General features: G+C 41.4%; 1 protein-coding gene across 1 annotated transcript; it reads left to right on the top strand.

The window, feature by feature from the left end:
- The first annotated feature begins 6959 nt into the window (after positions 1–6959).
- On the top strand, positions 6960–21780 carry LOC131278879 (lysosomal acid lipase/cholesteryl ester hydrolase-like). The gene is made up of 7 exons (XM_071215551.1): positions 6960–7039; positions 8227–8331; positions 10168–10309; positions 13527–13672; positions 14515–14587; positions 20138–20209; positions 21541–21780. The coding sequence occupies exons 1-7, from the start codon at positions 6960–6962 to the stop codon at positions 21778–21780; spliced, it is 858 nt and encodes a 285-aa protein (XP_071071652.1).
- Positions 21781–64953: the final 43173 nt, after the last annotated feature.

Here is a 64953-nt window from a genome sequence, read left to right as displayed (position 1 = left end):
GTCCAATGACACCCGGGTAGTAGGCTGGTCACCTTGAGGAATGGTGCCATATTGGGAGCTGAATGTGGGTCTCTGCTGCTGGCAGATTGGGCATTCAGCAGTGGCTGTGTCCAAGTCACCCTTGGTAAGGGGAAGTCCATGTTGCTGAGCCCATGCATAACCTCCGTTCCTACATCCATGGCCACTTTGTTCATGAATCCACTGGGCAGTGACAGGAATGGCTGAGGAAAGAGACTGAGCATTAGCCAAAAAGTGGGTCATTTTATCCACTTGATTATTAAAATCTCCCTTTGCTGCAGTTACCCTCTGGTGAGCATTCACATGGGACACAAAAATTTTCATGTTTTTTGCCCACTTGAAAACATCAACCCACATACCTCTTCCCCAGACTTCTGCAACCAATTTTCCAATCATGTTTTTTCCAAGTCCCTGACCATGCAGCCAAACCATTGGCAACAGCACATGATTCAATGTACTAATGCACCTCTGGCCATTTCTTCTGCCAAGCAAAATGAACAATCAAGTGCACCACTAGGAGTCCTGCCACTGGGAGGATGTACCTTCACCACTGTCCTTCAGGGATGTCCCAGAAAGGGACTGCAGGGCTGCAGCTGTCCACTTTTGAGTGGTACCGGCATATTGTGCAGAACCATCTGTAAATCAGGCCCGAGTTTTCTCTTCCTCAGTCAACTGATTGTAAGGGACTCCCCAAGATTTCAAAGCTGTGGGCTGGGAAAGAGAAGGTAACATGGCAGGGGTGGTGACCATGGGCATTTGGGCTACTTCCTCATGTAACTTACTCATGCCTTCCGGACCCACTTGAGCCCTATCTCGTATATACCACTTCCACTTTATTATGGAGTGCTGCTGTGCACGCCTGGCTTTATGGTGACACACCACTGGGACGATACCTACCATCCTCAATCCTATCATTTTTCCCACAGCTGAGGCATTTTATTTGTATGTTTGTATTACACACCAGGGAAAAAATATACTAGGATTTTCCTACCTGTGCATTTTCATCTAGTTTCCTTTTTGGTCCATGATACCTGTCAATGTCATCAGTACAATAAAACCAAACTGAGAGATAGGAGCAGATTATTCTGCCATTTTTCCAGATCTCTGAGTTGCACATCAAACCTGGGGCTAATCACTCTGCACTTGTTTAACCTGCCTGTCAGTTTCACAACAATTTTCCCAGCCTTCTGATCATAAATGATTTCAAATTTGCCAATGTAACTATGCTTCATCATCACAGTTAGAAACCAGCTAATGATTTGGAAGCACAGCATGATAATCTGGCAGTTCTTTCTCACATCACCCAGGATGTTCATGTGCACAATTTGGTGGATTGGAAAGGTAGCAGAAAGACTTTGTCTTTTTAAAAATAATAATTCTTTCCATCCTTCCAGGCTCAGATTGAATGCCAACTCTCCCTGATTGCTCAAGTGAAGAGGAAACCCCTTCCTCTGATCAAATGAATGCCTCTTGAGATGCTTCTCTTTTTCTGCTTCAGGGTTGACTTGTTTGTGTACTTCTCCTTCCCCTAAACTTCTCCCTACAGCAATTTTGAAGGCAGAGACTGGGAGATATTTGTAACCCTCCTATCAAGTACCAGCCTCTGTGCATGGCAAGCCTAACCACAAGTCTTATCATGGCACTCTTCAGAAACCTAATGAAGACAAAGGACAATAAGTAATGTAATTTTTTTTCAGTCATCATTTATTCCTTCCTTCTTTCACACCATGTGCCATACTCTGAGTTAAATGCTATGGGCACAGCAGTAAAGAAGACAGACCAAATCACTCCCTCCATGGAGCTTAATGACTGGGTTGACCCTGGCTGGTGGTGGGGAGACAAGCACTCCAAAGAGGGATGGTTTCCTTCCCTGCTCTGTGGTGCAGGTGCCATTGTGTTCACTCCTGCAGAGGGTCATCTTTTGCAGCAGGATGACTGTGTAAGATGGGGCTGCAAGAAGCAGCAGAGGGTTAAGACTCCTGAAAGGTGCTTTGTAAGTGCGAAGTGATGGGTTCTGGGGTCAGTGGAGATTGTTAAATCAGTTCTCAGACAACTCGACATAATTATCTTAATTTCCTTATTTCATAGATGAGAAAACCAAGCTTTCAGGGGCTAAATAACTTGTCTAACTTGGTTGGTAGTGAAGACAGGATTCACACGGGCACTGGACTAAGTTGCCAGCCTCTAGAACTTTTCTTGCTCATTGCCCTGGTAGAGCCACCCTGTAGCCTGGTGGATAGGCTCCTCTTACGTTTCTAGCCAGAAGAGATTTAGAGATACACTTTTCCTTCTCATTTACTCCAGTGGTTAAAAGACCAGTGGTTAAAGCAAGGGCTTTGAAAAGTCGAGGCTCAAGGTTCACGTCTGGCTCCCTCCTAGCCCAGGGCTTCAGGGCAGGTTACTTTCTGTCTCCAGGCCTGAGTAGCCTCATCCTCAAAGCCAGTTGCTTATACCATCTTCCTTCTAAAGTAAACCATACAGTGTCTGCACATGCTTGGCAAGTTAGGCTAAACACTAGTAATAAGGACAATTCACCAGTTGTCAAAATTTCACCTTGAGTACGTGGGGCAGGCTGAGGAATCCCCTTAGGTACCAGAGCTCACATCTGAGGCTTCTCACCACACTTATTCATTTATAGTGTTTTTAGCTGGTTTTTGGGGCCACCTCTTCAAAATTAGAATTAGGCTGTAAAAGTGAATTCACTAGCCTCCTTCTTAGCCTGTCTTAGGAATGGTTGGACCAGCCCTTGACCTTCGGGTTTGTACAGAGCTGAGTGTCTACTTTGATAGATATGTAGCCTTCCTGAACTGTTGAGACTCACAGACCATTGGAGAGAGATCTGTCCTGGGACAAATCATTGAATTTCTCAACACAAAGTAATAAGAATGTGTGTGAACCATAAGCAACATCCTTGTTTTCATTTTTGTGTAGATCCTGCCATTGCAGGGGTTAAGAGACCCTTTAAGCTACTTACAGCATATCTTCCAAGCTCTTCTAGAAGGCTGTGTGTTATAAGGCTCCTCCTAAATTAGCAAGGTGCAGGCCTTTTCCTGTGCTATCTGAGAGCACATGAACGTGGGCTGTCAGACTGTGCAGGTAGCTGTGATTCCAGGCAAGATAAAGACCTCGGCTGCATCAGAATCCCCTGGGGAACTACTTTGAAACTACATATTCTTGGACCTCATCTATGAGCCTCTGGACATGGGCTCAGGAAGCTGAGTACTTAACAGGCTGCCCAGGTGGGTCTGGTGATCAGCCAGGATAGGAGCTACTGGGTAGACTCTGAAAAATGTTTGACCACCCAAGATATAGCACATAGCTTCATAAAGGTCTTTGTCCCCTCATGCCCACACAGGGAATGTCAGCATTTAAGAACCCTGAGGGTAGATCAAGGCAAGGAGGCTGAGAGGGATTTGTGGGGATCTGACACCCCTTGAAGACACTCCCCAGCCTCTCTCTTCTTTGGGGAGGCCATGCAGTCATGTAGTTAAAGCCAGCTCCAAGAGTCATGCCACCTGCATCGGAATCTTGGTTCCACCATTGCTGGCTTCTTGACCGTGGACAGCTTATCTATCCCTTCTGATCCTCAAAATCCTTATCTGCAAAATAGGGGTCCAAACTGGTCTCCAGTTGTATTAGTTTTCCTTGCACTGCTGGGAAAAATACTGCAATCTCAGTGGCTTTAAACATAGATTTATCATCTAACATTTGGAGGTCACAAGTCCTAAATCAAGGTGACAGCAGGGCTGTGTTCCTTTTGGAGGCTCTGGAGGAGACCCTGTTCCCTGGTCTTTTCCTGCTTGTAGAGACTGCACATATTCCTTGGCTTGTAGACCATCATTCCAAGCTGTGGTTTCATTGTCACAGCTCATTTTTTTTACTTTGATCCTCTTGCCTTTATCTCATAAGGACCCTCGTGATTACAATGAGTCCTTCTGGACATCCCAGAATGCTCTCTTGTCAGGATCCTTAAGTGAACAATATACGCAAAGTCCCTTTTACCATGGAACTAATTCCTGGGATTTGGAATGGACATCTTTGGGGGTCCAGGATTCAGCATATTGTGCCAAATCAGAAGCTTGTCGTGTGGCTTATGGAGATAATGCATGAAAGTCCTTACAGGGAGCCTAACACATAGTCAACACTTGGTGTGGTCTTACGTTACTCTGATTTTCTAAGCTAAAGAATGTCACTTCATTTTATCTCTCTTTATAGTGCTAATACTATTTTATTATGTATTATATATTTATTATTATCATCAGTGACTTTTTGTGTTTTAAATCTTTTATAGGTATCAGGCACTGTATCAAGCCCCCCTTTAGGAAATAATACCTGTGTTTCAGAGAGGTTGAATAACTCCTACAAACTTCACAACTAGTAAAAGCCAAGGCCTGGCTCATGCCAACAGCTGTATTTTTGCCCCTACTCTTGACCTACTGCTTATTTTTCCTTTTGGTTCTTCCCTGGAGCACAATGTGGTTTTTCAATCTTTTCAGAGCATGGTGGGGGCTTGTTGAGACAAGTGTTGTGGTGGAGAAGGGCAGGAGCTTGGGAGGCAGGAGGAGCTTACCCACTCACCCAATCAACTTCCTCCTGTGGCTTGTGGCTACAGCAGATTTAGTTTTGGAGCCTGAGTAATGGTCTCTTCACCTCCACCCACATTGGGCCAAGCCAGGTGGTCATGCTGCTTCTCTTTGCCAGCTCTGTACTAATGACTTACATGACCTGGACAAGGTACCTTGCCATCTCTGGACCAAGAAGTGATCCTTCTAGGCCTTGCTGTCAGCTTCCAGTCTTCCTAGAGCACGTCTGAGGGGTGAGCCCTTTTCTTGTCAGTTTTGTTGCTCAGACAAAGCTAGGCCTTGTGCAGCTGGGGTGCATGCAGTAGGCTGGTCCTCAGAAGAACTGCCCGGGTGGGCAGGGTCAGGCAGGCAGTGTCAAGGTTGGTGTCCCTGCCTCCATTCTCTATCTCCTCCACCTACAAGAGATTATTTTCTTCTAAGTCCTTGATGCACATCCCTCTAAAATAGCTTTCCTCTGTTGGCCCATCATTTCCTGGAGCCCTTCTGTATGTTCTATGTTGACTTCTTTCTCTTGTTAAACCTTCTTTCCTATAGCAAAGTGGTTAAAAGCAACGACCTTGGCATGGGATATATTTGGGTTCAAATCCCCAACTCCCCTCTTACTAGCTCTAATTCTACCTTAGGCAAGTTGCTTGATATCTCTTAGGCACAATTCCTCATTCTGTTAATTGGGAATAGGACCAACTTCACAGGGTTTTCAGCTCACTAACTACAGCAAATAAGCACTCAATAATAACTGATTATCTTTTCAGTCAGCTTGTCTCAGCAAGTTGAGAACACATTCAATACAACAATTCACCAGAACATGGGTTCTTAACCAGGGTTCCATGAACTTGAATTGAAAAAGTAAATCAGGTGGTGGACTTGGCCTAGTGGTTAGGGCATCCATCTACCACATTGGGGGTTCTGCGGTTCAAACCCCGGGCCTCCTTGACCCGTGTGGAGCTGGCCTATGCGTAGTGCTGATGTGTGCAAGGAGTGCACTGCCATGCAGGGGTGTCCCTCACGTACGGGAGCCCATGCACAAGGAGTGTGCCCCATAAGGAGAGCCACCCAGCATGAAAGAAAGTGCACCATGTCCAGGAATTGTGCCATACACATGGAGAGCTGACACAACAAGATGATGCAACAAAAAGAAACACAGATTCCCATGCCACTGACAACAACAGAAGCAGACAAAGAAGATTCAGCAAATACACACAGAGAACAGACAACCAGGGTGGGGGGGAGGGGAGAGAAATAAATAAATAAATAAAAATCTAAAAAAAAAAAAGTAAATCAACTTCTTTACTTTATTTTTCTGGCCTCTAACTGAAATCTAGCATTTCCTTCACTTATGAATGTATGCAGTGAATAAATTACAGCAGTGACTGGCAAAGGGGTTTGTGGAACAAAAATTGTTAAGAGCCCAGGACTAGAAGATGTGAATTCAGAGGGTGTAACCCACCCACAGAGATCTTCTTTTGCAAGCAAATCCTTAAATCCTTGATGGGTTTTGAGATGTGCAAGAGCTATATTTTGCCTTCCTTCAGTGCTTGCTGGGAGCAGTGAGAGAACTGGCAGACAGGAGGGAGGCCTGTTTCCCATGCCCTCGTGTCTTCTACACATTCTTGCCTTCATGCAATCAAGCAATTAGTGCCAGGTTTTCACTGATTTTCTACCCTAGGATTTAATATTATCCTTGTGGATGGCACATGATGCTTAATAGAATTAGTACTTCACCGCATCTCCCTCCTGCCAAGGGCCCTATTCTTCTGGATGAAACAGTGTTTCTTGGCTCCCAAGTCTGTGTTACTTCCACTATGTTACAGTGTCTCAGGGACAGGTGAGAAGAAAATTAATTCACATATACAATATGTATATGAATATTCAAGTGAATTAATACTTATGAACTTGTGCTTTCTTGCTTTTGGTTTATTCTGCTAGAATTCATTTTCAGAAATCCAATTACTAGATCAAATTATAGACATCATTTATAAGTTCTTAAAAATGTATTAAAAAATTAACAAACCAGTGTGTCTTGTTTCTAGGCATGTAAACATAGTCTAGTTTCCCTGCCGCCCTGTCAGCACTGTTTAAAAACATTCTTACTAATGTTATGTAGAAGTACATTGCTATCTCAATAGTTTAATTTGTTTCTGTTTCATTATTTGTGGAATCTTTTATAAATGATCCATTTAGCAGTATATCACATTTGCTTTGAAGCTTGGTGCTGCTGTTAAGTGTGAGTGTCTTTCAGGTCCCAAGCCAGTTGTGTTTCTGCAGCATGGCCTCCATGCAGTTTCCAGCATCTGGGTCTCTAACCTCGCCAACAGCAGCCTGGGCTTCATTCTCACGGATGCTGGTTTTGACGTGTGGATGGGGAACAGCCGAGGAAACACCTGGTCTCAGAAACACAGGACTCTTTCAGTTTCTCAGGATGAATTTTGGGCTTTCAGGTATATTTGACTTGATTACCACATGGGCCTCTTTCCTTCATGCCCTTATTTCAGATGTGTGGGGATTTCAGCAGTGAAGGCAGATAGAGTGTGACTCTGAACTCTTAGGAGAGGAGAAACTGATGTCTTTTGAAAGATTTTAACCTCCTTATTTGAGTAAATAGCAGTAGAGGGCTTTATAGATAAATAATTACATCATAGGCATTCGACGTGTTCAGGAGTTAGGAATTCTTGAGTCATTTTGTCATTCCTACTGGTTTGGAGGCTGCTGGGTGAATTTTATCCCCTTCCCCTTCCTCCATAAATATGTATTCCAAATGTTCATTTTTCTTCATTCCAGAAATGCTCACCTCTGAAATTCTCTTCTTTCTCTCTAGCAATTAATAGTCATATGACATTGGACACATTACCTAGGCCCTCTGTGCTTCGGTTATCTTATCTGATGATGGGGATAATAAACACCTACCTCATAAGGTAATTGTGAGGTTACAGAATATATGTGAGAAGCATCTGGCACAGAGACTGGCCCATCATAAGTGCTTATGAACAGCTGGCTTTTCCATCGCGGGTGACACTCACTCATGTGTGCACTACTCACTTGCAGGGCTTCAGAGTCCTGTGCCCAGGACCAGGCATTAGAGAAGGAAGCTCTATGGTCTCCTCCAGGCTTGCTTCCCATCTGCCAAACCACACTTGCTGAGGACTTGAAACACAAGCATGAGAGTTTTTACGTAAAGACACAACAGGAATATGTTTCTTGTAGCACTGTTCACAATAGTGAAAAACTGGAAACTACCCAAATGCCCATCAGCATTGGACTGGAAAATTAAAATGTGGTATATTCTCACACTGGAATGAGAACTAACAACCCATAACTATATGACATGGTTGAAGTCAGATACAGAGGAATAATTCCTGTATAATTCCATGCATATAAAATTTCCAAGAATGATAAAACTATATTTGTTGTGAAAAATTAAGATAGAAGTTGCCTTTGGGAAGCATGACAGGAAGGGGGCTCAAGGGAACTTCTGGGCTTCTGGTAATGTTCTGCTTCCTCTGCTCCAAGCTGGATTGTCCAGATGTGTTCAGTTTGTGATTATTCTTTATATATATGCTGGTATTGTTTGTAGGCTGCTCTATTTGTATGTAATATTTCAATGAATCAGTACCTTTTTGGATTGTAGTTATGATGAAATAGCCAACTATGACTTACCAGCATCAGTTAACTATGTTTTGAATAAAACTGGTCAAGAACAATTGTATTATGTGGCTCATTCTCAAGGCACCACAATAGGTATGTAATGAAGGTGGAAAGTTTATATAATGTCTTACTTTTATTGCAGAGCTTTCATTTGTTCTTTTTTTAAAATTTTTTTAAAAGTCTGTCTCCCTCCCCCCCTCACCCCCTGCTGTCTGCTCTCTTGTGTCCAGTCGCTGTGTGTTCTGTGTTCTGTGGCACCGGGAAGTGGTGTCTCCCTTTTTGTTGTGTCATCTTGCTTTATCAGCTCTCTGTGTGTGTGGCTCAATTCCTGGGCTGGCTGCACTATTTTCATGCTGGGCGCCTCTACTTGTGGGGCATACCCATTGCTCATGGGACACCCCTATACATGACATGCATCCTTGCATGGCATGGCACTCCTTGTTCATGGCAGCACTGCACATGGGCCAGCTCACCACATGGGCCATGAGGCCCTGGTTTCGAACCTTGGACCTCCTATCATTTGACTCTATCATTTGACCAACATCCGCTTCCGTGCATTTGTTCTTAAAAGTAAAATATAAAGAAATAATGTTAGTTCACATACAAGTTTGTTTGTTGTTGTTGCTGTTTTATGCCAAGCAGAAATAACAAATAGGGCAAGGAATTTTGTTAATATTTGGTTTTCTTTACAAATTCAGATTATAATAAAAATGGATAGACATTGTGTATGACTTTGTTGAAATTGGATGAGCCTATTATATATTGCATATTTTACTACTAAGCAATATATAGGAATATTGGAAGGTGGAAAACAAGTTTTATAAGTTCACAGATTTAAAAATATATATACAAGATAATAATTTGACCTTTAACATTAAAGGAACCAAACTAGCTGCAAGATTGCCAGGTTATAGTGCCATTATTTAAAAATGGTTTTTAAAATTTACATGCATTTTTTTATTTACGGTGATTATAAATTAAGGTGTTCATTTAAAGAAAGCAAAGTTTAAAGAAAATAGAAAATACCCATGATTCTATCAACAAATTCTAATATGAGAGCATCAGAACCCAAAACTCTTAACTTTGTTAAGACCTTAGAGACCTGCCCCATAATTTAATTCTCCATTTTCTGTAGTATATTTAGAATGTTTACTGTATGTAGCAGCTTTGTGGTCACGTTGCATGATCTCCTTAGAATAAGTTCTAGAGGAATTACTATACTGCAAGTACAAATGCTTTTCAGTGTCTTGGTATGTACAGTCAAATTGCCTCACTCTCACCATCTCCAAACACTCTTTGCAAATTTGGAAGGCTAAAACCAAAAAGGAACTTGAATATTTTTGCATTTCTTAGGAATGGAGTTAGGCTCTCTTCTTTGCCCTATCTACTTGTGTCCTTTGCCCCACTTCTTTGTCAGGTAACATTCTAGGACATAGTTTAAGGCTGGGAGTGGCCTGAAAGGAAGCTAAGAAATATTTTAAAGCTACAGATTCTAAATTTGTATGAGTTCCTTTTTAGGTGATTACATAACTGAAGGGCCTGCTAGTCCTTAGGGATGGAAGGAAGGGGGAGTGGGGGAGGAAGATGGTCAGGTGGAGCTGTTGGGGATGGACTTTACATGGCAAGGTTCAAATTGTTCAAGGAACAGGGAACGTCTTCTGCTTCAGGCAATCTGGATTTCTTTCAGTGCATATATAGGTTGAGATTTGGAATAAGCCCTTTAAAAATATTTGTTTTACATGTTTAATCTTAGTGTTTTTGCACATAGAAATTCAAATGGGCCCCATTTCAAGTGTTTTGCTCCCTGATTGCAGCACTGCTGGCATGGTTCTCATGCTTTCTCTAGAGCATGACACAAAAGGGCAGCCCTTGCCTTTTCCAACAGATTCTCAACATGGAATTCATATTTTCTTTCTTTTGTTTGCATCGGTTTTATAGCATTTTCATGGATCCCTTGGCTGGTCAAAAGGATTAAAATGTTTTTTGCCCTGGCTCCTGTGGCTTCAGTCAAATTCAACACTAGCCCTTTAATCATATTAGGAAAATTTCCAGAGCTTCTCCTCAAAGTACATTGATCACTCCTCCCACTGCCCAGAAACTTCCATTACAGGTTTGAAGAATTGACCAGTGGTGGGAAATATAGGCCTTCCTCTCTTCATTTTGTTGTCAATAAAACAGAAGGGTTTTTTCTCTTCATGGTTGTAGCAGTTTGATATAGTTATGAATTCCAAAAATAGATATTAGATTATGTTTGTACATTGTTTTGTACCTGGACATGATTAAATTATCACAAGGGTTTTGATTGGGCCACAGCAGTATTGTATTGAGTCCCCTCACAGGGGAGGGTGGAGAATCACAGATTAAAGGGGCATGACAAAGGTCAGAGTTGGAGCGTTATGCTAGAAGCTTTTTGATGTTGGAGTTTGATGCTGAAATCTTAAGCTGGAGACCCAGGAAGTAAGTATACAGAAGAAAGAGAAGGAAGCCCCAGGAAGAGAAAAACCCTGAACTTGGACAGAAGCAAGACCTGGGAAGAGAGGAGCTAGGAAGCCTGAACCCTGGCAGTTATCAGCAGCCATCTTGCTCCGAGATGCACAAACAGACTTTGCTGAAGGAAGTAACTTATGCCTTATGGCCTGGTATCTGTAAACTCCTACCCCAAGTAAATACCCTTTATAAAGGTCAGCAGATTTCTGGTGTTTTGTGTCAGCACCTCTTTGGCTGACTATTACAATGTTTTTTCTTAAATACATATACCTTTCAGAGTGACTCTACCAATTTCATCCCTGAACAACAGGTTATGAGCAACTCATTTCCCCATTCTGGGGGGTCTTCATAACAATAAAAATTCCCAAATACCTCAATTCCTGGAGAGTATGAATTAGCAGTGTGAAAAAACACAAACTTGTTCTCCTGCTTCACTCTCTCTCTGCATTGGAGAAAGTGTTTTCTTAAATCTGCATCGGGGCCTGGGGATAGGTGTCCTTCACAAATCACCCTCTGGATTCCAATGTAGGCAAAAGAGCCTGGATTTGGGATCATCTCTTCCAGACTATTGTGTTTTGTAGTATCACAGAAAATTGACAAAGTGAGTGGTGAAATATTCATAAAAGCCTTGAATTTTCTGCTCTGACAAGTGCATGTTGCTTCTGTGAATGTTCAATTTTCATTCTAATTCTTTCTCAAAACACAAATTATAAAGAAATCAAAGTTGGTATGTGTAGATCTGTATACATATCACCTGTATACAAAAGCAAAATTCACCTTATACTATATGTGTGTATATTCTGTCCTCCAGGGTAATTTTGTGGAGTTTGTCACAGTAGTGCTGGGTAGCTGTACTGAAGTACAAGGTCAACCTCACATCCCATGTCAGTCAAACGGAAAATGAGTCATTGTGATTCAGGTCATTGATGGGTCATCTTATTAACTTGTTTGCTTGGTGTTCTTTTCTTTTTTTCCCCTCTCTCCTTCCAGCTCCCCCAAGTTGTCTGCTCTCTGTGTCTATTCACTGTGTGTTCTTCTGTGTCTGCTTGTATTCTTGTCAGTGGCACCCAGAATCTGTACCTCATTTTGTTGCATCATCTTGCTTTGTCAGCTCAATGTGGGTGGAACCAGTCCTGGGCAGGCTGCACTTTTTTCATTCTGGGTGGCTCTCCTTACAGGGTGCAGTCCTTGCGCATGGGGTCCCCTATGTGGGAGACACGCCTGATGTGGCACGGCACTCCTTGTACACATAGAACTGCATGTGGGCCAGCTCATCACACAGGTCAGGAGGCCCTGGGTTTGAACCTTGGACCTCACATGTGATAGGCAGATGCCCTAACCGTTAGGTGAAATCCACTTCCCATGCTTGGTGTTCTTTTACTTTCTTTCTATTTGTTTTAACAGAGAGCCTCGCAGACATGTTTTTGTCACATGTGACCATTATGTACCCACAAAGCAAGAAATTATAAAAATGCCTTTTCATGTCACTTGACCTCTGCATGCCAAATTTGCTTCCTCGATCTCCCCAGCTAATTCTACAGTCATAAGCCTGAAAAATAGGAAAATGAAAGATGACCTGGTGTTGGTCTTTAGATCTTGATGGGGTGTCTTGTAGAAGACAGATTTCCTAGAAATCACAAGCTTGTATGTACATGGGGCAAGTTTGCTTGAAGAAGGGTTGAATATGATGTGTAACATAGTATAAATTTAAATACCACCATTTAAAAAGTGGAATATTTAATATCTCAATAGTTGATTAATTTGGGGGGAGAGGAAGAAGCTGTGCACCACTGGGCCCATAGTCCTATCCCCAGACAGGAGAGAACCTGCTGCAGTTGCACCCTTGAGATGGAGCACACTGCAGTTGTCAATCGTCCCTAGTCATAAACACTGAGGCAGGTGGCATTTTCCCTTCACACTTTTACTAATTTATATTTACATGCTGCCTTTTAGGTATTTGAATTTCTCACTCCTGCTTGACCATCCAGAGGGTAGGAATGAGCAGAGTGTAAATTATAAGTGGGTTTGGGTTCAATATAAGATAGATTTGTTTCCTACTCTACTTGTGTGGGGAGGTCTACCTTGGGGGTATAATATTTACACTGGACCTACTTGAGCACAGGTCCAGTGTCCAGTGGTCAGTAATGATGTCGACCAGGTGATGACAAATTTTTTGGTAACCGGCCAGAGAGTAAATATACTACATACTTTCAGCTTCGTGGGCCATACGTATGTTTCCCTGATTCAATTCTGCTGTTGTAATGTGAAAGCAGTGAGGGCCAATACATAGATACTTAAGTGTGTCTGTGTTCCAATTAAACTTTATTTTCAAAAACAAGTAGGGGGCCAGATTTGCCTAATGATCTGTGATTGGACTAGGTGAATGTACCCTGAGCAGAAACTGCTAATCAGTCACAGCCTCAAGTCTTTCTCAGAAGTCAGGATCAGTTCATCACAGTCAGGTGAAAACTATCTGGGGCTGGCTCTGGGATGAGTGAGCATTAAGACCCTTTCCCACTATAGAAGGCAGCGGTAAAATGAGTAGATTTTCTGCCTCCTTTCCTTCATTTTGAGAACTTAGGTACATATCTATAACATTGGGGTAGATTATCAGATTTTGCCTTAGTAAACTTATGGCATCAGTATCCTATTTGAATCTCCACTGGTTGTCATTTTACTCCTGAGTTCATCCATGGATATCCTTGCCTCTGGTCTCTGCTTCTAAGGTGGGTCATGGAAACCTTTGTACCAGAAAGAGTTACTGGATATATTCTTGGGTTTGTTTATCTTTTATAGGATTTATTTGAAGTCAAAGAATTTCTTCCCCTGAGTGCATTTCTGAAGTGGCTTAGTACCTTTATTTGCAAACATGTCATTCTGAAGGAGCTTTGTGGAAATCTCCTTTTAGTTCTGTGTGGATTTAATGACAAAAATTTAAATATGGTATGTGTGTTTATAGTAAGACTACTTTAAGCTTTCAGTATCTTCATTTTGTCTGTGAATGTTTCTGGAATAGGTGATGTAGGTGAGGCAGGGACGACCTCATTAGAGCTCCAAAGGGCTTTTCATTTCAGAGATGGGAGAGTAATTTCAGGAGGTGCCTAGAATGCTCTTTGCTGTGGTCATCAGGCAGGCAGTTATCACCTTCCTACATCATATCTATATGGAAATATTGAATGAGAAGATTTCTAACAAGTTATTTTCTGATATTCTAATGATTTGTTTCTTTTAAAATATTACTGTGTGTTTAAATTTGAATGACTTTCCATATAAATGCACATATGTATGTATGTGCATGTATATATTTTTTAAAATATGCAAACCTTTGGCCAGCAATATAATAGTGTTCCTAAATATATTTGTATTTTGTAATGTTGTATTTTCAAAAACAGCTTTTAAAATTCTGGAGTGAAGATGGCACGGATTTTTAATAATATTTATTTTTTCTTTTTTTCTCCTGATAAAACTAAGGTGACAATTGTATTCAAAATGTTCAAATTCAGAGAAGCATGAAGAAGGAAAAATATTTCTATAATCACAACCCATTAGGCTGCACAATTACTGTGTTGTTGCCTTTCATTTCCTTCCTATATACCCTGTGTGTGTGTGTGGTAAATATTTTATGGGACTTATTTATACCTGAGAAAATTTTTACAACCCATAATCTCTCATATATTTGAGGTTATGACTCTGTAGTTTTTAATGTTTCAAAGGATAATATATGTATATTATTGATGTCACCTTCATACTGTTTTCCTTCATATTTCAACTTATTTATTTTGCCGTCTAGAGTGGATGTATATACCACACACTATCCTGCTGGAAATTCTGTGCAAAACGTGTTAAACTGGGGTCAGGTAGATATTCCAGGAGCAATGTTGGGGGTTTGTGTAGCATCATTGCTAGAAAGGTCGCACAATCAATGCAGTACCTCTCTGCAAAAGTTTTCCAAGTAGAAGGACAATCTCCTTACAAATATGAGCTGGTTTCCTTCCCCAGAGTCCTGGATTCCTCACTGAGTTAGTCTGGCTTTTGCTGCCCTCTCTGGAGCATACTACACCATGGTGAGGCTTCACCAAACAGTAATTGTGTCGACTCATTTCTTTTCCTTTCTCTTCCCTTCTCTTCAATCTTCTACTATTCATTGAGTCTCAGATTTATTTTATTTCTATATTGCTTCACAAAGCATGATTTTAGAGCAGCTTTGGAGATAGAAGCTTCTATTTCAGTATTTACCTTGTAAGCATAATATGCCTGGAAGATCAGTAGATAGACATCTTAAGCCTATTATTATTAACCTATCAGTTGTCACTCCCTTTGGTTGCTGAGCACTGAGAATCTGTATTTTAAGAAATGAACTAACAGCTGTCCAATATCTTCTTCTGCTTCATCAGATTGGGGAACCTTTGCCATGTGATAGCACATTAGTGAACTCAGTGGCCTCAGAAATATCCTCCCCTGGGAGTCCTGTTCTTAGTGTCTGCCTGGGACTTAGGAACCAGAAAGGGCCATGTGAGGCTTCAGCTCCTTGTAGTGAAGGTCAGCCACTCTTCAGATGTCAGTGACACAGTGACAGATTGCTGAGGTTTAGCCCAGGGGCACCTGCAATGGAAGGTAGTGCAGTACATGCTGCACAGCACTTTCACCTTTTAAGGAGTCCTGACCCTTTGAAAATCCTCACATTCGCACATTCATTCAGGCTCCTGCTTTTCTCTTAGTCAAGTCTGTTTACAGCCACTTGTTTTCTGTCTAGAACTACCACCAAAATTCCCCTACCTTTTTTTAAATTTTATTTTATTTTTGTAGTTGGGATGTTTTCTTTCTTCTTTATTTTCCTTATCTTTTTCCCTCTACCTTTTCTGGGCCTTTTCCCCTCTTTCCCCTACAGGGCATTTTGCCAGAAAGGGTGAAATTCTGTCACCTGAGCAGTTAATGCCCTCCTAAGGATGCATGGAGGGTGACTCAGCTGACTAAAGGCGCAGGCTGGGCTATGCTCTAGCTCAGTGGCCTTAGCAAGCGCCCGGTTCTCAGGTCCTTGGCAAAGTACCCATGACTACCCCCTAGCTTTCAGGAGCCCAGCTCTTGTTCCAGCCCCTTTTATGAGGCAGCTGACTAGAGTGAGGGTTGCAGGCTGAGTTCCCCAGCAGTGCTCTCTTGCCCACTTGTGACCTTGTGACTTTAGGGTCTATTTACTTTGGAATTTCTTTCATAACCATTTCCAAAGCCCAGACTCCCTGCAGAAGGCAGCCTTGCCCTTGACCCTTGTGCCTTCTGTGTCATCTCTTTGTCAGGAAAATAGCTGCTCGGCAGAGTGACTTCACAGGACCCTTTCCTTGATCCTGCCTCCTCTGGGGTGTTGGCCAGAGGCTGCCACCCACCTTTCAGGGACCCCTTGGTCAGGCTGCTCCAGGAGGCAGCCCCGGTGCCTGCTGGGAGTGGCTGCTGAAGGTGGGCGGGGCCTGGGTGTTGGCGACTGAGAGCCCCAAGTCAGGTGTGGATTTTGGAGGTTCCTGTGGTAGGAGTTGGGAGGTGCCCTCAAAGGCCATTTTATTCACAGTACATTCAGAAGTTTGCTTTTTGCTTGATTAATTAACATTCAGTTATTCATTTCCAAAACCTACATCTTTACTTAGCTGTTAAATTTAGTTTACAAATGTTATTCTCTTTAGAGCTGACAAATTCCAAAGAGCCCCAGATCTCAGACTCGTTTCTCTCTCTGGCCCTCTTGGAGCCCTGCCTGAAGCCCAGGTGCTCATTCCTGTGTGAAGGCTGGTTCTAGTACATCTTTATTGTTGGTCAGAAATACTTCAGGTGCAGGTGAAAATGCGGACTCTTGGGTCCTCCTCAAGATCTGTTGAAACTCAGAATTCCAAGGGGGTGTATCCCTGGGATCTGCATTTTTAATAAGTACACCCAGGTGACTCTGATATACTCCATTGCTTGCAACCTAATGCTTAAAAGGAAAAGACTTGCTAAGAAATATTTCTTAGAACATTAAAAAAGGATATTTAACATAATGTACGCACCTTATGATATTTTAGAAAATACATGAGTGCAACGAAGAAAAACCACCTGTGTGTGTACCACCCAGGGGTAGGCACTGGTAGTATTTTGGTATAATCTTACAATTGTTTGGTATAATAATTCCCATTACAAAAGTAGGATCCTTGGACACAGACTTTCTCTAACATTCCTTTTTATTGAGTGAAATAGCATTGTATTTGTTAGTTACAGGCTGAGTTGCTGTATCAGAGATCCAAAAATACAGCCTGTGTAGCAATTTCTTTCTTTCTCATAATATGGAGATCAGTGGTCTGGGGTGGTGGTGGAGGGGTGTGGGTGTGTGCTTCAAAGTCATGCAGGGACCAGTGTACTCCACCCTGTAGCTCTGCCACCCCTGGGTGCTGTCCTCCTCTGCCTGGGTGAAGCTGGGTCATCTCCATGTCTGTTCCAGGCACAGGAAGTGGGGAGCAAGAAAGGGCCAGGGGGTGACATTTAGGAGGTAGCTCAGAAGTGAGCCAGATGGCCATGCCTAGTTGTGAGGGGGGAGGGAGGTGTGCTTTCTACCTGGGTTGCCAGGTGTTCAGGGAACGCCTGAACAGTTCTAGTGATTTGGACTATGGGTGGGAGGATTTTTGTCTCTTTAGATATAACCTTAACCTAAGCTCTCTGTCCTGACTTGTGGGTGTAGAATGGTAAGAGGCTGCAGTCCTGCCCTTGGTGGCCATGACACTGACTCCAGTCCCAGGAAATAGTTTAACAATGCAAATCTATAAACTTTAAATATTCAGGGGAAATGCAAACCAAATGTGCTAAAAGCTTATCTAAAATGTACGAAGTCCATGCTTAAAGCTTACCTAGGATGTAGAAGATATATGCTAATTCAAGCCTATTGAGAACTGAAACAAAAGGACCATTTGGCCTTTCCTCTCTGTACAAAAGGGACTCAAAAATCTTGTTCAGAGCTTGGGATTGAAACAGAAAGCTCCGGGGTTTGGCTGGCCATCAGTAAACCATTTTTCCATCTCAAAATCTTTCCTGAGTCCTGGCCTCTCTATATGAAAATAATTAAACCTCTCTCAAATTCTACAACAGTAGTCCTTAAAGCAGGAAGGCATGAATGGACACTGGGGGGTGAGAATGTCCAGGTCAAAACTAAATTTAAAAAATATTTTAATGCAGAGAAAGTTTTCCATTGCATGAATTTTTTTCTCCTCATCCTCCTCTTCCTCCTCTCTCACTCCCTCCTGCTCCTCACCACTCCCCAAAATCTCTTCCTCATTATAGTCTATTGTAATATCAAGCCATCCTGGGAATATATTGTGTTATACTGTATTATAGATATGTCTTTATACATTAGGCAGATTACTTTTTTTAGGATACACTTGAAGAAGAACACATAGTGATCAGAGAGTTGGCCTATTTGTTTTTATCCCCGCCCCCCACTTGTGGCTTTTTGCTTGCTGTCTGCTGTGTCCATTCTTGTGCATTCTTATGTGTCTGTATTTATTTATTTATTCCCCCCACCCTTGCAGCTTGCTTGTTGTCTGATCTCTGTGTTTATTCATCGGGTGCTCTTCTGTGTTTTTTCTTGTCTCCCTTTTCATTGCATCACCTTGCTGATTTGGCTCTCTATGATGCTGGCAGGTCAGGAGGCAGTCTGCATCATGTGGGCCAGCCTCCCTTCACAAGGAGGCCCTGGGACATGAACCCAGGGCCTCCCATATGTTAGAAGGGAGCCCAACTAATTGAGCCACAGCTGTGTCCTAGTGTTTGCCTATTTTTAAGACTTCGATACATATTGTAGTATAAAAAATTTGAGCCTATTCCCATTTTTATTAGATTTTTAGACTTAAAAACAACTTTCTAAACCCCACTTTAAAACTGTGTATCCTAATATTACAATTATTTTCTCCTGCTCTTCAGCCACATAAGATTATTACATAAGTGTAACCATGTACCTATTCTGTTTTAATTTCTGACATTTTCCCACTTAATATTTATAAACATTCTGTAGAAACAGTTTTGTGTTTCTGTCTTTTCATATTCATATTTATTATTTTTGGCATAACATACTGTTTGTGCATATTGTAACATAATGCAATTAACCAACTATCTAGTGAGGAACTTTAACTTCTTTCTGTGTTTCTGTTGCTAGAAATGATCTTTTCCATATTCATTTTTCCCTCCTTCTGAGGTGCCTTTTCAAGTGGATAGTTTTTGAAGTCCTGAAATGACCCTTGGTACCAAATTCAAGTTTCAGTTTAGTTGAGTTATAGGCAAGTTTTTCCTTTATATTCATACTCAGCTTTATATAAATGCTGAAAGACAGGATTTGACCAAGTGGTAAATTCACATCTGAGAGTACAGCAGAAGAACAGCTCGCATGGAGATATTTTCTCTGACAATTGGAGAGGGAACAGGTGCACTAAGAGGTGCTGTAAATCTGTATTTTCTGCTTGTTAAATGTGCCACATATTTAATATCTGTCATTTGAAATGACAAAAGCAGATGCTAAAACTTCTCTTTTAGCAATCCTCTGTGGTATCTGATCTCACACTATCTTTTATTATATCAAAGAGTAGAATTTTATACAATGGATGAGGACTGAAACCACATACATCGAAAGCAAGGTTGGCTCTCTTTGTACAGTTAATGTGGCGCCACCATGTGGCCAAAGGTTACACAGAGTTTCCAATTCATTAGGAATGCCAGTTATGAATTTAATTCATGACATATTTTTATCTTGAGGGTCTGGGGGAACTATGGCTTTGCATTATGCCAAATTTAAAAATAAGTGACTTTTTGTTAATAGTTTTATATCAAACTCTTGTAAATATGCATACGTTAAAATTGTAAATAAGATATCATCCCATGTCTTTAGTCTCCCCAGTTGTGGAAGTTGTACAGACCTGCAGTATGATTTGGTGATTACACCAGCTCTGGTATGCAAAAAAGAAAAAGTGTTACATTATTGACAAAGGAATAGCATTACTAAACACATAGGATGGGTATATAGAACACATGATGGTTTTGTATCTATATATATTTTCTTTCCCAAGTAAAACAGTTATTGTCTGAAAAAGTTAGATTATAATTTAAGCAGAAAAATCATCAAAAGTTCATCCAATGGAAGCAACTATTGATCGAGTGTAATTCAAGGCATATGTTTGCAGCTGCTTTCTGTGCCCTATTACAGCTACTCTCCAATTATACTATGAGAAATTGAATCATTTAATAAAGGAAAGCAAAAAAAAGTTATTTAATTTTAAATTACAGTTTGGCAATAAAGAGTAAATGTGGGTATCTATATAAAATTGATTTCTGAGGCTGTGACTAAGCCTGGCAACCTATGAGGTTATCTCTTCTGGATCAGATAACTTTTTCCCAAACTGGCTTCTTTTCAGGCTATTAAATCTCAAAGATTCCCAGCCTTTGACTGGGGAAGCAGTGCCAAGAATTATTTCCACTACAACCAGGTAAAGTCTTAAGTCTTCAGAATAAAATAGGTCCTGAAAACTCATTAAGGAAGTCAGCCTGGGGTACTGGGTTCTGATAGGGGGTCATTACTATGGGAAGTATTTGGGAGAGTTAGACAGGATGCATTTGTGTTCCCTCATTTGATTCTAAAACAACACAAGCCCTGTGGTGGGTGTTGTGGGATGGGCCTCTCCTCCTTGCCCTGTCATGTGAAATAAATATGAATCTCCACTGTGACGTGTCATTTCATCATACTACAGACACGGACTTGGCAGTCAGACCATCCTAGGGTTGTTACCTGCTGGCTCTGGGGCCTTGGCCACATTACATTGCCTAGGCCTCCTTTTCCACATACAGGTAAAATCACCATTTTTGAGTGCTGAGTGTATGGTGCCTTTCCCCTCCCTCCTGTGACATTGTTGTAGAATTTGAGAGAGGTTCAATTATTTGCATATAGAAAGGCCAGGAATCAGGAATGATTTTGAGAAGGAAAAATGGTTTATTGATGGTTGGCCAGACTCGGGAGCTTTTTATTTTGAACCTGAGCCCCGAACAAGATGTTCAAATTCCTTTTATATGAGAGGAATGGCCACATGGTCCTTTTGTTTCAGTTCTCTATAGACTTGAATTAGCATATATCTTCCACATCCTAGGTAAGCTTTTAGCATGGACTTCATACATTCTAGATAAGCTTGTAGCACATTTGGTTTGCATTTCCCCTGAATATTTAAAGTTTATAGAGTTTGCATTGATAAACTGTTTCCTGGGGCTGGAGTCATTGCCATGGTTACCAAGGGCAGGGCTGCAGCCTCTCACCATCCCACATCCACAAGTTAGGACAGACAGCTTAGGTTATCTCCGAAGAGACAAAGAGCCTCCCACCCATAGCCCACATCAACATAGGTATGATTATCTCTGATATGCAGATGAGGAAACTGATGTTTAGAGAATTTTTACAGCCTGCCTTCTATCCCCGAGGGAGAACATGGGAGGCTTTAATGCCAAAGCACCTTCCCAAGCCCTTGGTTCCTCTACCTGCCATCTGGTAGGTGGGGAGAGCTGCGCCTCTCACAGGGGACCCAGCCCCAACATGGTGCCCCATGTGGCATATGGTAGCCTCTCAATAACTAGCATTCATTATCCTTCACTGTGGGTTTGGGTTTTTTGGTTGTTCTGGTAATGGTAATAGATAAGGTAATCTGATAGTGATTTTCAAAACTTAATCTCTTCTTCTCACATCAAAGTGACTACATGTTTAATGCAGACTCTGCTTTGTGATTTTGAAAATTTAAAAAAACCAACTTCCCCTGTTTCTTTTTTTAAGTTGTAGAGTTACCCTCCCACTTACAATGTGAAAGACATGCTGGTGCTGACTGCAGTCTGGAATGGGGGACATGACGTGCTTGCAGACATCAATGATGTCAATGTCTTACTGACCCAGATCACCCGCTTGGTGTACCACAAGACTATTCCTGAATGGGAGCATGTCGACTTTATCTGGGGTTTGGATGCCCCTTGGAGGTTGTATAATGAAATTATTCATCTGATGAGGAAATATGAGGAAAATTAAAAGATGTAGAGGGTGGTGGACTTGGCCCAGTGGTTAGGGCACCCATCTACCACATGGGAGATCCTCAGTTCAAACCCCGTTCCTCCTTGACCTGTGTGGAGCTGGCCCATGTGTAGTGCTGATGCCCACAAGGAGGGCCCTGCCATGCAGGGGTGTCCCCCAGGTCGGGAGCCCCATGTGCAAGGAGTGTGCCCCATAAGGAGAGTATGCAGCATGAAAGAAAGCAAAGCCTGCCCAGGAATGGTGCCACACACATGTAGAGCTGACAAAACAAGATGACGCAACAAAAAGAAACACAGATTCCTGTGCTGCTGACAACAGAAGTGGACAAAGAAGACACAGCAAACAGACACAGAGAACAGACAACTGGGGTAGGAGGGGAGGGGAGAGAAATAAATAAATAAATAAATCTTTTTAAAAAAATGTAGAGCTCTTTCCCAGGTTTTTTTTTTTTATATATATATCCAAGATCATTGTGAGACTTTGAAGATGTCCAATTCTCTCCAATGAGAATTAGAAACTCACCAGCTATTTTTGTATTTTGTTTAAATAAAATCACCAGCTGATTAAGGAATTAACCTTGCAACTATACTATTGTTTCTTTAAGTCTTTGTGAAAAGATACTTATAATCATTCAGTTTATCCTTCCAATTTAAAATGCACTGTGTTAGCTTTTTACTTCCACCCAAGGCAAATTAAAACGTGTTTGGCTTTTTAAACTGATGCTCATTAATAAATACCTTGAAACATGGGAAATAGTGTGCTATGGTGTGGAACATGGGACAGAGGGTGCAGCGATGCCCAGAGGTGTACTCACCAGATGCAATGGATATGGCATGATGATGGGGGAGAGTGTTACTGTGGGGGGAGTGGTGGGTGGGGTGGTGGGGGTGAATGGGGACCTCATATTTTTTGAATGTAATATCTTTTTTAAAAAAATGAACAAATTGAGTAGAATTTGGAAAATAAATACCTTGAGAAAATCTCAGTGTAAAAGTATATAGCTTTCATCTACTTGCTTTCCCATCTAAAGATTTGTATTTATGCACCTAAGTGATACTTTTTTCATGCTTATTCCGTAGGTACAGAGTTAAATCCAGTGAAATCCCCAGCTTAGTCAGTTACAAAGATCCCATGATGAATTTTATTTATCAAACTTAACCTGTGATAGCTGTGAGTTAGTAAATGGTTAAATGGCTCAGGCCAAGTAAAATAATCTGCTGAAATCTTTGAAAACTAATTGCACTGAATCCCATGGAGAGATTTTATCACTAGTTAACAGCTGGTTTTCTTTTAACCAGCTGCTCTATCTCAGTAATGATGCCATGGTGTAGAAAAACCCTGTCCTACCCTTGAGAACAGCGTCCAAGTTTACTTTTACACAAAAGAAATGTGACCATGACAGTTTTCACACCAAGATTCAGGGTCTTGTTTTCTTTTTATACTTGTGTTTTCATATTTCTAGTCCTGATTTGCATCCCTATGCCAGGAAGCCCATATTCACATACTTTTCATGCATGTTGCCTTACAGTACTCTCAGGTGGACAGATGATTTTGTGATAGAGTTACCTGAGCTGCAATATTAGTATTTAGTATTGGTTATTATATGCAAGCACAATACTACTACTTTGTAACATTTAAGTGTCTTAAAAGTTTTCAATAAAAGTCAGTGAGCCTCAGGCCTGAAGAATTTTATATATGCGGTTTGTCCATGATTAAATCGCACTTTTATTCTTCCGTATTCCTTTTGGCTGGACTGAAATCCTTCTTTCTCAACTTTCCCCAGTCCTTACTCATTGTAAATCTTGCTGCTACTGCTCATGATCATCTGTTCCTCTCTCTTGGGGAGGAGACCACATCTCAAGAGTAAGGAAGGTTAGAGATGTTTGGAAACACTAGCTTCATAATTTATCCTGCAGGCACCACGTTAGTGAGGCTGTGGGTGGAGACTTGGCAGCCCTCAAGCCCTATGCAGGTAACCCGTGGGCTGCAGGCAGGACCGTGGATTTGAGGACTGTTGGTCAAACTCCTCCTCCACTGTAGAGATGAGGCAACTGTAGTAGTCAGATAAAGGGAACTGATGCAAAATACCAGAAATCTGTCAGCTTTTAAAAAGGCTATTTATTTGGGGTAGACACTTAGATTTATAAGGCCCTAAAGTGTCCAAATCAAGGTACCATTAAGAGGTACTTTCTCTCCCAAAGTCTGTTACCATCTGTTAATGAAATGTGGTGGATGATGTCCACTAGTGTTGAGCCTTCCTCTTGTCTCTTAAAGCTCCATGGTCCCAGTTTCTTCCAATCTCAGCTGTAGGCTGTCCTAAGGCTCATCTCTCTTCCCAGGGCCATGTCTATTGAGCACTCTCTCTTCCTGCATATCTGCTTCTGTATTCTCCTTCTCCATGTATTTCCTTCCATGTGAGAGTGTTTTGTTCCCACCAAGGGGCTGGGGACTCAACCCTACATGCCCTAATGATGTGGTCAAATAAAAGCCCTAATCTTGATTTAATAACCAAGTGAAACCTCTGATTGTAATATAATCTAATATGCCCAGAGGAACAGTTCACAACCATAACACAATATCTACTTTTGGAATTCACAAACAATACCAAACAGTCACAACAAGCAAGCAGGTCTCCTGATAGGGCCCCTGGAACATAGATTTGGAGCCCCAGTAAGATCTCTCCCACTAGGGTGGGAGTTTGAGGGAAGGGGCTACTTTACCTGTCTCTGTCTACCCAGAATCTAACCCAGGGCCTGGAACATAGTGAGTCTCACTAGGTATATGAACATAGACTAAATGTATGAAGAATGAGAGTACTTCTTCATGTAGCTAAAGAAAATTAGATGCTCAAATAACATCTGGGAAACTCTAGGGAGTGAAATGGAATCAGTGTGATTTTTCTTACACTCACAGGAAGGAGTAAAAATGTACTAGAGGCAAAGGGTGTGTGTGTGCAGGAGGGTGCCCCCCTCCCCCACTGGCCATATGTCCCCAGGGAGCTCTTCTTGTTGCTTGAACCAAGACAATGTGGTTTGGCCAGGCACATGCAGGATTTCTTAGGGCTGGGGAGGAAGAGACAGTGAGTGGGGATCTTTTGTGGTCAGTAAAGCTCCCACTCACCAGACCGTAAGCTGAAGAATGAGTAGGGGCTGCCATCACTTGCCTGTTGTGCTCTTTGCCTCTTTTCCACACTTTTCTCTGGGGATTCCTTCAGTGTGTGGACCAGTCTAAAGGTGGGGATGTTGCACATTGGTTCTTACTAGTTGGGCCATGTTGTACATTTGCCTTTTCTAGAAGCTTCTTTCCCCTGACACAACAGTGTAGACCCTTTGTATCCTTATGATGTGGCTTCATTGACCTAGTTAAGTTAACTCAGCCTCTGAGAGGTGGAACTTTTGCGAGGTTGGAACTTTTGCCTAAAAGACCTGGGACAAGTTGGTACGGGCTCTGACTCTGTTTTCAACTGGCTTTGATGTGTATTCTGTGGAGCAAAACTTGATGTTCCCCCTCAGATCCTCAGAGCAAGGAAAGGACTAGATATTCTTTCAACTTGGAATTCTTCTCTAAGACACAGGGAAAGGAAGAGCCACCAAATGTCACAATTGAGAAGGAAAAGTCATTTTTCCTTTTGCCACAAGAGGGCAGGCTTGGCTCAGCTTGCAAAACTTCCCCAGCACCTGTGACTTCATTTCTTAGGGAGGCTTTCCTCAGGAAAGGAATTTGACTGCTTTGGGAGCCAGTTGGTAGTTTGAGGCTGATAAGATCAGATGCATCAGTGGTCATGTCCATCTAGGAACGTGACTAATTCTTCTCTAATGAATAACACCTGAAATAATTTCCCAAAGGATACCTCTCCCAAATGTGACATATGAAAATAAAATTTTGCCTAGAAGTTGAACAAATGGTCAGCACCACAGTCATGGGTAGGTGAGTGTGGAATGAAGAAGGCAGTAACCCAGACCTCAAAGTAAAGAAGGTTTAAAATTTAGGTTGTTTTTTTTTTTGTTTGTTTGCTTTTATTTTTTATTTATTTCTCTCCACTTCCACCCAAACCTCCCCATTGTCTGCTCTCTGTGTCCATTTGTTGTGTGTTCTTCTGTGACCACTTCTATCCTTATCAGTGGCATTCATTCAGAGTATCTATTGTAATGTGCTAAGTGGCCGATTCCAAGTCAAATTCCAAACTAAGCAAGTAAAACTCTTTTTCTCCCAGATGGTTTAGTAGTACTAAAATAATGCTTTGTACTTTTACAGTGTGCTTTCAGAGTTTTTCAAGTCTTTTCTGTTTTCTGTACAGGCCAAATAGGAGAGTTTAATGGGGATGTGGTGGGAATCACCACCCTGCATCCTTCAAATCCTTGATGGTGGAACTAATTTCTCCCCAAATCCGGTATTGCTTTTCATTTACTATTTTGTTAGGTAGGGGCATTTCTAGTGGCTTCCACTTGGCCTTTCCAACCATAATAGACTTCACTCCACAAGTCAGGGATCCAACGTGGGGATTCTGCCAGTTACTGAGTATTTCTATTCCAATTATGCCTTCTGGAACTGGGGAAATAACCACAGAATGGGTCTGGGGATGCACTGCTCCAACTGTCAGATGGACCTGAACTAAAACTCCATTAATCACCTGACCTCCATTAGCCCCTACTCAGACTGGTGGACCAAAGTGATGTTTTGGGTCACCTGGAATAAATGTCATTTCTGAGCCAGAGTCTAATAATCCCTGAAATGTCTGATCATTTCCTTGTCCCCAGTACACAGTTACTCTGGTAAAAGGCCATAGATCTCTTTGGGAAAGGTGGGAGGAAGATTAACAGTATAAATTTTGGGCAGTTTAACAGGATCCTTCCCCAAAGAGACCTGGAATCCTCCCCATTGAAGGGGTTCTGGGTCTGTAAAGTGTCTCAAGTCTGGGAATTGATTAAGGGGCCATGATTCTCTGCCACTGTAATTTGAGTTAGGGTTTCAGTCACTTGACCTAGAACTCTTGTGTTTATACAGATCCAGAAGAAATTTAGTAGAGTGCCCATCTATTTCGCTGCTAGGTACCCCATGATGTATTAGATAATGCCATAGCTCCACTCAACTCAGACTATTTTGAGTGACTTTTGGAATCTGCCTCTCATTACAGTAGCCATGCCCACCTTGACTCAGCAATTGACTGCCCATACTTGACTTTTACCAGACCAACATCCAATCATCCCAATAATGCTTAAGGATTCTAAATCCATCACAGACCTCCATACAGTAATATCATGACTACAGAGAAGAACAACCACAAAGCTCTTCAGGGAAGATGGAGTTAGTCTTACAAATTTATTCCTCATAGTCCTGGTTAAAGGTGTGTCCTCTGGACATTCCTGGGGTGGGTGGGCAGCTCTCAAATGGTAAATACATTCTAGCATTCCAATCTCCCTAAGCCTTTGAATTCCCTCTTCTACTGTGTGTCAGGGCAAATTGGGTGTCACAACCTTAGACATGCTAGGCCATCTTGTGGAGAAGTAGGAGCCTGTGACCACCCCCACCTGAGAGGAAAATTCCACAGCCCCCTAACCACAACAACTGTAACAAACTTGCATATTCATATTTATTATTTTTGCCATGACATACTGTTTGGGCATATTGTAACATAATGCAATTAACCAACTATCAGTGAAAATATCTCAATGCAAGCTGTTCTTCTGCTGTACTCAGATGTGAATTTACCACAAATGGTCAAACCCTGTCTTTCAGCATTTATATAAAGCTGAGTATGAATATAAAGGAAAAACTTGCCTATAACTCAACTAAACTCTTAATTTCAGTTCGGTAGTGAGGGTCATTTTAGGACTTCAAAAACTATCTACTTGAAAAGGCACCTCAGTAGGAGGGAAAAATGGATATGGAAAAGATCATTTCTAGCAACAGAAACACAGAAATAAGTTAAAATTCATTATTAGATAGTTGCCTTACAAACTACTCAACACAGGGCATTCCCTTACATTTTCTTCTGGTGAGAATGGATTAGTCTCTTCAGGAAGGTGGTGGAAGGCAGTTTCCTCAGGTTGGGCAGTGCATGTTGGAGTTTGGCTGGTACAGGCCTCAGGGCTGGGAAGAGGTCCAGACTCCCTGGGGCAGCACAGAGGCTGGGCAGGGCAGGCTTCAGTTTGGTTGGTACCCACCTCAGGGCTGGAAGTTGTTTCAGACTCCCTGGGCAGGTTGGAGGCTGGATGATACAAGGTTGACAAGGTATGGTCTAGACAGGGCAGGCCATGGTAAGCTTATCTGGTAAAGTCTCAGCAGAATTCAGGGTTCCAATGTCACCACCAATATTATTATCATCCCATAAATGTCCATCCCAGTTCTCTGGATTCCACTCCTTTCCAATCAATGCCTTCACTTTAACTGCAGAAACCCTTCAGGGCTGAGATTTTAGTTTCCTATGTAACTCTGCTACTTCTACTATGAGATTCTGAGTTTGGTTCTCAGATATTTCGAGCCTGTGGCTACAGGAGACAAGATTTTCTTTCAGAACACACATAGAAACTTTCACATCATCTGTTCTGTGTTTAAGTTTCAAATTTAAAGCCTTTAACTCATTTCTTTATTTTGTAACACTATGCAGAGTATCTAGGAGGAGCCAGCCAACATCATTACACTGTTTGACTCTACCAAACTCTGTTAAGGTGGTGAAAACACTCTCACCCAGATCCTTGCTTCTGATAAGCATGGAAGTAGGGGAATCCAGTGACGCTATTTTGGGTATCTCAATTGCCAACTGGCCCTATGGACTTTAGAGGCCTCTTCATTATTGGAAAGGGAGTCGAGTCGTCAGTACCCTTGAGAACAGTTAGAGTAGAGAGACAATTGCAAAACTTCCAGAACCACCTCAGACACCCCATGTTTAAGACTCTGTTCCTCAAGAACCACTCCTGGAACCAAGCTGTATTAGTCAAGGATCTCTAGAGAAACAGAATCAGCAAGAGATACCTGTCAACAGTATGCAATTCTTTAAGAGTTTCTGTGCAGCTGTGGGGATGCACAAGTCCAGGTTCCACAAGCAGGTTGCAACCAGGGGCTGCAATGAAAGTATAATGAAGGTTCTTGACGAGTTCTGGAAGATGTTGGCTGTCCAAAGATGAGCTGGGAAGTTCTGTCTCAATGCTGGAATCACTTCCCCTTTTAAGGCATTCAACTGATTGGGTTAAACGTCACTCATTGCTGATGGTAATCTCCCTGACTGATGTAATTAGAACCAGCTATCTATGATTTACCACTGCAGGAAGTCAATGGTGACCAAAGTCCATAAATACCTTTGTATTACAGTTAGCCCAGTGCTTCCTTGACCAAACAACTAGGCACAGTTACCTGGCTTAGATGACACAATAGCCTAACCATCACGTTTCCTTAAGAGAAGAGGAAGATTTGGAGATAGGGAGATACTGAGGAGACACACACAAGGAAGATGTGATGACAGAGGCAGAGACTCAAGTGATACAGGTATAAGCCAAGGATCACCAGGCAGGCACCAGAAGCTAGAAAGATGCAGGGAGTGATCCTCCTCTAGAGTCTGCACAGAAAGCATGGACCTACCAACACCTTGATTTCAGACTTCTAGTCTCCGGGACTATGAGGAAATACAATTCTAATATTTTAAGCCACCAAGTTTATGGTACTTTGTTACAATGACCCAAGGAAACTAATATAAAGCCCAATCAAAAATGAGGAAAAATTTGAATTGAAGGAAACTTTCTCAGCATGGTAAAGGCCATATATGAAAAACCCATAGCTAACATTGTACTCAATGGTGAATACTGAAAACTTTCTCACTGGAGTAGGGACAAGACAAGGATACCCACTGTCATTACTATTGGTCAAGAGAGTACTAGAATTTCTAGCTAAAGCAATCAAGGAAGAAAAAAAAATAAAAGGCATCCAAATCAGAGAGGAAGAAATAAAACTGTTGCTATACACAGGTAAAAGTCCTGAGAAATATAAAACAAAGCTGCTAGAACTATTAAACAGTATCAGTATTGTGTCTAGATACAAGATCAATATGCAAAAATCATTGGTATTTCTATACACTAGTAATGCACATACTGAGGAAGAAGTCAGGGGGAAAATCATTCATACTACTAATATAAGAATCAAATATTTGAAATATTTAGGAATAAACTTAATCAAAGAGGTAAAGCACTTGTAGTCAGAAAACTACAACTCGTTGCTAAGAGAAATTTTTTAAAAGTCCTAAATAATTGGAAGAATATTCCTTGCTCATGGATTAGAATACTAAATATCATTAAGATGACAAGTCTACCCAAAGGATATATGAATTCAATATAATCCTGAAAAAACTTCATCAGCATTTTTTTAAAGAAGTGGAAAACATAATTTGTCAGATTTATTTGGAAGGTATAGGACCCTAATCATTCAGAAACATCTTAAAAGAGAAAAGCAAAGTTGGAGGGCTTTTGCTTCCAGGTTTTGAATAATATTACCTAGCTACAGTGGTAAAAACAGGAAAGCACCGGCATAAAGATAGACACATAGATCAGTGGAGCCAAATTAATGGTTCAGAAACAGATCCTCACATCTATGGCCAAGTGATTTCTGACAAGCCCGTCAAACCCACCCAGCTGGTCAATAACAATCTTTTCAACAAAAGGGGCTGGGAGAACTGATACCCATAGTCAAAAAGAAAGAAAAAGGACCCCTATCTCACACCCTATAAAAAAAGTAACTCAAAATGGATCAAAGACCTAAATATTAAAGGAATAACCATAGAGCTTCTAGAAGAAAATGTAGGAAACATCTTAAAGACTTGTTGGTAGGTAGTGCATTATTAATCCTTACACTGAAAGCACAAGCAGCAAAGGAAAGCATGGATAAAAGGGACCTGCTCAAACTCAGACACTGTTGTGATGCAAAGGACTTTGTCAAGAAGCTGAAAAGGCAGCCCACTCAATGAGAGAAACTATTTGGAAACCACATATCCATGCCCATTCTATATAAAGAGATCATACAACTCAACAATAAAAGAGTAAACAATTCAATTTGAAAATTGGCAAAAGACTTAGACATTTTTCCAAATTGGAAACATAAATGGCCAAAAGCACATGAAAAAATGTTCACTATCACTATATATTAGGTAAATGCAAAGCAAAACAACAATGAGCTATCATCATCTCACACTGCATAGGATAGCCATTATTCAAAAACAGAATAAAACAAAAAAATAAGTTCTGGAGAAGATGTGAAGAAACAGGAATGAGGCAGGTTAATATAGGGAAAAGGAACACTTGGGTGACAACTGAAGACATGGCAGACAACATGGCCAGCAGACCACAAAGCTGTGTATCCTGGCTTGGAAACCTCCTGAGGCATCCCGCAGGACTCTAGCCATGAGAATCCCATTTGGAATGAGAATCCCGTTTGTGGTCAAAGGAAAGCCCCCAATTCTCTGAGAAGGCCTCACCATTGGTCCCCTGGAAACTGACAGTTGGGGTGCCCAATCAGAATGGCAAACAGCTGGGGCTCCTCCCCCAACATCATGAAGGGGGAGGAGAAAAGACTTTAAAAGGCCTGACCTGGGGCCCCACAAGCATGTCTCACTCTTCAGCATGCCTGCGGTCCGTGCCTCAGACCGTGTGGTTTTCTCATTTTCTTGTTTCCTAATAAACTCTTCACAGCCTTGCCTACCCTATGGCATGTCCTTAACTTTTGTAATGCGACATAAGCCAAGAACCAGAAGCCCAGAACCCAGAGCTTTCCACTAACATTATTTGTTGAGCTAAGGCAGGAGACAGAGGCAAGTAATGCTCCCTGACAATGGACTAAGATGAGTGAGTGTAAACTTTTTATTAAGGCCTGCTTGTGGCTTCTTTTGATTTTTTGGTGAGGCCCTGAAGTTCCTTCTAATCCATTACCCTCAGGGCCTCTGAGGCTGGTTGCTTGTAAACCACAGATCATTCTCTGCTTGACTTTTTTAAAAAAGATTTATTTTATTAATTTCTCTCCCCACAGAGTTTTGCACTCACTTTTTGCTCTCTGTATCAGTTCCTTGTCATCTTTTTGCATCAGTTCACCACAACAGCCTGTCACATCAGCTTGCTCTCTTGCTTGTCTTCTTTAGGAGGCTCAGGGAAGGGAACCTGAGACCTCCCATGTGGTGGACAGGCACCCTATTGCTTGCCTTTTAATGTCAGGTTTACCTGCAGGAAAGCGGACTTGGCCCAATGGATAGGGCATCCACCTACCATATGGGAGTTCTGTGGTTCAAACCCTGGGCCTCCTTGACCTGTGTGGAGCTGGCCCATGCACAGTGCTGATGTGCACAAGGAGTGCCATGCCATGCAGGGTTGTCCCCTGCGTAGGGGACCCCCATGTATGGGGAGTGTGCCCCGTAAGGAGAGCTTCCCAGTGCGAAAAAAGTGCAGCCTGCCCAGGGATGGTGCCACACACACAGAGAGCTGATGCAGCAAGATGATGCTACAAAAAAAACAACAACACAGATTCCCAGGGCCACTGATAAGGATAAAAGCAGTCACAGAAGAGCACACAGTGAATGGACACAGAGAGCAGACAACCGGGGGGAGAAGTGTGCAAGGAAGGGGAGAGAAATAAATAAAAGATAAATATTATTAAAAAAAAAAGCTTAACTACAGAAATCAGTCCTTGGGAGTGGGCATGAGATGAGCTTGCTCATCATGGCTATCTCCTAAGACCTCTTCAAAGTAGGCTAATGAAAGGTCCCTAGCCAGTCCCTTTCCTAGTGTCTGGCTAGGTCGTTCAGTCTGGGAAACAGAGCCAGACTTCCCTAAGACTTCTAAGGCTCTGCAGATACCCAGAGACATAAGGCTTCTGATCCCTCAAATGTAGTGTCAGCAAGCAGGTCTCCTGACCTCCAGAATGCTGGCTCAGTGAGCAATCCATGCAACCAGATCTAGCAGTGGGATGATACAAGGAATGATGAATGCGTTTGTCCTCCCCTAGGATAATGGGTGGCTTCTAATTGGGACAACCTGCTACTGATGGTCTAAAAGGGAAGAGGCTAATCTTTCCTGCCACACCACATGGCTGCAATGTGGCTGAAAGTGGTCTCTGTATGAGACCCTGACTTCCAGTTAAACCTGTGTAAGAGAGGAGAGGACAGAAAGATCTGAGGGCCAGAGATTGTGTGGCCATGTCTCCTTAAAGGATAAGAAAATCAATTATAAGCTCAAGGAGTTACACCGAGGCAGGATGAAAACCCAGCCTTATTTCAAGGCAAGTTGTCAGAGGCAATAAAAATTCTGTCTTGTAGATTCTAACTCTAGAGAAGGACAGATCCTCCTAGGAGCCTCAGTCTTCCTTGGATACCCACAGAAACCTGCAGATAATTCCCTGGGCCCCCCAATTTACTCCCTTTTAAAACAGCCTTTGCAGTTTTCAACAATCAAGACTGAGTTGCTGAGGTGAAGCAGGTGAGAAGGGGCAGGCATGGGGCCCAGAAGCAGGTTCACCTTTTAACTGTCACTGTTAAAGACATCATCATGTCAGGGATACCCGAATCCAGCCTCCATGTCTGCAGGAACCTGGCACAAGCTGTGCCAGCACCGACCATTATTGGCCTTGCCCCAGGTGAGGATGGAAGTCACCTATAGCCACCCAGGAACAATGAACCAGGAGGCCTCCGCTGACCCTTGACTTGGCAGGTAATATTGTTAATTTCATAATTAACCAATTCTTGGCCCTAGCCTGCACTCCAGACCTCTTCTAACCTCAGTTGTGCCCAACAAGGGCAGTGAATAGGGCATCAAGATCCTAGGCCATTTACTAAGCCTCTGCCCTATAGAATAAGGAACCTCTTCAGATGCCATCAATTAAGATTAAAAGTCCCTTTCTATTCCTAGCTGCCTGCCAACACTCCGGTCCTTTGAGTGAAAACAAAGGCCCTCAGGGCTTTACCCCTTGCTGGAAGGTAACGAAAGTGCTGCAGCCCACAGAGCAGCCCCAGTTTTTGTCTTGTCAGGGGCAAGGCTTCTCTGGAACCCTTAGCTCCATACCTAGCATCAGTCCAGGGATTTTCCTACAGGAACAAAGTTGGAGGTTGCTGCACAAGTTTTCTGGCATGGGCAGAAACTGGGAATTTTCCATCTGGGTGATTCTAAAGTGAAGTATTTCCCTATGCTATGTGTGTAAAATTCTCTCTTCTATACTAATCTATGTTTGCTTCAACATTGCCAGTCTGCTCCTGCCTAGGAACTCACAATACAGATTTGCGGTTCACAGGTTGTTGTAGGAACATGGTTTTAAATTAAAACATTTCTATAATGCAGACAAAATTGCAGGCTTAGGAACCCCAGGCCTTGAGCATATGGAACTCCATCTAGTGAGCACAAGAAAGTATTTGTGTGAGGAAGAGTTTGAGCTTTGTATAACCTGTGCCTTATTATAGTAAAATGTGCGCAGCTGTTCTATTGTAGATGTTGCCTTATTGTAGATGTTGCTGTTCTGATAGCACAGCTGCTTGTTAGTTTCTAAGTAAATACAATGTGGAAACTAGGGTTCAGGCTCTCAGTTTCAGAAGCTAGGAGTCCCTGGAACCCCTCTTTATCTCCTCTTGTCTCTCTCTCTGTCCTTTATTTCATAAAGTTGCATCACCTTCCCTTCAAGGCAACTGATTGCTGACTTAGCGCAGCAACTGCTGCCCAAGGCGGGGCCCAAAAGGAAGAAGAATCGCTTCAGGTGAAAGTAAAGGTGCTGACATGGCATGCAGCCCCAAGTGGTTTAGAACGCCTTCCAAGTCCTCAGTTAGTAAGGACACTCTCGGGTATTCCAGGAGAGTTATGATGGGAAACAGAGACAGTTCAACAAAATATTACCTGTATGTATGTCTCTTGAAACAACTTCTCAAAGCTAAAGGAGCTAAGGTCTCTGAGCCTTCTTTTTGGAACTCTTATAGGTTATAGAAAATTATTGCTCATGGTTCCTAGCAATAGGAAGTTTGAATTAGACTGGGAAAAGTGGGAAAAGAGTTAGAAAAATTACTTGTACAAGGTGTTCCTCTCCCTATTACTATTTGGTCCACTTTGATTATAATTAATCTGTTTTAGAACCCATGTCAACAGAAGAGGATGAAGTCAGAATGTGAGGAAAGTCCTCCCATTGTCTTGCATTCAGCCCCTTCATTAACTGACTTTAGAAAATCAGATTCCCCTCCACTGACACCCTCTCCCCCTCCCATATCTGGAGACACTCAGTCAAAGTTGCCCACTTTACAGCAGGGCATCTTACAGGCTAGAAGGCAGGGTGATTTGGAGGCATTTCAAATGGACTTTCCAGTTAACATACAAGAAAGAATAACTCCCAGAGTAGATCTTAAAAACCCAAATGGAGTTTATGAGTTCACCTGACCCGACCCATGGATCAGTTGAACCAAGACCTGAGGGAGGGAGTGGGAATGAAAGGGACAAGAGACACAAAGAATGGAGACAAGACAGGATTCTGATCAAGTCTCGTTTATTGAGGGTCAATTATAGCCAGGAATGAATGAGGTTTCGCGCCACAGATCTAATTGGTCCACGTCATGAAGTCTTTTCGCGGACGTTTCAAAACAACCCTCTGCAGATGTGCAAGGCGGGAAAGACTTTGGCGCTCTTTAGGGAGTGCCCAATCGGAGCCCGGGGGAGTGGCTGTGAGGATAGAAACTTAATTACTACAGCGTGGGTGGGGAAATAGAAACTTAACCGGGTTAGTATCTAAAAATAGTGCTTAGCAACAAGATGGCCAATACAACACCAGTGCCAGAGGCAGCTTCCCACATTCACCCATGAATCTTTCCCATTTAAAATATTGAAAGAGTTAAAAGCAGCAGTGCAACAAATTCTCCTTTTTCCTATGATGCAGTGCAGGGGCTTTCTGAAGGCTCTAGGCTGATTCCAGCTGAATGCTCTGTGATAGATCATACCACCTTATGGCCTGGAGAAATTTTACAATTCAAAGCCTGGTGGGCAGACAATGCAGAGACCTAGGCTGCTCATAGTAGAGACCATAATATCCCCATTTCCTTGGGTCAGTTAGTGGGAGTGGGGGACTGGGTGGGAGTAGATCAGCAATTAGTGATGAATGATCAAGCCATTGCACAGGTACAATGCTGTTGCTTAAGGGCCTGGGAAAAGATTGAGTTTAAAGGCCATCCTCCAGTGTCATTCCAAAAAATATTACCGGGACCTAAAGAACCCTACCCTCACTTTATTGCTCAGTTACAAGAGGCTATCAAAAGACAGGTCAATAACATAGAAGCTGCAGATACTCTTTTGTAGCTAATGGCTTATGCAAATGCTAATCAGGATCATCAGAAAGATATAGGGATTATGAAGGTAAAGTGGATTTGATTGGATATATTAAATCGTGCCACAATGTAGGGACAGAGAGTCAATGTGCAACAATAATCACTCAGGCTATGGCAGGACTGAAAATCAGTAAGAGGTGTTCTGGAAATGATGTGGCCTATGGGTGGTAGGCTCTTCACCTCTTCATAGATAACCTGAGCTGTATGTGTCCTGAGCTGCACATATGGACGGTGAGAAGCTACAGTCCTGCCCTTCATAAATATGGCAATGACTCCAGTCCCGGGAAAAGAATTTAACAATTCAAACTCTATATACATACCAGTCAGTCCAGACAGACTCTGACAATAGTGATGTTGAGACTTAAATAAACTGAAGCTTGGCCTCAAAGGGGGGATATAATATAGTCTGTGCATAAATTCAAATTTATCTAATTCTGTATCCAAGTGTGCCTACAAATCCAATTAAATAATAGAGGCCTTATAGGCTTTGAATGTTCACAAAGGATGTAGACTAAATTGTGTATTCAAAGTTGAATCCAGATAGAATGTGGGCAAGATGTTAACTCAAACTTACCTGGAATGTGGGGGATATGTTAATTCGAAACCTATCTGGTACTCAGACAAACAACTAACAAAAAAAGTCATTTTCTTTCATAAAAGCACCATTTGACTCCTCACCCTTATATCATCTGTATAAAAAGGACCCAAAACTCTATTCAGGGCTTGGATTCTGAATGAGAAGCTCTGAGCCTAGCCAGTCATAAATAAATCCTTTCTCCTTCCCAAAATTATTGTTGAGTCCTGGCCTTTCTAAATACAAATAATTGAACCTGTTGACATCTACAATAGAAAATGGTTTAATTGTGGAAAAACTGGTCATATGAAAAAAGAGTGTTGGAAAAGTTCTGAGGGAAAAACAATGCCATTATGAGAGAATATTTCAGCTCTGAAATGACCTCAGCTGTGTCCCCGCTGTGGTAAAGGATATCATTGGTCTAACCTATGTTGGTCTAAATACCATAAGAATGCCACCCCCTTGGTAGGAAACTTCCAACAGAGCCTGCTCCCAGCTCTCCTCCAAAAGGGGGTTTTCCCAATTAGTGGAGCAACCCTGGTATTCCCCATCACTCTGCAGTGTCTTGAATTTATCCTTCGCCACAGCAGGAAGCACAGATGTAGATATCCTTAAGACTGTACCTGTTATCTTGCTTCCAGGGGCTAAAAACAGACAATGCTCCTGCTTAAACTAGTGTCTCCCTTAAAAGGTTTCTAGATACTTGGAGTATTTCACACACTTTAGGACTTCCTTATAACCCCCAAGGGCAAACTATTGTCAAGGGAACGAATCAAATCATTAAACTCATGCTACAAAAACATAAGGGCGGAAAGGGACTTGGCCCAGTGGTTAGGGCATCTGTCTACCATATGGGAGGTCCACGGTACAAACCACGGGCCTCCTCAACCCGTGTGGAGCTGGCCCATGCAGTGTTGATGCTGCAAGGAGTGCTGTGCCATGCAGGGGTGTCCTCCACATAGGGGATCCCCATGCACAAGGAGTGTGCCCCATAAGGAGAGCCGCCCAGTGTGAAAGAAAGTGCAGCCTGCCCAGGAATGGTGCCGCACACAGGCAGAGCTGACACAACAAGATGACTCAACAAAAGAAGAGACACAGATTCCCATGCCGCTGACAACAACAGAAGCAGACAAAGAAACAAGATTCAGCAAATAGATACAGAGTACAGACAACTGGGGTGGGCAGGAGGGGAGAGAAATAAGTAAATAAATCCTTTAAAAAAGGGGGGGGAGGAGACAGGGAGACACCGCAGGTTCAGCTACACAAAGCATTATTCACTCTTAATTGTCTTTACTTGGAAAAACCCTGGAAGGGACAGCAGCTGAAAGGCATTTCCAAACTAATTCTAAAACTCAAACCCAAACTCTGTCTGAAAAACTTTTGATTTGGTGGAATGATCCACTGACCAATGAATGGTCAACTGGGAAGCTGTTAAATTGGGGAAGAGGGTTTGCTTGTATTTCCCCAGAAGATGGAGAAAGTCCTCTGTGGATGCCAGCTCATTGAATAAAACCATATCATGAATACCAAAAGACAGTGAAAGTTCCTGTAGAACCCAGAACTTCCAGTCATGCAGATGGAGAACTTGATGCTAGAAACGACATGGCTGGGCCCCACTCTGAAGACTAGAGCAGCTTCACCTCCCACTTGGAGATGAATTAAACATGTGAGTCAGGAAGCTGAACAACAGCTGGCAAAGGAGGAATTGCCAGTTATTGCTTCACATCTTATATCAGGATGGAGTTTTCACCTGATATGCTTGCTCTATTGTTATTCTACAAAAGGTGTTTAAGTGTGCAAAAAGGTTGCTAGTAGTATTAATAGCAACTCTTACAGGCATTATTGCCCTTGTTACAGTAGCTGCGGTTTCTAGAGTGGCTTTACATCAAAGTATCTAAACCACAGAACTTGTTCAAGCACGGCATCATGAAACAAATATGGCTTGGGGAAGTCAAATTAAATTCACTGAAGAAATTAATTCTAGGAGAGTAGATTTGAAACTGCTTCTCCGTTTGTCTGTTCAATGTCAGTGTGTGTGTTGTAATTGTTTCAAAGAGTGTTGTAATGGTTTTTGTGATTGTTCATTGTCAGTGTATATTTGATACCCCCAGATGGTGATATAATTTGGTAGATAAAAGGTTCTGAAAGAGCTCTATTCAAATGGCAAAAAAATAAATAAAAAATAAGCACTTAAACTATTACCCAAATTTAAAAGGTTAATGAGATCTCTCTAATTGTAAGTCTTGGTTAATAAAATTACTTTGTCTCTTTATAAAGAATAGTTCTTCATTTGATGTGAATAATTTATTTTCTTAATAGGATAAAATGGAAGGGGTAAAAGTTAAATGAATATTGGAATAGATAAAAGTTTGTGGGAATGGTAACTGAAATTAAAGGTGTATTTTGTCTTAAAATAAAATGGTTAGTTTTATAAAATCAAAAATGAAGATATGAGGGACAGAACTAGTATCCATATAGCAAGTTGTAAAAGTATTGTGGTAGCATTCAGTGAGATGTGTTTTTTAAAAGGAAAACAAGCCTGAATGAACACAAAAAGTGCAAAAACTGTGGGAAAAGGTCAACATTGTACTTTTGCATTTCTTCAAGGCTTTCTGCCCTAGCCTGATGGCAAGGAATTTGGCTGCATAGAAGAAACTTGTGACAGTGACTGTACTGATGACATTATGTCAACAAGTAAATTTACTATTTCAAAATTAAAAGAAACATCAGAGACAATGGTATCTGAAGGGCCTGGAATAGGCAAACAATTGGAACAAGTGTAAGGTTCCTGCTCCTTACAGGAACCTGTAAATTCTTAAATGATGTTTACTTGGGAAAAACAAAATTATATTATCTACTGTAATTGATAAAGTACAATGTTTTCTTATGTTAATGAAATTTATAATGTTGTTTGAATACTCAGACTCTTTCATCACCCTTCAAGCAGGAAGAAATCACCAAATCTATCATCACTGTTCTGTAAAAACAAAAAGGGGATTCTTGTAGGAACATGGTTTTAAGTTAAAACATTCCTATAACACAGAGAGAAATGCAGGTCTAGGAACACTGGGCCTTGAGTAGATAGAACACCGTCTGGCCAGCATAAAAATATGTTTATATGAGGAAGCATTTGAACTTTGTATAACCTATACCTGATTATAGTCAAATGTTGTCCCTGTTCCATTGTACATGTTGCCTTATGGTAGATGTTGCACTTGTTTTCTGTTATTGTAGATGATGTTGCTGTTCTGATAGCAAACAGCTGTTTGTTAGTTTCTAAATAAACACGATGTGGAACCTATGATTGCTCAGTTCCAGAAGCTATGAGTGCCCTAGTCCCATCTTCATCTCCTCTCTTGTCTCTCTTTCTTACGTTTATGTCATAAAGTTCTATGTCACCTTCCCTTCGAGGCAACTGATTGCCAACTTAACACAGCAGCCTGTTATAAAATAGGAAATGGTAAAAGTTGACATAAAAACGAGTCTCTACATTTCAATACCATCTTGCCATTGAATTTGGTACATAAAGGAAATCTAAAGTGAAAACTTACTAGAAATTGTAACTAAGAACTACGATCATAATATATATGTCTTTATATTATAAAAAAGCAGGATAATATCTGAAATTGCTATATGTGGTGGATTTAGTTTAGAACTACTACTGTAATGGTAATTATAAACTAAATTTCCCTTTATGCTTAATTCAGGTCTAGCCACGCCCTGGCTTATGCTTGCTATAGTAATGAACTTTAACCATCTTTGGCTCAGAAGAAGGGAAATTTGAGAAACCCCTGTCTCCTATATTTACAACAGTGTGAAAAACCCTCATTTCCCTCCTGGTTACCCAGGTGTGAACCAGATTGCTGCCTGGTAGAATTCTCAACCCTTAGTGTTGGGCATCTACTCTTCCAGTTCAGGGGTCACACCAGTCCTGTTGTCTCCAAGGACCGGGGAGTGGTGGGTCTCCTACCTCGAGGGTTGAGGTACTTTAAAGCAGCATCATTTACAGCGACTTAAGGAGAAAATAAATTTTGCCTACATGAGAGAGAAATACATGCTGGGAATGAAGAATGCCTCATGGAGGCATTTCAGAAAGTAGAGGACGCAGAGGACAGAATGTGGACAGTAGCAGAGTAGAACCTTTGGAAAAAGAAGAAATGTATGAGCAGTTGCTGCAAAAGCAGAACAGAGGTGCAGGTGGGGGTCATGGTCAGGTAAAATTATCTATCCACCAACCACAAATAAATGTAATGGATTGGGCCTCAGACTCTGAAAGAGAGTTGATTCTGACAAGATGAAATAAGAGAAATGTTCGTGTACATAGAGGAAATACATAAATCTGAAGAGGGGGATTAGAAAAAAATGAGAAAAATACAAAATTAATGATAAGTGAATAAATCTTAGGGAATGTCCCACCAAATGGAAGAGAAGAAAAGGCATGTTTCTGCAAAGATCACCACACCAGGATAGAGTGACAATATAGCAAAAGAAAACCTCTAGACATCTGCTTATATTTAATGAAAGGATTTGATAACTGGGTGATTTTAGTTTGGAGAATTTAGTTTCAAAGAAAGTAGAAGTAAAGAAAATGAAAAGTATTCTCAGCTTCAATTCTAGTCCACAAAGAGGGTGTGAGAGCAAATGAAAACGTCAGGAAGTAAGCAAATGCGACATCACGGAGTCAGTGAGGAAGAAGGGCAAGAACTTTGGGCTTAGTCATTACACACACCCTATACTTTAGGAAAACAAATGTGAAAAATTGTTGAGGCAACATCAGAAATTCCTATAACCTAAGAATATGAAGTGGAAAATAGTCAAACAGGATGGAATAGTCTTAAAGGAACTCAGGTAACATTGTGCAAGGAGAAGTCAACCAAAGAAACTCCTGGAGATGGACAGGTAGCTCTTTACCACATTCTTATTGAGAAAGGGCAGCTAGAAAATAGCAAAGGAAGATGCATGGCAAAGTTATTTAATATGACTGTTAAGAGTCTCAAGAAAGCTAAAGCTCAGGCAAAATCTAAGAACAGAAAAAAGACTTGGAGGTAATTTTATTAATTGTAAGTTTTTATAGATTTCCTTTGAATATGTATAGAAATAAAATAGAAAACAAAACTACCCATAACCCCCCCACACCCAGTAACAATCCCTGTGAAGATTTTGATATGGTTCCTATTAGTCTTCTTTATATGCATGTTGTACAAATAATGTCATCATGCTCTAAATAGCTTTGCAAGTGTGTTTTTGCCCAGCAACATAAAGTATATCATCATGTCATCAACTATCAATATGCTTTTTAATTTCTGAATATTATTATGTATTGTGGCTTTCCCATAATTTAACAGATTCCTACTGTTGAACATTTAAGTTTTTTATATTATGACTAATGTTGCAAAGGCCATTATTGAAATGAAAGTTTGTACAGCTGTGATTATCTTATTAGAATAAATTTTTCAAGTGACATACTTGGTCAAAGAGTAGACAAATCATGAAATGCCAAAATGCATTCCAGAAGTTCTATATCATCAAAGGATTCTTTTACATTGTATTTAGAACAAGACAATACCCAGGGAAGGGATACTGTCTCTGGTGGACATACTTGGCATAATGGGAAAAGATTATAAAGAGATAGGGAAATTGTTGACATTGATTTTGCTTCTCTCTCTCAAGCAGAAAGGCTTTTTAGTCATGATAAATAGTAAAAAAATTGACTAAAGAGAAGTTAAAGGCTATCAGAAAGCACCTGTCATGTCTTCTAGTAGAGAGGAATAGATCCCAAGATGCTAAGAGAGTGTGCACGTGTAATCATTGAATTAGTGTCGTAAATTATAGAGAAATTACACAGAACAGGATGAGTGTTAAGAGACTGGCAAATGTACAAGTAAATTCTGAACACTCCAATAGAGTTTGAAATTGAGCCAATCATAAGACTAGGTGGTAGTGATGTTGAGTGAGCATTTAAAAGAGAAAGCAGGGAAGCAGATGTGGCTCAAGTGATAAAGCCCCCACCTACCATATGGGAGGACCCAGGTTTGAACCCTAGGGCTTCCTGGTGAAAAAGAAGAGAACGTGTGCCTGCATTGCAAACCAGTGCCCGTGTAGCAAAGCGAGTACGCATGCAGTGAGCCAAGTGCCCTTATGGGTGCTACGCACTGACCTAGAGTCAGGATTACCAGGCAAATATGCACTAAGGACCTTCCACTTGACAGGTTTAGAATCCTGTGGGAATAAGGAATAGAGCCAGTGATGGTAAATACCTAGGCCAGGATTTGTCGTGGGGAACTCTAGGAAACTGAAGACCCACTGCAGGATTCTGGTTTACTTCTTTAAGCAATTGACACACAATACCCAATTTATTCAGCAAATACTCCTTGTGCATTTACTATGTTCCAAGCATTGTATTATATACAAGTGATACAGTGACCAACAAGACAAAGAGAATACCTGCCCTACTCAATGAATGTTTCAGGAATGAATGAATAAATGTAGGAATCAATCAATGAAGCCAAAGATGCACAGAGCTTCAAGGACTACTGGTCATGCTTCAAGAGTTATACATTAAGCTTTGGCAGGAAAAAAAATTATATATATATATATATATATACACACACACACACATACACATACACACACAAACACACATATTTCTGGGGAAAAGCACTTAGTTACCTCACTCTGCTCTAAGAGTAAACTTATGTTGCTTTTCTCCCTTTTTCATTTGGTTTGAAGTTCATCTCCAAAAAAGTTATTCTATTGTGGGCCTTCTAGCTGTTTAATCAAGCATCGACTAGCACCTCCTTCTTCTCATCCCCTGTAAATTGACATCTGAGAATCTTCTCTGAAAAAATTGGTTAAAGCTCCTTTTACATTTATTAGAATGTGATATGACCTCTCCATTAGTCAAAGATTTTTGAGTGACTTCATGACAGTATCTGATTAAGTTATTCTTTTATATTTCTCAGTGATGGTTCCAAACAGAGCCAATTATACTCCAGGTACTTATTCAGAAAAATGAAAGATGTTAGCCAGGAAAACAGAACAAAATTGTTTTTTACAATTTGCAGATACACTGCCAAAAAGAAAGCCACTGATCATTGAAGGATTGATTGGGAAACATTTCCTAAATTCAACAACACTGCAAATAGCCAACCTAATTATTGCTGTCACGAAAATGACAAGGATGCCTGCAAAGATGAGAATTATCATAGGAAGCTGGCTCCCTCCAGCAAAATAAGACCCAAAGAAGCTACAGAGCAATAAAGACTTTAGGAATTAAGGAGAAAAGAAGGAGGAGGAGAAAGAGGAGATGATAAAAATGAAGAAAGAGAAGGTGAAGGAATAGAAGGAGGGGAAAGGGAGGGGGGAGAGAGAGGTGAAGGTTTTAGAAGGAGCTGCAGGAGTAGAAATGAGGGAAGTGGAAAAGGAAGAGAAAGGAGGGGGAGGAGGATAAAGGAAGGGAAGGAAGCACTAGGTTCATGCATGGCTTCTTTAAAATGGGATGTGTGTGTCCATTGGCAAGTGCTGTGTGTTGTGACTGCAGCCTGGGATGGAGAGTGACTGATAATATAAGAGGATAAGTTGTAGAGTGAGTTCTTTGTTTTTCCTGTTGCCTCTCCAGCTCCATTCTCTTAGGCTAAGGATTGGCTGCTTCCTTTCTCTGCAGATATCTTCGGAAAGCCACAGCAGGGGCCAGAACACAGGTGCAGGCAGATCAAAACAGGGCAGAAGCCCAGCTGGGGAGAGGAAGTAAAGAAAGCAGATGAGACTGAATAGCTTCAAGAACCCTCTCTCCCACCAAAAGCTCCTGCAAGCACCTGTGCTCATGTTTTCAATCCATGATGTCATCCCTCTCTCCAGGCCTGTTCTCTTTGTGGTTTCAAATTGAAGGCCTGTTGTTGAAGGAACAGTTGCTGCAGGGTTACCAGATGGGTGATTCCTAAGGAGACTGATTAACTATGATTGTATGAAGTTCTGGCTCCTTGAACTCACCAGGGCTGACACAGACTAACACAGGGTTTCTCAACAGTGGTGCTATGGACTTTTTGCAAAAAGTTGTCTTACCTCCCAGTGTCCTGTCAAGTCTACCATAGAGGTTTGTGCTATCCACTAGATTGTAAGGTTCTGTGTGGTCAACACAGTGTCTTTGGCATGTCTGTGTCCCTCATGCTGCTTAACTTAGTGCCTATGACTCAATGCCTTTTTGAGCTGAATGAGAGTCTCAGGCCCTCAGAAAGCACAGAGAGTCAGCTGCTACAAAGGGGAAATACACAGCAATTAGATTCAGGGTAGAGGGAGAGGATGGCAGCAATAAATCCTGAGCATCCCAAGAAACACTGATCCCTGAGCTCCAGAACAAGGAAAGATAGTCCAGTCAGTAGAGGTAAAACCTAGGGACCTAGAAAGCAAATAACCTTTTTGGAGCAGCTCCTGAGTTATCTGCACACTTGTATTTGCAGAACAGTAGATGGGCCAAACCCCTGGAATCACTTTGAGGAGCACAGATTCAGGTAAGACAGGATCCAGGTTGATGAAACATTTGGGAAAACAAAGCAATACAAAGTTTTGCCCCTGCCTGTAAAGACGTATTAATACCAATGGGCACTTAAGATATAACATAGCCAGTTCTCCAAATCCTCTAATAACAACCAGATCATTTGCAATGTTCTGAAATGTTCTTGGACTAGAGTCTAAGAACTTAACACAAACTTCTTAGGTGAGAAAATTAGGAGATGCTGAGGCAAATGGGTAGATCAAGACAGAGTCTGCTTTTATTGGACTTATCCCACTCAGCTAACATGGAGGTGAAGAAGGTTAACCACCTCACCAGGGAGCCAAGAGTGCCTACAACTGAAAGCAGGAGAATTACATCCAGCATCCATGTGAAATCTAAGCCCCCTTTTTATACAGATGTGGAGTGGACACAACCATTCCAAGGTCTACAGGATGGAGGAAAAGACTAAGAATTAGAGCGGACATACTGATATTCTATTCATGAACTATTGTGATTAGTAATCGAAGAAAATGTGGCATTGGTGTGGAGAAGTAGCCATGGTGGCTGCTGGGGTTATGGAGTCGTGTAGCTGAGCGAGAGGGTTTCGTCCTCGCTCAGGCCCAAGAGTCGGGGGGGCTTGCTCCTGCCGAACCACCGGCGGGGGGTGCCCCAAGAGGGAGCACCGGTTCTCCAGGCGTGGGGGACGCGCGGTTGGGGAAAAACCACGGAGACCGCTTGAGCGCAAGAACAGGTCTGCTTTATTATGGAAGTACACTTAGCTATATAGGGTTGGGTAGAGGGAGGGGCGTGATGAAGGGAGGGTTGGCTAAGGGGCGGCTGTGGACAGGCTGAAGCTGATGGATAGACCTGAGGTAAGCAGTTACTGGGGAAGAGGGCAGATTGTGGGTTGGCAATATGGGCGGGACCGGCGGGAAGGACGGCGGGGGCTGGAAGGGGAGGAGGGGTGGAGAAAGGCAGCAACAGAGTGGGATGCAGAGAAGTGATGTGGGGGTGTTTTCAGGACTTGGAATTGTCCTGGGTGGTGCTGCAAGGACAGTTACCGGACATTGTATGTCCTCCCATGGCCCCCTGGGTCGACTGTGGGAGAGTGTGTGCTATGGTGTGGACCATTGACCATGAGGTGCAGCGGTGCTCAGAGATGTATTTACCAAATGCAATGAATGTCTCATGATGATGGGGGAGGTTGTTATGGAGGGAGGAGTCGGGTGAGGGGGTAGGGGTTATAAGGGGACCTCATATATTTTTAATGTAATATTAAAAAAACAAAGCAAAAAATTTAAAAAAAGAAAGACAGGGTCTGCTATGAATGTCCACCATCCACCAGGGGAAATAGGGGGTAGCAACAAATAAGACTGGGTGGGAGGTTGAAACTCAAGCTAGGTCCACAGAGCCAAGCATTCAGAGATTGACAGATTCTAGCCAGAGTAGGTAGGGAATTTTGTGATGAATTAATGATTTCTATGTTGGATTTGACAGGAGGGTGAGGGATCCCATTTCCTATGTAGTAGTATCCTCATCCTAGGCATAATCTAGTTTACTGTCAAATGAATTAAGTGGAACAACACATGTCACTTCATTTGTGCTTCATTTGAAGTAAAATGGTGCAGATTCCTTGCTCAGATACATACAAGCCAAAGACACTTTTGGCCTCAGAACATTCCATGATTGCTAAGCTGTCATTGTAAAGTATGGCTATACCATTGCTTTCTCTGAAAATGTGGTGAGTTTTAGGAACTTGCGTTGCCTTAAGTTCTTTTATAAACCGATCATTTCCTTGAAGGTATCCTGATTTCTCTGTAACTGAGGGTACACATCATACTGAAAATTTAAGCCCAGTCTGAAAACTTGGCACAAACCTGAAAAGTCCAAGAACTTTCAGTGGAATAACCACACTCTACCTTCAGCACAACCCTCCAACATGTACAACACTCATGCACCCCCACTCCCATGAGCACAAACATGCACTTCCTTACACTACTCAGAAACACAAGCACTAAGGCACAAACATACAGAGGAACATACAAGCACATACCATACACATGTATCCAACATATATGTGGACTGCTCACACGTGTACACACAGATACCATGCATGCAGTCACACATCACTAGAACTCACACACACAAACAAGGACATTATACCATACACATATCACATCACATACACTTCCACACAAGTACACATGACTCACCATGACACAAAACCACATGGAAACTGCCTACCACATACAGTATTCATGCATACACATCACACCACATCACACACAAGCATACCACACACACTCCACACCCACACCCACATACACAAGAAAGTATTTTACACTTTACTCTCTTTCTCTCACACACTCTTAGAAGAAGTTTGGAAATCAAGTCTCCAGCCCTAACCTTATCTATTCCAATGTCAAATAGAAAATCCCACCAGCAAACCTCAGATTAAATGCTGCCTTTTCAGACTGAGATACAGCATCCTGCTGTGGACATCATTTACGTATTTTTCCCATTCATTTTCCCAGAAAGGAAGACCATAAAGGGACCATGAAGGGGAAGGCAACAACACTTTATTCCCAACATTTGCATCAGTTGGAGCACACACATGTAGTCCAAGATCAGTTGGGGAGCAGGTGGCCCAGTGGAGTCACTCTGAACAAAGATTCAGAAGAGGGAACCTCTGATTACAAAGCACGAACCTCAGATCAGAGCAAACAAAAGATTGTTGAGGGCAGTCAGAATTGTGATCCCAAGCAGGACTACATGATATTAACACCTTCCCGAGCTTGCCCCTACTGAGGACATATCTAAATTGCACAATAGAGGGCGCTCCTGATCAAGCAAGCAGAACATGGCTTAACCTCAGTCCAACTAAGTTGTTCTCGAAACCAAAGTGCCCACCTAAGGGCATTAAGGAGACACCCACACAGAGTGGACTTATGTGGGAAGATGAAAGAAAGGACACACACAGAGAGAAGCAGAGATCCAAACACCAACCACATCTGCTCTGTGTCCCAGAACAAACAAGGACAAATCAGGGACAAGCAAGGGGCTGGGAACTAGTGATGGCCACTGGCAAACTGACTTACCCATTCCAGATTGTATGGTTCAAGATGCCCTTGGGTGATATCTGCAATCCATTTTCAAATCTGGACTATGAGCTTAAGAAAAGAAAATGTTTTGAAAGCAATTGTCACTTTTCACAACAGCAGTAGATTTGGAAATAGACCAGTCTTATCCAGCTTTTACATAGCTCTAACACAGACTTTATTGAAAGTCTATTTTGCTTTACCTTGGTTTGCAATACATGAAACATTTTTGGCCCAACAACCTCAAGAAGTTTCAATTCTTGGCATTCTATTAAGCAAATTTTTCCAGGGAAAAATGTGATAAATGAAATTTGCATTTGGCACATGTATGCAACCCCTATAAGTTCCTTCCTTCCCTCGCTCACTGTAGAGCACCTGGATCTTTAATTCCACAAGCTCTTTTCAATTGATACATTATTCATGTAGAGAATGAGGGTCTAATTTTGTGAACTGAATATGGTGCAGGAGCCTTTGAACAAAACAAGACAAATGGTTAGTTGCAAGATGGAGAACTTTAGGAATAATCCAAAAAGAGGCAATTGCTCAGTCTTCATGATCCTCTGCTCTATTCCCTACTACCTATTCTGACCTCCTCCCCTGCTCCTCCTCACCCCATGTAAACCCAAATAAAAATAAACCGTCAGACTCATCAAATATCCTCAGCAAAATCTCCCTCATCTGCAACTTGGATTATGAGCATTCCATTCACCTTCATGCCCTAACTGAAACCAGGCTTTCTCCTGAGGATACTGTTTCACACACAGTCCTCTTAAATAAATATTACCCTCTCCCAACACCTGCACACTGGGTTTGAAAAAGTGTAGTTACATGCCTTCCTTGCACTTCATTGCAACTTCTAACCATTTTTTTTCCTTATAGTTCCCTAAAATCATCCAGCTTTCATTCTCAGATCATCTGATTATACCAGTTTCTATCTGTCCTTGTTACTGTCATCTAAAGACTCTGGGGACAATCCTCCTCATTGCTTGAAGAATTTAGCTCATGGCTGACTGTCATTTCTCCAAAATTTGGGGTGATTTCAATACTCACAGGAAAGGATTTTTCCAAGTCCTTGATCTCTGAATTTCTTGACCTCCTGCCTTCCAATGATCTTGTCCACAGCTCTACCTCTGCTACTCACTTTCATTAGATATTGTCATTACCAGAAACAGCTTTCCAACCAGAATCTAATTTCAACCATTCCATTTTTTCACCCTCCCCACTGTCTATCTTTACACCTCCATGTCCCTATTACTTCAGTTTTAGCAATCTTTGACCTCATCAGGATCTACAATTCAGAGATTCTTTCCAGTTTTCAGTAGCCCTGCCTCATTGTATTCTCACTTTTCTCCCTTCTCATGTTAAACACCATGGCCAATGAGTGTAATTATTTTGCCTGGCCATGCCTTAAATTCAGAACCACTGACTTTAAGTGGGACCGTTAATGTTGCTTGGCAATCACACTATGTACCCCCAGTTTCCATTACTATTCCACATTCCTAGATGGCTATTTTATTCCTCTCCTCTACCTCAAATGTCTAGACCTTCTCTCACTCATTTAATGATTTTGATCTCTTTGTCACTGAAAATAAAAGAAGCAATCACAAAGTAACTTCCATGATCTTCTACCACCACCACTGTTCACCAACATGTATCCACGCCCACATAGCTGCCTTCTCTCCTGTTACTGGGGAATGAACTCCCTGTGTTTCTTCATGCCCCTCCACAACTGTACTGGATCTCAGCTCCACTCTCTTACTCAATGATTCTCCATTTTCCCTCATGCAGCAAAAATTCCCGTAATCATAGCATATGCATTTCACTTATCTTAAAATATTAAAGAATTTTCTTGACACCACTTTCATCATTTCTCTCCTTTCTTATATAGAATAGTGCAGAAAAGAATTGTCAATACTCACACTCTCAAATTTCTGCCTTTCCATTATCTCTTGGACCCACTCAAATCAGACTGTCATTCAGATCACTCACCCAAACTGCTCTTGTGGAGTTCACCAATTGCTGTGAGCCATGCAGCTGAACAGGTTCCTGAGGTGGGAGGAGTGTGAGGCTGAGAAATGAAAGACACAAAATAGCTGGGGCCAGGTGGATTGTGAGGAGCTCACAACTACCTCAGGCACTTGACTTGAACACACACATTATGTTATACCATAAGGGGAAACAGCACATTCAGAAGGTTTGCATTTCTACACACACAAAAGTTATTCTTCTATTCATAAGCCTACAGAAAACACAGTTTCTTTCTACTTCTTATCTACACTTGGCATATTTAGTTCAGCACATGATCTTGCCCAGTGGGCACCTCCTATTTTATCTCCAGACTCTCCATGTGCACTTTATCTACAGTCTCGCTGTGAACTTGGAGGCTGCTTTGCAGGGCTCCCCACAACAAATGTCTCCATGTTACTAAATATAAGGTCAATGCTTAATGTCTTCTGACTTGAACCATCAACAGCATTTCACACAGTAGTTCCCTTCCTTCCTTCTTGCAAAACTCTTTTCACTTGATGTGGCAATTTTAGATTATTTTATCAATCCCAAAAAGAGAAAAACTATGTGTGTAAAGTACTCTATTCTCCTGGTATGATACCTTTTGATTGCATTTAATTCAGCTGAGATGTCTTTGATTAGATTACCTGTTAAGATTAGGCTTTTAGATTTGACTGCCCCAGAAGGTATGACTCAGATTGAGTACCTGCCCCCTACACCTTGGTCCATGCCATACCATCATTCACTGATATATTACAATAGCCTCCCAATTCTCCACTCAATTCCATTCATCCTTCCATAGTCTATTTCTGACATGGCAGCCAGAGTAAACATGTTAAAGAGCCAGAATATGTCACTTCTCTATCAAACCTTTTGTGTGACTTCCTGTAAAAATAAAGCTCAGAGTCCTCATAGTAGCCTTCAAGGATCTGCACAATCTGGCCTTTCTGACCTGTTCTCCTAAATATCCCTGGCCATTAACTCCACTCCAGCCACAGTACCCCCTCTCTGTTCCCCACAAGCACTAGACATGTGTCTGCCACAGAAGCCATTACCCTTGGGATTCCCTCCACCTGGGATTCCCTACAGTGAAGAGCATGGCCCCCTCACTCCTTTAGGTCTCTATTCAAATGTCACTTTCTTAGTGAGCTGTCCCTGGCTACCGGATATAAACTCATATCACTTCTCCCACCGTCACCCCACCCAACATGTCTTCTACTCCTTCCTTGCTTTATTACTCTCCCTAACACTTGACAGTCTCTGACATACTGTGTATCTTGTCTTGGTTATTGTTGGTCTCCTCCACTATCATGTAGAGACTATGAGGGCAAGGATGTTAGTCTGCTTATTCACAGCTGTATCACCTGCGCTTAGAACAGTGTCTGGCACATGATAAATGTTTATTTGGTGAGTGCATATATGCACATACAGTCAGACACAAAACATACCTACTTTCATGTTAGGCATTGGGAGGTAGAGTTGGAAAAAGAAGGCCAATGAAACACAATTTCTGTGTTGGAGGTGCTAATAGGCCTGAAGAGACATTAAACATAAACAAATCACAATACAAGACAGTATGTGATGAATCCTAGGATATGGGGCAGTCAATGAGCAATAAAAATTCTAAGGTACCTTGAAAAGGTACCTTGGAACAACATTTCAGAATCATGTTTCTTGTGGTTTGTTTAAAGAAAATAATTTCCTAGACTTTCAGGTTAATAAAGGAGATGAGGGGCAGGGCAGGAGATGATGGAAAAAAAAATCTTGTATTGGAATAAGAACGGAGGATTGGCCATATTAGAGGGATTGTTTTAGTGGTGTGATCTTAATGAGAATATTAGCATTTGACTACAATGGGGAGTTGAAGAAGTGCCCTATTTCTCTTTGTGGAGTCCATGCCAAAGACCCAGACACACAAGAGACCTAGGTTCAAATCCCACCTCTTCAGTATACGACCTTGGACAGTCAACTGAACCTTGATAATCCTGCTCCTTAATTGGCTAAATATAGTACTTCGGAGGATTAAAATGTATAGTGCGTGCAGGTGGAATGCAGAGTACAGGCCTCATACAGAGTAAGCTCTCCATAATTGCTAGCAGTGACTGTCATTACATTGTTTTAAAATATGACATTATTTCTCTTCTTATCTCAATAGCATATGTTTATATTTTGAAAATTAAAAATGCAAGAATAGTGCAAAAACAAATGTAATCTTACTACTCATATGATTTCTTTTAAAAATTCTGTATTTGTAAGAAAATATATTAAAAACTGTATGCTTTTTTAAGTATCTATAAATGTTTTAGATATTTTTATGTCATTTTAATAGCAAAAAGTCTGTAAGGCCAATTCTTGGACAAGGAAAAGATTTGGTTTCCTAGTGACTGCCTGATATAAAGATTTTCACATTGTTTTATTATAATCTATGGAGTATTTTTTATAATAATTGGAAGGTAGATGTCAGTTTAGGATAAATATCATGCAATGAAAATAATTATCTAAAGAGAACTTTCCCTATGACTCTTCCCTGAGATTTCGATGTCCTCAAAGTAACACTGGTGTAGGCTGATGGTGGGCAGGTGCTGTTCATCTCTTCATAGATAACCTGACTGAGCTGTGCATTTGGGACAGTGAGAACTGCAGCCCTGCCCTTGATAACCATGCCAACAACTCCAGTCCCAGAGAAACAGTTTAGCAATGCAAACTCTATAAACTTTGGATATTCTGGGAAAATGCAAACCAAATGTGCTAAAAGCTTATGGAGAATGTATGAAGTCCATGCTAAAAGCTTACCTAGGATGTGAAATATATATGTTAATTCAAGTTTATTTAACCACTGAAACAAAGAACCATTTGGCCCTTCCTCTGTATAAAAATAATTCAGAAAGCTTGTTCACGGCTCAAATTTTTATGAAACGCTCTGAGCCCAGCTGGTCGAAATAAGTCCTTTTTCCTTCCCAAAATTTTTCCTGACTCCTCACCTTTCTATATGCAAATAATTGAACCTCTCCTGAATTCTACAACAGCGTCAGTTTACTCTCTAACTACTTAATTCAATTTTTGTCACATCAGGCAACACATATTCAAGTGGTGCAGGATGACAGTCTAGCTGGCATTCTCTAAAGGCCAAGAACCTACCTGGGTCAGAACACCCACATGCATACTTCCTGCCAAGAGTACTGCTATGAATTGCCACAACCTATGTGCCAAGGAGAGAAGCCAATTTCAAGTCTTTCTCATGGATGCATTTAGTAGCCAGTTATTTGAACAGAGCTCAGAGCCATTTTGGCAGGAGAACAGTATTCTTCCTCTTAGACTATTTGGCCTTTGAGTCATCCAAGTATGAATGACTGCATCCATTTTTTCCTGTACCAGATCATATTTAGATAATATGTAAGGACTGACATTGACTCTTGATACTTTTCTCCCCTCTTTCCCATGTGGTGTTCTTGCTCCCTGAAGTCCCATCTAAGAAAATTATCTGGATAGGAAGCAAGCCAGCTATTTTACATTTCCCATCAATCCTCATCACAATGTAAGACTTTGTTCTATTTCTGATGTACATTATAGCATATCAGAATGTGAAGGGAAATTATAAATTGAGTTCCACCCCTTCATTTCATAACTGAAAAAAAAGAGAAAGACCCTTTTTTGATACAATGTCATATATGATGGAGGTGTGAACCTGAGGGTGATTGAAACCCACCTTTTATTTTTTTAAAAAATTCTACTCCAGAGTTTATATCACACAACTTTATAATATTCCCAATTTGCATATGAGTATTTTTAAGGGTTCCTGTTAATAGAAGCTTCCATCTATCTAGAAAATTGTTCCCAAAGGAATTAGAATTAATTCAGTTGGAACTGGAGGAAAGGTGGAATTTGAGATTCTTAATGTTAATTAAAAGGGGGGCATATGTTCCCAAAAGTTTGGAAAACATTTTCCTATTGACAGAGCACTAATTCAGTATCAAAATGTTTAGTGGCAGGTACTCTCAGGTCAAACATATTCCCCTAGAATTGTGTAAATTCTGTGTTTATAGATTTTATGAGTTTCCTTGTGGAGTTTCCCATTCAATTGAGTTAGAGTTTACAGAGCTGAGGAGCAGCTAAAATGACAGACATCAGTAATAATCTGAAAACATTTTGAGTATAAACAACTACTTACTAAGTATTTTGGTGAAATAAATATTCTGTTGAAATAAAAATGCCATGACTGATTCATTCCAATGAGACCTGATGGGACTAATTTACACCTCTTTTGATGCCATCATTGCATAGAACATTGGAGTGGGGTCTCCCCTTCTAAATTGCATTCAGAGCCTTTGTCTTCTACATATTATTTGAACCATCCTCCAAGGTATTAATATACACATATTTTTTATATTGAAACTATTATGGAGCCAACCTTACTGAAGATGAAGTTTCTTTCTTTAAAATTACTTAATATGCTAAAGTTAAGCCTTCTTTACCTATATCTCAAGGCTGCATTGTGCATTAATTGGATGGAAGAGCCCTTTACAAACATTTATTGTATACAAATGAGAGTTGTCATTACCATAAAAAGGGCCATTCCCCTACATTCATAATAATATTTGTTAACTATAATAATAACATAATTACAAAGGAATTTGTTTTTTCCAATCTGTCCTGGTGATAGAATGGAACAGACTCTCCTAATAAACTGGCTTTTTCTGTAAGAATGTGATTACAATGATTTCTGTTGTGTTATATCATTCTTTCCAGAATATTTTGTTCATATTCCCACTACTTCGTGACACTTTAGGGGTTGTTACAGGCTTTGAATAGAAATGTGTCAAAAGAGGAACTCCTGGATGCAGCTGCAGTTGGGGTCAGCTTCCTAGGTCTCCACTCCTGCAAGGCCACCACAGGCTGTGAGCTGGGAGGCTTATAAGGTGGATGCCCCTATTCTGGGAACCTCCGGGAAGTGGAAGTGCTTCTAGAGCTGCTTTCAGGTTTGGGGCAGAAATTCTTAATTTCCTAGAATTCACAAAAACACCACTCTGTGTTTTCTGTATAGTTGTCACCGCAAAGAGGAAAGATCACTTTTCATCTCCTGCATGTTTCATCCAGGGCAGTCATGGTTTCTCAAGTTGTGGCCAGTGAATCTTTTGCCTAAGGATTTTTGGTCACTTCCCAGACCTCTCTAGTACAGCTCAGGAATCTATACATTTTACAATTTCCCCTTGTCATTTTTCACACATTCTAAAATTTGAGGACCATAGTTTCACAAGGGCTTGAGATCTGACTTCTAGGATGTAATATGAGGCAAACCTGACAATACAACACAGTAAAGCTATATTGAACTGGAAGATACCCCATTATGGTCAATAGCGAGAGATTATGCTACTGTTGTAGAATTTGAGAGAGTTCAATTATTTGCCTGTAGAAAGGCCAGGACTCAGGAATGATTTTAAGAAGGAAAAATGGTTTATTGAGAGCCGGACGAACTCAGGAGATTACTGTTTCAAACCTGAACCCTGAACAAGAATTTTGAGTTCCTTTTATATGGAGGAAAGGCTAAATTGTTCTTTGTTTCAGTGCTCAATAGATTTCAATTATCATATTATCTTCCACATCCTAGGTAAGCTTTTAGCATGGACTTCATACATTCTAGATAAGGTTTTAGCACATTTGGATTGCATTTTCCCTGAATATTTAAAGTTTATAGAGTTTGCATTGATAAACTGCTTCCTGGGACTGGAGTTGTTGCCATGGTCACCAAGGGCAGGACTGCAGCCTCCCACCATGCCACATCCACAAGTCAGGACAGACAGCTTAGGTTAAGGTTATCCGAAGAGACAAAGAGCCTTCCACCCATAGCCCACATCACTACAGGTAAAAAATTCTAAGTGTAAAGTCAATATGAGGCCAGATTCATTCTCTTTAATATGCTTATTTTCCAATGTCTTTGGTTCTAGGTATTCTGGACAGTCAAATACAGACTTTTAAAAATGTGTTCTTCGACTCAACCAACATTAATGATCACCAGGTCTTGTGCTTGTCACCAGAATTACAGAGATGACTAGGATAGCATCCTTCCCATCAAAGAGCTTACATTTAACCCTTTCTTTCTAACTTCCTCTAGCAAGTACAACAGAAAAAGCACTTCATTCCAAACAGTGAAATACTACTATTTTCCCAGTCCAGTGGTTTTTCACTGGGTTCCTTAGAGCTCTGAGGTGCTTTAGAGATTTCCCAGGGAATGTGTGGGTAACAGATCAAGTAGACTCTGTACAAATACTTCCCCTGAATCATAGCAGTTCCAGTTCTCTCTACTTATTTTTTTATGATTATAGATCCACATAAGGTTTCAGTTAAGACTGGAGAGAAATTTTATAAAACAGTACTGAGGAACTGATTTAGCTCATTTCTTTGAGCAATTGCTTGCTATGTAAGAGGTCTTATGATCAATCACTGGTAATTCCTTAAAAAATAAAACAAAGAACAAAACAAGTATCCTAGAATTGATATGTTTTCAAGCATTTATAGTCAACAAAAGGTTTTTTTTAATTTATTGAAGTAAATCTCTCATACATAAGCATACATAAACAGTAAGAGTATACTAATAGTTGTGAACTTATAAAACATATATAACATCATACAGAACTCTTATAATGCACCCTACCCCCAATAACTTGCATTGTTCTTAAACATTTTAACTAATGATTAAAGAGCTTGTCAAAATATTACTACTCAACAAAGTATTTTCCCCCAACCAATCCTATTATTATCTTTATCATTTATATATGAACATACATAAACAATTAAGTGCATAGTTAAAGTTGTGAACTTACAAAGAAAGCATGCATAACATTATACAGGGGTCCCATACATCAACCCTCCACCAACCCTCAAAACATCATGAGATGTTGTTACAAATTATGAAAGAATATTGTCAAAATTTTACTGCTAATCATAGTCCTTATCTTACATTTGGTGTGTTTTTCCCCTTACCCACCCTATTATTATTTTTTAAATATATTTTTTATAACAGAAGTTGGAAACCTATAAATCAATCATGGACATGTGCAGAATTCCCAAACAACACCCCTCCATCAATACACCACAATGCAGTATGTCATTGGCTACAGATAAAATAATATCATCTGATTGTTACCATGTCCATAGTGTACATTTGGCTCACATTTTCCATACTGCCTCAGTAACAACACAGCACATCTTTAGCATAGATGCAAGAATATTATATTATTAGTACTAACCAGTCCATAGGTCACTCCGGCTATACTTTTCCCATGCCCCTTTATACTCCCAACACCCTACCATAGTGATATACATTTGCTTTAGCTAACAAAGGACACTCTTGCATCTGCACCATCAACCACGATTCTCATCTACCTCTCGGTTCACTGTGCTATCCAGTTCCTAGATTATTCTCTAGCATTCTGTCAATTGGCATTTACATAACTAGACTACCATTTTCAGTCATATCCCCATTTATAAACTAACTGTCACTCACTGTGTTACCATGCACTCTATACATTTCCACACTTTTACAGTAAAGCTACTTAAAACTTCTACATATATTAAAAATCAGTAGTCCATTTAGTCCTCCTCCTTTTAGAATCCACCACCTACCACCAGGTCTTGAAGATATTTTCCAATAATTTCTTCTAGAAATTTTATGGTTCTTGCTTTTATTTTTAGTTTTTTTAAATCCATTTTGAGTTAATTTTTGGATAAGGTATGCGATAGGGTCCTCTCCTTTTTACAGTGATAGATATCCAATTCTTTCACCACCATTTGTTGAATGGATTGTTCTGCCTGAGCTGTGTGAGTTTGACCAACTAGTCAAAAATCACTTGACCATACTTGTAAGGGTCTGTTTCTGAAGCATTAATTTGGTTCCATTAGTCTATCATGTCTGTCTTTAGGCCAGTACCATGCTGTTTTTTACCACAATAGGTAGGTATTATGATTAAAGTCTGGAGATGCAGGTTCACTTTTCCTCTTGATGATGTTTCTGGCTATTCAGGACTCCTTACCCTTCCAAATAAATTTAATGATAGTATTTTCAATTTTTTCTTTAATGCTGGTGGAATTTTTATCAGGATTGCATGAAATCTGTATATCAGTTTGAGTACAATTGACATCTTAATGATAGTTGGTCTTTAATCCCTGAGCATGGAATGTTCTTCCAGTTCTTTAGGGCTTTTTTGATTTGTTCTATCATTTAGTTGCAGTTTTCTGAATACAAGTGCTTTACAACATTGGTTAAGTTTATTCCTGACTATTCAGTTTTATCTGTCATATTTTATTTTCACCACACTTTTGACACTTTTATTTACTTATAGTGATATAATCTTCATTTCTAGACTCTCTCCCAGACCTCTCGCTCCTGTCTTTTCTTTCCACTCTCTACCATACCCTTTAGTATTTCCTGAAAATCTGGTGTCTTGCTTAGACATTCTCTCAGTTTCTGTTTATCTGTATTATTCTAATTTTGTCCCCATTTTAGAAAGACAGCCTTGCTAGATATGATTCTTTTTTTTTTAATTCAACAATTTTTATTGTAATTCATATATCTCATTGAAAAAGGAATGTGGTAAATGCATCACGGCTGCATGAAAAAATTAAAATCCAGATTTGTACACACTGCTTTATTTACAACTGGGAACAGGAATCTCCAACTACAGGCACAGCAGCTGCACTTGTCTGAGGCGCCTTTGCAGATGCAACCCTGGGCACACTTGGCACAGCCTATAGGGCAGCAGGAGCAGCAGCTCTTATTGCAGGAGGTGCATTTTCATTCTTTGCATTTGCAGGAGCCGGTACAGGGGCAGCAGTTACCAGTGTTGCAAGAGCAGTCGGGGTCCATTTTGAGCTGAGTAGATGCCTGACACCCAAAGCAAGTGATGAGGAGGCATTAGGCTGATGGAAGTCCTGCTCTAAGATTCTTGTCTGGAAGGTTTTCTCTTGTAGAATCTTAAATATATCAGTCCACTGTCTTCTTGCCTCCATGGTTTCTGGTGAGAAATCAGCACTTAATCTTATTGGATATCTGTTATATGTTATGCATTGTTTTTCTCTTGCTGCTCTCAGAATTCTCTCTTTCTCTTTGGCATTTGAAATTCTGATGAGTATGTATCTTGGAGTTGGTCTTTTTGGATTTTTTTGGATGGGAGTATGTTGTGCTTCTTAGACAGGGCTATCTATGTCCTTCAACAGGGTTGGGACATTTTCTACCATTATTTCTTCAAATATTGCTTCTTCCCCTTTTCCCTTCTCTTATCCTTCTGGGACACCCATGACACATATGTTTGCATGCCTTTTGCTGTCATTTAGTTCCCTGAGACCTTGTTCAATTTTTTCCATTCTTTTGTTCATCTGTTCTTTTGTGTGTTCACTTTCAGAGGCCATTTCTTCAAGTTCACTTGTAGAAATCCTTTCCTCTGCCTCCTCAAATCTGCTATTATATGATTCCAATGTTTTCTTTTATTTCATTTATTATAGTTCTCATTCCCATAAGATCTGCTACTTTTCTATGTATGATTTCTAATTCTTCTTTGTGCTCATCCAATGTCTTCTTAATATCCTTAATGTCTGTAGCCATCTCATTGAATTTATTAAGAGATTTGTTTGAACATCTATTATTAGTTGTCTCAACTCATTTATGTCATGGGAGGCTTATCTTGTTTCTTTAACTGGGCCATAGCTTCCTGTTTCTTAGTGTGGATTGTAATTTTTTTTTGGTGTCTTTGCATCTGGCTTACTAGAGTATTTTTTCTGGGTGCAGCTTTTCTCTTTAGTTTAGGGCTTTTTGTCCTTTCTCCTTTGTTAATTGTGCAGTAGGAGCCAAGCATGTAAGTGGTGCTGTAAGCTGTGGAGGCTCAAGCTGCCTTCATTGCACCAGGGACTCAAGCAGTTGAGCACTGACCTCCCACAAAGGAGGTCCTGAGTTCAGTTCCTGGTGCCTCCTAATGAATAAAAAAACGCAGGGGGTAACAAGGAAAAACAGTAACAAAATAAATAAATAAAACAAAGAGCAAACAGATGAGGGAGCCATCTTTGGTGGAGTGGTGGAAGTTACGTGGATGTCCAATAAGCTTAATATCATTAGCATTATGTAATTTCAAATTAAATCTATAGGGAACTGCAGAAATATTGTGGGTTTAGTTCCAGACCACCACAATAAAGTGAGTTATGCAATTATTTTGGTTTCCTACTGCCTATAAAAGTTATGTTCACACTCTACTGTAGTCTATTAAGTGTGCAATAGCATTACATCTAAAAATCAATGTATAGACATTACTTTCAAAAGGCTTTATTGCTAAAAAATGCTAACCATCATCTGAGCCTTCAATAAGTTGTAATCTTTTTGCTGGTGGAGGGTCTTGCCTCGGTATTGATGGCTGCTGATTGATCAGGGTGGTGGTCGCTGAAGGCTTGAGTGGCTGTGGCAATTTCCTAAAATGAAGTTTGCCACATCAATTGACTCTTGCTTTCACTTGAACACTTAGAAACCAGAGTACTGTTATTAATTGGCCTAATTTCAATATTGTTGTGCCAGGGAATAGGGAGACTGAGAAGATGGAGAGAGATGGGAGAAAGGCCGGTCAGTGCAGCCGTCTGAGCACACGCAACATGGATGAATGAAGTTTGACATCTTATTTCAGGTGAGGTTCAAGTCATCCCAAAACAATGACAACAGTAGCATTGAGTATCTCTGACCACACGTCACCATAAGAGATGTAATAATAATGAAAGTTTTGACATATTGAGGGAATACCAAAATGTGACATAGACACCCAAAGTGAGCACATGCTATTGAAAAAATGGTGCCCATAGACTTGCTCAGTGCAGGGTTGCCACAAACCTTCAATGTGTAAAAAAACACAATATGTGCAAAGCACAATGAAGTGAAGCACAATAAAAGGAGGCATGCCTGTACACTGAAAAGCAACTATGTGCATAGTAGAATAGTTAATTTAAAAAAAAAAACTCACCAATATTGATGGAGATGCAAAATACCCTGGAACTCTTACATGCTGCTGGGAGAAAATGAAATGCTTGCAACCACTTTGGAAAATGGTTTGACAGTTGCTTAAAAAGTTAAATATACACAAGTTCCAGGCATTCTACTGCTAGGTATCTATCCAAAAGAAATGGGAAATATCTTTCCAGTACAGAAGTGTCCAAAGCAACTTGATTTATAATAACCCCAAACTGGGAAACAACCCAAATATATACTATATGATTCCATTTACATAGAATTCTAGATGACCCATACAAATGTATAGTGACAGAAAGTAGATCAGAGGTTTCCTGGGTTTGGAGAGGTGATGCAGGAAGAGGTGGGAATGATTTAAAAAGGGCACAAAGAATACCAATGTTCACAGCAGCATTATTCACAAATCCTAAACTATGGAAACAGCCTGAATGTCCATCAGCCAATGAAGGGATAAACAAAATATAGTCTATACATACTGCAGAATACTATTCAGCTTTAAGAAGAAATGAAATCAGTATACATGTAAGAGCATGGGTGAAACCTGAGGACATTACATTGAGTGAAATAAGCCAGACACCAAAGAACAAGTATCATATGATCTCACTAATATGAACTAAATATGATGCGTAAACTCATGGAGGTAAACTCAACAGTATGGGTTATAGGAGATAGAATGTGGGTTATGGATGGGAGCTGATGCTCAATGTATGTGGAATTTTTAATAAGCTTTATTGTAAAAGTGTGGAAATGGATAGAGTTGATGTTAATACATTATAGTGAGAGTATAACTAACACTGATGATTTACAAATGCGATTGTGGCTTAAAGGGTAGTCTGTAGACATAAATGTCAATCAAAAGGAAGCTTGAGAATAATCTTGGGACTGTATAACAGTGATTTGGGTGCTGGATGAAGAGTGTGGTTCATAGTATAAATACAGGAATGTTTATCTTTTACAAAGTTTTAAGAACATCATGATATGTGGGAAAATTACAACTAATGTAACTTATGGACAATAGTTAACAGTAATAATGTAATATTTTTGCAGCAATGACAATAAGATAATATACCATTTCTAAAGGACTACAATAGCAGGTATAAGGAGTATGGAATTTTTCCTTTTGATGTAATGAAAACATTCTAAAAATGAGGTGATGACAGCACAAGTCAGTAATGAAAATGAGACCCAAAATGTAGACTTTGGACTGTACAAAGCAAGGGACTGTATAACATAGGGACTCTATGGGAGTGGGAGATGGACTGTACTTAACAGAACAAATATGAAAACATTCTCTCATTAACTACAAAAAATATTTAATACTAATATAGGGTGTTAATACTCAGGTGGTCTGGGGGAAAAATATACCAAATGTATGATATGGACTATAGTTATTAGTAATATCTTGACAATGATCTTTCATAGTTTGTAATTAAAGTTTCACAACAATGCAAGGTGGTGGTGGGGGTTTATGCATGGGAGAACTGTATGAAGCTATGCATGTTTGTTTTGTAATTTCACAAACTTTTAATGTACATTTACTATTTCTGTGCGACGGCTTGCTCGGTCGGTAGAGGCGGGGTCTGGCTGCAGACGAGGGGTCGGTCCAGCTTGGGACGAGGGGTCAGTCCCGCTTGGGATGAGGGATCGGTCCCGCTTGGGACTAGGGGTCGGTCCGGCAGCAGACGAGGGGTCGGTCTCACAGGGGTTGTGCGGTTCGGCTGACGGGGTCGCCCGGCGAAGCCGGCGACAAAGGGGTCGCCCGGAGAAGCAGGCGACGAACTGGGGACCAGGGAGGCCAGGCCCTTGTCGGGGGCTCTCAGGACTGGAGGGCGCATAACAGAAGAACTACCGCAGAGAGACAAGGTAAACATGCAAGCCCACTTTATTGAGGGAGAGGCAACAGTTTTATAGGGGCTGGGGAAGGCTGATTGGTCGAAGCCACACCCTGCTCTGATTGGTTGCCGGAAAAAGGTCAGTGGGAGGTGCTGGATGGGGGAGGGGTGGTGATTAGGGATTGGCTGTCACTGTTGCTGGGGGAAGGGGCAGGGTTTAGGGATTAGTGGCTGCTGTTGCTGGGGTGGAGGGCAGACTTGAGTTTCCCGCCCACGCCTGGCTGTTGCTGCTGTCGGGGGGAGGGAGGGAAAAGGGCAGACTGGATTTTTCCGCCCACAGCTGGCTGTTGCTGCTGTCGGGGGAGGGGAAAAGGGCAGACTGGAATTTTCCACCCTGCGCCTGCGCAGGGAGAAAGAAGAAGAAGGGTGCCGCCCCACAGGCATCGTGTGGTGCCATCCGGGAGGAGGGGTGGCCACGGAAGCATGGCTGCCGAGAAGGGGAGACCTGAGGGCACTCTGTGCCCATGCTGAGCTCCCTTCAGGGGTGGTGGTGAATCTGACCAGCCACCCTATTATGGGGGCAGCGGCTTGGCCTGCTGCGGCTGCTCCCCCGCCAGGCCAGCAAACCACACTTCAGCCCGAGGGGTGACCGCATTTCCCCCTTCTTTTCAAATAAGGGCCAGGATGGCAGCAGCAACAAGTAGCCAAGGCCCAAGAGGCAGCAAGCAATGAGGGAAGCGGGGCTGAAGAGGGAGGTGAGTATGCCGGAGATATAAATGTACAATTTGGGGGCGGTATCTTGCCGTTGCAAGCAAGGGTGGCCAATGTCCAATTCTCATTGATCTCGGCGGCTATAAGATCCATCTGCTGTTAAAAGTCCAGGGTGACAGCGCGTTACAGGTAGTTGATCTCTTCTTGGCGGCGAAGAGCGGCAGAGGCAGACTGTGTGATGGTCTGGAGGATCGCAGCTGTGAGGACAAGTTGCGTCAGGGCACCAGCGACGGTGGTGGCGGCAGCGTCGGGAGTGGTGGAGACGTAGGCGAGGATAACAAGAAGGCCAAAGTCTCCATGGGCGTGAGAGAGGCCGATGTTAACGGGGCGGGCTGACATGGGGCGGCCCAATCTGCAACGCAATGGGGGTTCAAGCAAAAAAAGGAGGGGGGCGGGGGACGAGAAAGGACGCTTTGGATGGCTGAGAAGAGGAGTGAGGTCGAGACAGGAGGAAGCTCCGCAAGCCGCGGGCCGGGGAAAGCAGGTTGCGGGCCGTTTAGTGGGGCTGGTGAGAGGGGTTAGCTTGGCCAGAGGTGGTGAGGGAGAGCATAAGGAGAAGGAGAGAGACTATATTAATTGGCTCGGCAGCATGGTGAGGGTTGCAGCGTCTGCACTGATGGTAGAGTGCGAGCAGCGAACGGACTTCAGGGTTGGATGGTTGCCTCTCGGGGTGGAGGGTGAGCTGGCTCAGTTGGTGCTGGATCACTCGCATCTGGCACCATTCCCTGCGGGACATCCACTGCTGAGGTGGCGGGTTTGACGTATCTCCCGGGGACCCAGATTGGTTGAGCGGCATCCTGCGGGAAGACACAAGCGAAACCTCGGCCCTGGGTAAGGAGGGGGCATGGGCCACGCCACTGACCTGTTTGAGGGTCCTTCCAAAGGACCAGGGGGGCCTGTGTGGGGCGGTACGAGGGGCCCCAATGCCTATGGACTGCCAAGAGACCATCCTTATCAAAGGTCATGAGATTTAGATGGATTAGGACAGCGGTGATGATGTCTCCGGGAGGAGCGTGAGGGAGGATTTCCCTCTGTTTTTCAATTTGTTGTTTCAGACGGCGATGGGAGCTCTCCACAATGGCCTGTCCTT

Source organism: Dasypus novemcinctus, chromosome 6 (genome assembly GCF_030445035.2).
Source record: "Dasypus novemcinctus isolate mDasNov1 chromosome 6, mDasNov1.1.hap2, whole genome shotgun sequence".
In the NCBI taxonomy this organism is placed as follows: Eukaryota; Metazoa; Chordata; class Mammalia; order Cingulata; family Dasypodidae; genus Dasypus; species Dasypus novemcinctus.
This window is presented reverse-complemented; position numbering and strand designations above follow the sequence as displayed.

What these genes read in the sequence shown, in the direction of transcription:
- LOC131278879 (XM_071215551.1), top strand. Translation starts at nt 6,960, where the DNA reads ATGGGGAACAGCCGAGGAAACACCTGGTCTCAGAAACACAGGACTCTT. An exon ending in TTCCAGAGCTTCTCCTCAAA is followed by an intron (nt 10,310 to 13,526) that starts GTACATTGATCA and finishes TATCTTTTATAG; the next exon opens with GATTTATTTGAAGTCAAAGA. An exon ending in ACGTGTTAAACTGGGGTCAG is followed by an intron (nt 14,588 to 20,137) that starts GTAGATATTCCA and finishes GCTTCTTTTCAG; the next exon opens with GCTATTAAATCTCAAAGATT.